General features: G+C 34.4%; 4 protein-coding genes and 2 pseudogenes across 4 annotated transcripts; 3 read left to right on the top strand and 3 right to left on the bottom strand.

The window, feature by feature from the left end:
• LOC122731877 overlaps nucleotides 1-677 on the bottom strand; it is a 953-nt pseudogene extending 276 nt beyond the window's left edge.
• A 9,223-nt stretch (nucleotides 678-9,900) lies between these two features.
• LOC122732670 (olfactory receptor 5F1-like) lies at nucleotides 9,901-10,845 on the bottom strand. The gene has a single exon (XM_043972975.1). It carries the CDS (start codon nucleotides 10,843-10,845, stop codon nucleotides 9,901-9,903), a length of 945 nt encoding a protein of 314 aa, XP_043828910.1.
• A 20,341-nt stretch (nucleotides 10,846-31,186) lies between these two features.
• On the top strand, nucleotides 31,187-32,125 carry LOC122730398 (olfactory receptor 5AS1-like). The gene has a single exon (XM_043969513.1). It carries the CDS (start codon nucleotides 31,187-31,189, stop codon nucleotides 32,123-32,125), a length of 939 nt encoding a protein of 312 aa, XP_043825448.1.
• Nucleotides 32,126-37,644: 5,519 nt separating this feature from the next.
• On the bottom strand, nucleotides 37,645-38,225 carry LOC122731876 (annotated as a pseudogene).
• Nucleotides 38,226-50,343: 12,118 nt separating this feature from the next.
• On the top strand, nucleotides 50,344-51,285 carry LOC122731875 (olfactory receptor 1052-like). The gene has a single exon (XM_043972131.1). It carries the CDS (start codon nucleotides 50,344-50,346, stop codon nucleotides 51,283-51,285), a length of 942 nt encoding a protein of 313 aa, XP_043828066.1.
• A 19,600-nt stretch (nucleotides 51,286-70,885) lies between these two features.
• Nucleotides 70,886-71,824, top strand: LOC122732722 (olfactory receptor 1052-like). The gene has a single exon (XM_043973078.1). It carries the CDS (start codon nucleotides 70,886-70,888, stop codon nucleotides 71,822-71,824), a length of 939 nt encoding a protein of 312 aa, XP_043829013.1.
• Nucleotides 71,825-72,089: the final 265 nt, after the last annotated feature.

Below are 72,089 nucleotides of genomic sequence, written 5' to 3'. Positions count from 1 at the left end.
GTAGAATAGAAAACAAAATATAGATATAAGAAGTAAGAATGATCAAAAGTGTTCCTATCATGTTTATCCCAGCACAAATGAAAATGATGGCTTCATTCGTGTATCAGAGCAAGAGAGTTTGAGGATTGGGGGACAGTCACAGAAAAAGTGATGGATGACATTGGAGCCACAGAAGGATAAGCTACTTATGTAAGTGGTATGGATAATTGAGTTCAGGAATCCTGCTGTGAAGGCCCCCATGACCATCTTCAGGCAGACTGTCCTTGACATGATAACTGGGTAAAGCAATGGATTGCATATGGCCACATAACAGTCATAGGCCATCAATCCAAAGAGAATAAATTCAGTGGTTGCTAAGGCAACAAAGACATACATCTGGAGAAAGCAGCCAGTAAAAGAGATGCTTTTCCTTTCAGACAATAAGTCAACTAGCATCTTTAGAGTGATAGTTGAAGAATAAAACATATCAGCCAAGGACAAGTTAGTCAGAAAAAAAAATACATAGTTGTGTGAAGTTGAGAATCTATCATGATTAATGTAATCATCCCTGCATTTCCCATCAGTGTGAGAGTGTAAATCACCAAAAATAATACAAAAAGTAGAACTTGCAGTTCAGGTGAGTCTGTTAATCCTAGCAAGATGAATTCAGTCACTGTGGTATGGTTTTTCATGGACATTTATTCCAAATATGAGCATAGTCACACACGAAAAAATCCTACAATTAAAAAAATATTAAAAATATTTTAAAAATATAACAATACTGAAAAGAGGGATGATTTAATTGAAGAGTAAGTTTGAGGATCTGACAGTTATAAGATGCTACTGACATAAATTGCAATTAAGAATAGTGGTAATTATTTTGCCCTAACCTCACAACTCATGAAGTATGTATTTATAAAGTGTTGGTTTATTTTTTTCTTTAACTTTATTAAAGCATCACCTGTCTTCAAGACCTTAAGACATATGGTAGGAATTGAAAGGTCAATTATTCAAATAAATATAAAAGAAAAAGAGAAATATATGCAAAAGAAAGACCCTAGAAAAATATAAGAAAATTAAAATGATGAAAAAATTGCAGTAGAAAAATCCATTATATTAGGTTCAGAGTGTATAGCCTTAAATCATCATATAACGTGCACTCTAGGATAAGTCACATTGTCTCTGGCATACGGTTTCACCATTTTTGAGGAAGTTCAACTGAATTCTTTAAAAGACATATTCTAACTCTTACCCTCTTATACTAGAATCTGCTTGCTAGAATTTAGAGTGGTGAGGGTAACCTTAATTAAAGAAATATGTTTGAGTAGAAACTTTCAGGAAAATAATTGCTTCTAAAGTCACTAAATCACTAAATCAACAAACATGTATTAAGCACTTACTATGTGACAGGGGCAGCTAGATGGCACAAAAGATAGAGCACTGGACCTGGAATAAGGAAAATCCATCTCTACGATTTAAAATCTAGGCTCTGAAACTTACTATATTTGTGTCCTAGATAAATTCAGTTAATGTTTGACTCAGTTTCCTCATCTGTAAATTGAGTTGGAGAGAAAAAGAGAAAGCCACTCTAGTATCTTTGCAAAGAAAACCCAAGTGCATTCATGGAGTGTCATACATGACTGAAACCACTGTATGATAACAACAATATATGATTGTCACTAACTTTGCCTCAATAATTCATTATCAAGACAGGAAACCCCTCATCTTGCCATTGCAATGTTCTCCTAACTAGCTTGTTACTGCCACTCCCGAAGGCATGCATTTGGGAGTTATAAAAAATCAAAGAGCATTAATAAATTTTGAATAAATTTGAAATTATTAGGAGAATAGACTGGATTTGATATCTAGAACTAAACATTATGAGCCTAGTAAGTATATACAACCCACTTGTTCTCTCAAAGCCTCAGTTACTTGAAATCTAAAATGAAAGAACAATATCTTGACTACCTTTTGTGAGGAGGAACTCTGGGAACAATAAACTATTGTCTTAAATTAAAAATAAGGGAATTGATTCTGCTGGCAGTCACCAAACTCAGCATTTGAAAACTCAGTTCAAGATATGGAAGAAAAAAAATTACATACCAAAACTACAAGACCACATAATGGAAATTGTATCTTCACAATAACTGCAACAATATCATAAATAACTACTGTACTCTCTTCCCCAACAAGACACTAGATTTGCTCAATTGCACGACCTCATGGAGTATTAGACTTCTCTTCAGCTGCTCATTGTGAGCTTTCCTCAAAGTTCCTTCAACTATGTTTTATATTTATAGTAGTTTAATTCCCACTACATTTAACTCTTCTGGGGAAAATAAATCTGGATTTGTTTTGACTTCTATCTTCAATGTAGAGTCAGGTAATTCTTTGGGGATCTACCTTAGTAGAATCATTCAACCAGAATATAATGAAATAAGGAAATATAAAGTTTATAGAGTAAAGCATAAGTTCTGTCTTTTTGGTGGAATGCCTTACGGATAGTTGTTTGATTTAGGGCTGTGTAACAATTTATCTGATGACTTGAAAGAAGCAAAAATGATAGGCTAATGACATTTGTTGTGAGCACCACAGTATGACATATAGATAACATGTTAGATGATAAGAACATGGTCTAAAAGAAAACCAACACTTTATGACATAAGATAAAATGTAGTAAAAAATTAAATTTAATAGGGTAAAATAAATTTGTAGACTTATATTCAAAAAAGATGCAAAGAAATATGAAGATGATAGAGAAATCTATGTAAAACTATTTTTGACTTTAAATCGAGTATAAATCAATAAGCAATCTTAAACTGAAGTAATCAAAGCAGAATTCCAAGGGTTATAACTTGTACAATCCTGCACTGTTTTTTGTTTCTAATTTTTTGGGAGGTGGTTGCCGACATACATTTAGAGTTTTGTGATCATTGTCGGTGTGTATTTTTTTAGGAAACACATTAACTTTCTGACAAGCATCCAGGGAGAGCAACTAGGATGGTGAAGGGATTTGGAATTAATGTCACATGAGGATAGGTTGAGTGAAGTAGGAATGTTTAACCCATAAAAAGAAGGTTTGGTGGGCATGTCATAAAGAATGTCTATAATAATTTAAGGGATAGATAAAGTTAGTCCAGTTGGGTCCTCAGAAAATAACTAGTGGAATTAAAAATAATTTAAATAACAAATTTTCCTATGTAAAGGGGAGAATTTTTTTCCATAAAAGTATTTTCTTATTTTCCAATTACCTGTATGGATAATTTTCAACATTTGTTTTTATAAGATTTCTAGTTTCAAATTTTTCTCCCTCCCTCACCTCCCGTTCATCTTCCCCAAGATAACAAGTAATCTGATATAGGTTATGTATGTACAATCACATTAAACATATTTCTGAATTAGTCATACTGTGAAAGAAGAATCAAAGAAAAAAAGGAAAAAACCTCAAAAAAAGAAAAATAACAACAAAAACAATAGAAATAGTATGGTTCAATCTGCATCCTTATTCCACAATTCTTTTTTTTTTCTGGATTTGGAGAGCATTTTCCATCATGAGTCCTTTGGAACTATCTTGCACCATTTTTTTGCTGAGAAGAATCAAGTCTTTCACAGTTGATCAGCATATAATGTTGTTGATACTCTGTACAATGTTCTCCTGGGGTTCTGCTCATTTCAGCATCAGTTCATTCAAGTTCCCAATATATTTTAGAAATAAAGCCTGTATGGGAAATACTGGCTATAAAAATTGTTTCCCAGCGTTCTGTCTGCCTTGTAACTTTGGATACATTGCTTCTGTTTGTACAAAACCTTTTTCATTTAATGCAATCAAAATCATCCATTTTGCATTTCATAAAATTCTCTATCTCATGCTTGGTCATAAACTGTTCTCCTTTCCAAAGATCTGAGAGGTAAACTATTGCTTCCTCTCCTGATTTACCTATGGTATCACCTTTTATGTCCAAATCATGTATGTGAAGGGTAGAAATTTTGTCATCAGATAACAAGATCTTAAATATAAGCATTAAAGGGACATCACAAGTCATCTGGTATAATCTTCTTATTTTATAGTTGTGTACACTTAGAACCAGAGATGTCAATGCCTGCTAAAGTCACATAACATATAACAGAGCTGGAGGCTGAAATTATGTCCTCTGATTTCAAATGTAATGTTGATGCAATTACTGATTCCTAATTACAGAAACTATCCCAAAGGGGAATAGAGGCCTTAACACTCAATGGATTTCTCTGCTACTGATCCATGTGGAAAGTAATGGGTCTGTCTCTAGAATTTTTAGGATCAAATAGAAATTCCTTTTGGCATATAATAGTTTGTTTCATAATATGATTCCTACCGACATTCTTACTCTTATAATACTTTAGTCTCCTCCATCAACTCTACAATTTGGTTACACATGCCTAAATACCATTTCTGGGAAATAACATCCAATTTCCAAACTTCATGTCTTTCATTGACTGTCTGACATAACTGGAGTGTTCTTTTTTTCTTCTTGGTTTCCCTGCTGGCAATTAAAACTCAGGCAAAATCATACTTTCTGCAGCAGGGTTCTCCTACTCTGGCCCTTGTTCCCAGCTTCTACTGTTTTCCCCTATGAGATTGCCTTCCATCTACTCTATTTCAAATATGTATAGTATTTATGTAAGCATATGTGCACAATAAACATATATTACATACACATATAGACATACATTTTATATATAAACATATGCACATATATGTGTATGTATAACACATATACACACATATACACATACAAATATATACACACATACATACACACATACATACAAATACATACATACAGATATTTTCATTTTTCTTTTTTTTCTTTATGAGGCACAAAGAGCTTTGCCCAGTACCTGTCTTGTAATAAATGTGTTTAGAAGATCATCAAAGTGTCTAGGTGCTGAACCCCAGTTTATTGAATGTAGGATTATGTTATCTTGTTTATATTGGAGAGGGTTTCAATCAACAATAGCATATCAACATATCAGAGATGTTCATTGAGTCTGTATGTGTTAACAAAATATTTGCCTTCTCTATGATGTCTTAGACTTCTCTAGGTCAGTTTTGTTTTTGTTTTTGTTTTTGTTTTGTTTTTATGTCAAGGCAATTGGGGTTAAGACTTGCCCAGGGTCACACAGCTAGTAAATGATAAGTGTCTGAGGCCGGATTTGCACTCAGGTCCTCCTGACTCCAGGGCTGGTACTCTAGCCACTGTGCCACCTAGCTGCCCTTCTAGGTCAGTTTTAACTTGAGTAGATAAACCAAAATCATGAGTTATCCATTTAACTCAATAAATAAACACTTGGCCACTGCACATATGTCAGTACCATATTTTGCAAATTCATATTGTTTAACTCAAATTATCCTTTAGGATAATGTTATCAGGGTACTCTACAAAGTTCATCTTCACAATAGGTGCTATACAAGTTCCTATGCATCCCAGTGCAAATAATGTATGACTGTTGGCTGGTATAGTCAAACTTTGGTGCTTTAGACATTTGTTATCTGTTCCTGGATATATAACATTTCTAAATTCCTTCATTTCTAACTACTGCCCCTGTTTCATTCATATAAAAAAGATGTCTTCTCCTATAAAATGCACTCAGTGATCAAGTGAAAATCAGTTTACTTATTTTAAGTTTTTTTTTGTTTCACTGATGATTTTTCTATTTACAAAAAAAAATCATTCCTCATTTACCCTACAGATTACACCAATTTTCTTCTGAAGAAAAACAATAAAAGGGAAAATAACTATGGTGCAGAACTCTTGTCCACTGATGTTCACAATGGTCTGTCATAGTAAACTCAGCACTTTACTCTAAGGTAGGAGTCATGTTTCATTACTACTTTTCCTGAGCCATCATTAGTTTTACTGTTATTCAGAATTCAGATTAATTTTGGCATCCCCCCAAAAATGTCTATGTTCTATTTATTGTTTATATCATGACTTCTGAAACTTTTTTCACTTGAGACCCCTTTTTACCCAATAAATATTTACATGACCCCAGGTTTATAAATATATAAATTAGGTATATGTAACCTTTTACTCCTACCAATTTTTTCATGACCCCTACATACAGTTATGTGACCCCATGTGGGGCCACCAACCAGTTTAAAAAAAACAAAAAAAAATCCAAACTAGAGTTTATACCATCATTTTAATTTGGCTTATGTTGATAGACATTGAATAAATGAAAATCTTGATGAGTTTCTTAGAATTTTTCACATTCATTAATATTCACTATACAGAATTAGTCCCTAATTCATAAAGAATTAATTTTTCCCACCACATTCCCTGTTCCACAATGAGGAATTTAAGATGGGCATTACCATTAAAAGTAACATAGCTACCACTTTCCCATGATTCAAATTATGACTTCAATGAAATCACATATAAGTTTAGGTCCCTGTCTTGTAAAATGCAATGATCATTCCCAGGTAAGAATAACATGATTATAAAAATTTTGGCTGCCGCATCAGTGGAAGATATCTCCAGGATTAAAAACTCAAAGTAGAGAGCTGGTAATGAGAGGTTCCAATTAAGAAATGAATTTTCAGGCAAGGGGAAAATATGCATTTTGGGCTTTCATATTTTCTTTGTTCTGAGAACACATTTTGAAGGTAATAAAGAGAAATGAGTGGGGCATAGGATAGGGATAGTGATAATGTCAAATTTTAAAATTACCATGCATTAAAAAAATGAAAATAACAAAGTTGTACGTAGTAGAGATTTTGACTTTAGAGGATGGTTGGTAGGTAGTTATTTGGTTTGGTTTGGTTTGGTTTGGTTTTTGATACTTTTTATATTGTAATGTTAATGGTTTCTGATGTTTCTCAAGTTCATAATAATAAAAAAAATTAAGAATATAAAATAAAGGGGCATCTAGGTGGCACAGTGGATAGAGCACCAGCCCTGGAGTCAGGAGTACCTGAGGGTAACACAGTTAGTAAATGTCAGGTGTTTGAGCCTGGCTTTGAACTCAGGTCCTCCTGACTCCAGGACCGGTGCTCTATCCACTGTGCCACCCTGCTGCCGCTTTTCTTTTTCTTTTTCTTTTGTTGTGTTTTTGACATTACTATGATATGACAAATTTTGTAAATTTTGATGATGAAGAATATGATGATGATAGATTGAGAAGCTTTGTCTCTACACTTGCTAACCTGAACTCTTCTAATGAACATTTCTTAAAAGGTTTCAATGTCTGTGAAAGTTTTTTATCTTCTTGCCCTATTAATCACGCATTAAAACAAAACTCCAATTTGATTATTTCTATTAAATTTGTTATTTTAAATGAACATTTATTTATAAAATATCTTGATGTACCAAGCTCTGTTATAGGTACGGGGGATATGAGTAAAAGAGAGAATGTCACAAAATCCAGTAAGAGACAGAAGGTGCTTAAATTCTAATGGGAAAGACAAGTGATGTATACACAAATGTGTACACTCTTGCATAGTGTGTGTATATATATGTGTGTGTGTATCTATGCACATGAGTATCTATGCATATATATATGAATATATAGTATGCACATATGCATTCATATATATATAAATTTGATATACACAAAGTTGATAGATACTATTATATAGAAAAGTGATAAATATAAGGTAGTCTGGGCAACAGTATTGGCCATTTGTGGGATCAGGAAAGATGATGGCATCTTTGCTGCCAATGATAAAAGAGGGACCCGGAAATTGATGTAAAGAGATAATTTATTATACTCATCGAGGATAAACAATGAAAGGCAAGGTGATAGGTAAATGTCCTGAGTAAGGAACAGAGAAATGGCTAGCTCAGCTGAATCCGTGAAAGGACTAATAATGTCCACAAAGATTAGAAAGACAGAGTTTAAGTTGTGAAAGGCTTTAAAAGTTAAATAGAAGGTTTTATTTGTTATTGTAGGGACAATCAAACATCACTGTCATTGGTTAGGTTGAGAAATCACATGATCAAGTTTGTCTTAAAGAAAACATAGTTGAAGTGTGTAGAATGGACTAGATTGGAAAGAAAACATCCTGGAAATCAATTGGAGACCTCTTCTAATAGACTATACAGGAGATGTTTTAAGGTTGAACTAAAGTAGTAGTTATTTGAATGGAGAAAAGGGTTCGGATGAGAGAGATAGTATGAAGGTAGAAATGCCAAAAACTATGGTAGGTTTTTTGTTGCAAAGGTAAGAATGATAAGATATGACAACTTATTGTTTATGTCTGGAGGGAAATTAAGTTTAATATCAAGATTAAGAACTTAATAGGAAAAATATGGATGTCCCTGAAAAAAAATGAAAGTTTGAAAAGTGATGATTTTAGGGGACTATATAAACAATTCAGTTTGGCACATGTTGAATGAAAGATGTATGTTCAGTGTCATTCAATTTGAAATGTCTAACAAGGAATTTTTGACACATTTAATTTGCTTGGACACCAATATCACACATACAATTATTACATACTAACATGTAGTCAATCAATACAAATATTTTCACTTATTAAATGTTAATTACAAATAGTAAAAAGGAAAAAACATATACTACTTTTTTCATAAATAACTTGCATTTAGCCACTTTTGAAATATTCTTCTGCTGTTCCTCTTCAACTTGTACTTACTGCTTTTTACTAATAAAATATTCTATATCACAAATTTCTTTAAGTTAAATTATTTTGCTTTCAAATGAAATAGTTTTATTTGCTCTCTTATTTTTGGCTTATGTAGAATTATGATCTTCTTTTTTTTTTTTTTTGCAGGGCAATGGGGGTTAAGTGACTTGCCCAGGGTCACAGAGCTAGTAAGTGTTAAGTGTCTGAGGCTGTATTTGAACTCAGGAACTCCTGAATCCAGGGCCGGTGCTTTATCCACTGTGCCACCTAGCTGCCCAAGAATTAAGATATTTTAATATGTCTGTCTTACTTTGATATTTTCCTTTTGTTGGTTTTGCATAGTTGAACATTCTAACTTTAGAACATTTTTTTTCTATTACTTGAAGATGTTTTTCTTTCTCATTATACTTCTGTAGATTTAGAACTTGTGTCAGCAAAACTATTAGTATATTTTCATTCAAGAGTTCTATGGAGGCACTCTAGCTGAAACCTTCTGTCTGCTCTTGTTTACTATGGCAAATGTTCTTTATTTTTTACAAGATATAAGTTACAAATTAGTGATTGCTATCATCTTTGATATGAGGGTTAATTAAATAATATCTAGGTGGTGATGGAACAGATAGGAAAACTTTTAGATCAATTTATTTATGTCTAAAACTGGAGAACAATTGACAAATCACCTTTCCCCATCTAGCATCGATCTATCCAACCAACTCTGCTTATGAAAAAATATTTCCGAAATATCGGAATCATTTTAATACATAGTAACTTCTGAGTGAACCAAGTACTAGAATTCCCACATTTGTCATTTTGATCTGCATTAAACAAGTTATAAAGCATAGGATTTTACCTACTGTGAAAGATCCAATTGCTTATCTGTTACAACATTACCTTCCCCTGCAACCACTCCCCCCAAAAAGTCTTGATTCCATATTAAAAAGTCCTGCTGTTGTCTATAGTTTCTAGCTACATCAAACACATGGTGCTCAAGGAACCCCCCAAAAGTCTGCATTCTTTTCAAGGACGTTATCTGCAATTTCAGCTGATGTTAGAAGTATGCATTTCATCAAATCCCTTTTCAATCTTTTCATTCACCTTAGTTTATTATTTTTCAATTTTTCATGTGTTTGTTTATTGATTTCACTGCTGTGACATTCATTGCCATGACATCACTGAAATGATACTTTCCACTGTGAAGAAAAATTAAAAACAGAAAACTCACTTATCCTATGTCAGCTAATATCAATAAATAATATCAGTAAATTATTTAGCTAATTTATTTTATTATCATAAAATTATATAAATGTTGGAATCCTTTTCCTAGAGATAGCATTCTTTAAAGCTCTCTTCACTTCTTCATTTCTCAAGCTGTAGATTAAAGGGTTCAACATTGGGATAACTACTGTGTAGAATACAGATATCACTTTTCCTTGAGTTGGGGAGTACCTTGAACTTGGACACAAATAAGTAACAATCTCAGTTCCATAAAATATAGCAATGACTGTAAGGTGAGAGGCACAGGTTGAGAATGCTTTGCGTCTCCCTTCAACTGAATGCAAGCGTAGAATAGAAAAGAGAATATAGATATAAGAAGTAAGGATGATCAAAAGTGTTCCTAACATGTTTATTCCAGCACAAATGAAAATGATCATTTCATTCATTTGAGTATCAGAGCAAGAGAGTTTGAGGATTGGAGGGCTGTCACAGAAAAAGTGATGGATGACATTGGAACCACAGTAGGATAAACTACTTATGTAAGTGGTATGAATAATTGAGTTCAGAAATCCTGCTGTAAAGGCCCCCATGGCCATCTTCAGGCAGACTGTTCTTGACATGGTAACTGGGTAAAGCAGTGGATTGCAGATGGCCACATAACGATCATAAGCCATCAATCCAAAGAGTATACACTCAGTGGTTATCAGTGCAATGAAGACATACATTTGCAGAAAGCATCCAGTAAAAGAGATGATTTTCTTTTCAGACAATAAATCAACTAACATCTTTGGAGTGATATTTGAAGAATAAAGAATATCAGCCAAGGACAAGTTAGTCAGAAAAAAATACATAGGTGTGTGGAGTTGGGTATCTATCATGATTAATGTAATCATCCCTGTATTTCCCATCATTGTGAGAGCATAAATCACCAAAAATAATACAAAGAGTAGAACTTGCAATTCAGGTGAGTCTGTTAACCCTAGCAATATGAATTCAGTCACTGAAGTATGGTTTTTCTCAAACATTTTTCAAAATAACAGCCCTTTTACACACTGTAGAATCCTAAAATTAAAAAAAAAAGAAAATACAGTAAGTGGAGGAGAGATGACTTGAATAAAGAGTAGTTTTGAGGATGTAAGAATTGCAAGGATGTGCTAGCATGAATTTAGATTGAGAAAAAATTTGTGTCAACCTCAATAACTCAAAAAGTATTTGGTTATAAAATGGTTAGCTTATAGTTTCATCTCAACATTTATTAAGATTCAGCTATCTGTGGGACCCTATTCCTTGTGCCAGTGATTTAAAGGGAAGATGATTGCTCAAATAAATATAAAACAAAAAAGAAACATAACAGCAAAAGAAAGGCACCAGCAAAATATGGCAACTTGCTTGATAATGATGAACAATTTTGTTTCCGTAGGAAAAAAACATCCTACAATCTGTGCACTCCAGGATATATAACAAGCTCTCTGGGATACAGTTTCATCATTTCTTAGGAGACTGAAGTGGATGCTTTTAAAGATACATTCCAATTCTAAATCTATGATCCTATTAATACATGATTCTATAAATCTCCTTGTTGGAATTAAGAGTGGTCAAGATTCTCAGATAGAGAAATAAAGCCTGAGTAGAACCTTTCAGGAAAAACAAACAAACAACATACTTCTAAAGGTCATTAAATCAGTCAATCAAAAAGCATTTATTAAGTACTCACTATTTGACAGTAGCAGCTAGGTGGTGCAGTGAATAGAGCACTGGCTATAGAATCAGAAAGACTCATCTTCATGAGTTCAAATCCTGCCTCAGACACATTATTTATGTGAGTTTGAGCAAGTCACTTAATTCTGTTTGCCTCAGTTTCTCGTATGTAAAATGATCTGACCAAGGAAATAGCAAACCACTCCAGTGTCTTTGTGAAGAAAAACCCAAATGGGGTTCCAAAATATCAGACATGATGGAAAGGACTGAACGCTATTAACAACACTATGTGATGGACATGAACTTTGATTCAATGAATCATACACAAAGCATGAAAATACTTGTCCTGTCCTTGTAATCTGTTCCTATTTTGCCTGATATTACTGCCCTTGAACGTACATATATGGGAGTCATAAAAATATCAAAGGATATTAATAAAATGATTAATAAAATAATTTGTGATAATTAGGAGGGAGGTCTACGTTTGATATCTAAATCTGACCAGTATGAGCTTGGTGACTGTACACAACCCTCTTGTCATCTCAAAGCCTTAATCAATTGAACTATAAAGTGAAAGGATTGATACCATCATTGACTCCTTTTTGTGGTGAAGAGCTCTGGGCACCCTAAACTTTCATAAATTTAAGAAAGGAATTGCTTCTTTTTCTAGAAAATATATTTTTTCAATTCTTGAAAACTCAATTCAATATACAGAAGAAAAAATACCAAGACAACAGGACACCATGATACAAATGATATTTTCACACTAAGCCCTAGTATACATTTAAAATAACTTCCCTGTGTGGCCTCAGGACACAGTAGTTCCAAAACTTAATGGAGTCTTAGTCTTCTCTACAGCTGCTCCTAGTTTGCTTTCTTCAAAGTGCCTTCAACTACAAAGTCTGTTTTCTCTTTATAGTAGTTTAATTCCCAGGGATATTAAACCTTCTGGGAAGAAATCTATGGGTGTTTTGCTTGTCATCTTCCATGGAAATGAAGTCAGAAACACTTTGAGCATCTTTGCAGAGTCATTCCACCAGAATATGATTAAATAAGGGAATGTGAACAGACTGTAGAGGAAAACAGTAGTTCTTTCCTTTTGGTGGAATATGTTAGGGACAGTTGTTTGATTTGGGCATCTATAACCATTTATTCAATGGTTTGAAAAAATACATGTCACGAGATAATGAAAGTTGTCATTAATATAAGAGTAGGATGTATAGATAACATGCTAGATGATACTTTGTTGTTGATTTGTTTCATCTTTCTGATTTGTTTCATTCTTGCCCCACTCTTCATCATGACCTTATTCTGGGTATTCTTGGCAAGGGTACTATGGTCGTTTATCATTTCCTTCTTCAGCCCACTTACCAGATGAGCCAATGGAGGCAAACAGGGTGAAGTGACTTGCCTAGGTCACACAGCTAGTAAGTATCTGAGTTCAGATTTGAACTAACATAGTTGAGTTTTCCTGATTGCAAGACCAGTTCTTTATTCCCTGTGCCACCTAGCTGCCCCTGCACAACCTATAAGACTAGGATCCAAAAGAATATCAATAGTTTAAAATATTAGAAAGAATTTAGCCAAACTCAATGTAATGCAGGTAAATATACAGTTGTAGTCTTCTATTCAAAAAATAATTTTGCAAGTTTAATATTGGTAGGATGGACAATTTTATATAAAATAGTTTATGGCCTTAAAGTTGAATGCAAATGAATAAGCAATTTTAGGCTAAAGCCACAGAAGAGATCCCAAAGAGCCACAGAATTTAGAATTTTACTCTATTATTTTTGTCAATATACATTCGGAGTTTTGTGATCATTCTAAGGAAGCTTTTTGGGAAAGAGACTCATTAGCTGGCAAGCATCCAGAGGCGGAAACTAGGATGTTCAAATGATTTGAGAATATGCCAAGTTGAGTGAACTGAGAACCTTTAATACAGAAAAGAAAAAGCTTGGTAGGGAGGGGAAAGCCTCTTGTTTCTCATTTAAGGGATAGAAAGAGATGCAAAAAGGGAGAGAAAGGCTTACTTGTACAAAACTGTTCACATCACCTCTTTTTGGGGTAGATTTGGAAACTAAGGGAATGTCCATCAAATTGGGATGACTGACTCAGTAATAGTATTGGAGTGTAATGGAATATTATTGTGCTTTAAGAAATGACAAGCAGGGGGCAGCTAGGTCGCACAGTGGATAAAGCACTGGCCCTGGATTCAGGAGTCCCTGAGCTCAAATCCGGCCTTAGACACTTGACACTTACTAGCTGTGTTACCCTAGGAAAGTCACATAACCCTCATTACCCAGAAAAAAAATGAAAGAAATGACAAGCAGGATGATTTCAGAAAAAAATGAAAAGACTTGCATGGACTAATACAAAGTGAGGTGAGCAAGACAAGAAAAACAGTTTATGTAACAATACTAATAATGTTCAATAAAGAACTATGAATAGCTTGGCTGTTTTCAGCCATGCAATGATACAACACATAGGACTCATGATGAAAAATAATATCCACCATCCGAGACAGAACTGATCTTTTCTGAATGTAGACTGAGGCAGACTTTTTTCTTTAGTATCTATTTCTTCCTTCCTTCCTTCCTTCCTTCCTTCCTTCCTTCCTTCCTTCCTTCCTTCCTTCCTTCCTTCCTTCCTTCCTTCCTTCCTTCCTTCCTTCTTTCCTTTCTCTCTTTGTCATTTTTTTCTTTCTTTTTGCTCAAGTCTTCTTGAACAAAATGAAAAATACAGAAATGGTTTACATGACTGCACATGTATAACCTATATCAGATTGTTTGTCTTTTCAGGAAGGGGTGATGAGAAGGAGGGAGAGGTAATTTTTCACTAAAAACCTAAAAAAAAGAATGTTACAATTGTTTTTTACATGAACTGGGGGGGGGTAATAAAATATTATTTAAAGGTAATTTGAGGATAACCAGATTTGTCCCAGTTGTTTCCTAAGAAAAGAACCAAAATTTGATAAAGATTTGAGAGAATTTTTTGTTAAGGGGACAAATAAATGTAATCAGTTCATAGGATACTGTACATAATCATGAAAGGAACATAAGAGGCAATCTATTCTAATCTTCTCATTTTATAGATTGGAAACTTAGACCCAGATATCTGAAGTGGCTGCTAAAAGAAGTAACAGACTTGGGGCTAAGCCCACTTCCTCTGATTCCAAATGAAATGTTGATTTGGTTGCCAATTCTTAATAATCATAACTATGCTAAAGGGAAATAGGGGATTTTAAAAGTTAGTTGACCCTCTTTAGCAAAAGTCTTTACAAAAATCTAGATGACCATTTGTCACTTATAAAGGATTGCTATTCACATATAAATATAAATTGGACCATGCATTTTCTGAATCCACTTCCAACTGTGAACATTCTTCTGTTATGATCCTGTATTGTTTTACAATTCATTTCTTAAAAAATATACATCAAAACCAGATAAATCATTGCTCATTTTCTTGAGTGTTGTGCATGTGTGTGTGTGCACTTTACTTTTTGTCCTCTTCACAATGAAACAAACTAAACAAAACAAAAAACACTCTCATCATTTTTAATTGCTCTGATTTTTTTTTTTTTGTATCCAAAGTGTGTCTGGCTGAAACAAAATATATTTACTTAAAATTCTACATTTAAAAAAATCTTGTCCCAACCTATCCTTTAATGTTCTTTCTCTATTTCCAGAAATAAAAAAGGAGTAAGAGATCGGGCATTAGCACACTTAGGACATCACACTGTGCTTTCACTGATCAGAATAAGTTTGATCTAATAAAAATCCATCTTTTGAACATGAATACTCTAACAAAAATGTGATACATTTGTAATTTTTAGAACATCATAACCTCAGAAGAATCACAACCTAAAGTCATCCAATGAACAACAACGACAACAACAACAAAAACCAAACAAAAAACAAAGTAATGAGTATAATTAGGCTGTAACTTCATGAGACAAGAAGTCTTATAAAAATATAAAGGTATATGTGAGTGAAAAATGAGTTGTAAAATACATTTTGTTAAGAAGAAATGATATCCAACCATTCTGAAGAGCAATTTGGAATTATGCCCAAAGACCTATACAGGTGTGCATACCCTTTGACCCAGCAATATCACTATTAGGTCTTTTTTCCCAAAGAGATCATGAAAAAGGGAAAAGGACCCACATGTAAAACAAAACAAAACAAAACAAAACAAACAAACAAAAACCTTATAAATGATCTCTTTGTGGTGGCAAAGAATTAGAAATTGAATCAATTGGGGGAATGTCTAAACAAGTTGTGGTATATGAATGTAATGGAATACTATTGTGCTGTAAGAAACAATGAGCCGGCATTTTTCAGAGAAACCTGGAAGGACTTACATGGACTGATGCTGAGTGAGATGAGCAGAACCAGGAGAACGTTGTACACAGTATCAACAACATTGTGTGTTGATTAACTGTGATAGACTTGACTCTTCTCAGTAATACAATGGTCCAAGACAGTTCCAAAAGACTCATGATGGAAAATGATCTCCAAATCCAGAATAAAAGAACTATGGAATCTAGATGCAGACTGAACAGTACTATTTCTATTTTTTTTTTACTTTTCTTTTTTGAGGTTTTTCCGTTTTGCTCTGATTCTTCTTTCACATCATGACTAATGCAGAAATATGTTTAATGTTATTGTACATATATAACCTATATCAGATTGGTTGCTGTCTTATGGGGGGAGGGAGCAGAGCGAGGGAGAAAAATTTAAAACTAGAAATCTTATAAAAACAAATGTTGAAAACTATCTCTACATGTAACTGAAAAGTAAAAAAATAAAAATACGTTTTATGAAATTTTTTTTCTTAAAATTAAAAAGGAATTTAAAAGGAATAAAGGATATCAGGAGGATAGTCAAATTACTGAGACAGAAACCATAAAGTTTTAAAAGAACTAGTGAAAAGCCTTTAGTGAATTGACAATACACTTATATACTAAAGTTCATGTCATAATAACTTTCCCAGGGCAGCTAGGTGGTGCAGAGCACCAGTCCTGATTCAGGAGGACCTGAGTTCAAATCCAGCCTCAGACACTTAACACTTACTAGCTGTCTACTACTTGCTTACTAGCAAGTCACATAACCCCAGTTGCCTCAACAAAATAAAATAAAATAATAATAATAATAATAACAACTTTCCCTTCAGTATTTTTAAGGAAATCAAATTACATAATGTTAGTATATCATACATAAAAACATCTACATATATGTCATAAGTTAGGACATTTACATACATTTAGTAACGTATTCTAGAAATTATATTCTTGTATTGTGATTTAAAATAAAATTTAAAGTTTATTATATATTTCAAGAAAATTAACACACCAGGAAATCTTATTTATAAGGAGTATATAGCACACAAATATTTATGTATTTATTTAATTATGATTATTATATTTGTATTTAGGTACATATAACTTTATAATTGGGTATACCCATACATATATATGAGTATATATCTGTATGTCTTCAAGTACATAGACACATTCATTTGTATATAAGTTAAAGGCAGACCAGTCCTAATCCTCAGCAACCCCTTTTACAAGTCATTATCAGCTTGATACATTTGAACAATAGGTAAGTAAGTGCAGTTTGGGCAATATATGCATTTTTAATCTTATCATTAGGAAGTAATCTTAAAACATGACTTTTAAGTAGCTTGAGCAATGTTGTTTTTCTCCTCCTTTAAGTTAGCCCTCTATGGATGGTTCACAAAAAAACAAGAAAAAAATATTTGCACAGTTGGAAACAATTGGACAGATTGCAGTGTCCCAATGTAGGAAAGAGCCATCTTATGTCAAAAGAAGTAGTAATGTCTTGGTAGTAAAATGACCCTTCTATTCATGAAATAGAATATTGTAATAAAAATGCTGATTTTGAATTCAGATTAAATTTTTAAAATTCATTACATAAGGCAATAAGGCCAAAAACCTAACAGATTATATATCTCTATATTTTGTAACAAAAATCATCCTTCTGGGAATCACTCCCTTGTTTCAGAGATTTATAACCCATATGAAATTTTCATCTCATGCCTCTATGTGAAATCTCTAAAAAAGTGAATTTTAAAAAAAATTAATGTTTGTTTCTTTTTCCTAACCAGAGATAGGTGTAAGTAAGAATGTAATTGTAATAATGGGCGAAAAGTTTCCAAGTTTCCCCAGGGGCAATGAACATGGTTTGACAAAGCTCAGAGGGACTCATTACTTGGAGAAGAAACAAAAAATTTTGTCGCTGTTATTACTGCTATTACTTCATTGATGTTCTCATTGACACTGCAATGATTGCATGTTCCAGTGATCCCTGCAGAAGTAATTACTCTAAATTTTCTCTGGAACCAATTTTTTTTAAAAGCTACATAAAAGTTTATTCACTAATGAGTCATTTGCGGCATAAAGTTTCAAGTGGAAACTGTTGAAAATCTATTATTAAGACAACTGAGATTGTTACATAGGAGGACAAGCTAGACTGAATGTTTCCTTAGAGAGTAAAAACCAAAACAACAAACAAACAAAAATCCTGTAACATAAGTAAAAACAAAACAAAACAAAACCAAAAAAATGATTCTAAAGAACAGTGGTGTCCTCAATAAGAAATGTAGGGCAGAAAATAAATTAATTTTGTACCTTAATGCCTTAAAAGGATTATTTCTTTTTTGAAGATTCCCAATATAGATGGAATTCAAGAAAGACGGTGTTCTTAGTTTTTCCATTTTGCTTGAGTAGAACCTATGATAATGCTCTAGAGACTACATCTAGAGCAGGACTTCCTAACCTGGGGTTCATGTCTTAAAAATAATAATGACTGCAATTTAATATTAATTATTGTGTTTCTGATCTTTGTATTTAATTGTAAGCCTTTAAAATTCTTATTCTAACAAGGTGTACATTGTTGTTGTTGAGTTATTTCTTGCAACTCTGACTCTTCATGATTGTGTTTGGAATTTTCTTTCCTTCTCCAGTTTATTTTACTGATAAAGAAACTGAGACAAATGAGGTTAAGTGACTTGCCCAGGGTCACAAAGCTAATAAGTTCTGAGGCTCAATTTGAAATCATAAAGGTAAGTTTTCCTGAATCCAAGACAATTCTTCTATTCAGTGTGGCACCTAGATGCCTCTGGTTTTGGCAATGTCCCAATTGCCAAAGAGGTTCACAAAATTAAAAAAAAAAGATTTAGTATCCTTACATAGAACTTTTTGTAGATGGAATTCATCTATTTGATTTACAATAGTCCTTAGAAAGATTTAACATTGTGTCTACTTTCACTTTCTAAGAGATTGAAATTATATATGACAAAGGAATGGGATTATATATTTGTAGCTGGGAGGGATATTAAATCTGCTACTCAGAAAATTAAAATAAATATAGTCATGAACACATATTCTTGATGACAAAACTGATGCCCTGGGTCAAGGAGGTCACATGCAGTGTCCAAATGCCTTTCTAGGGGGCATCTTTGTGACAGATGAAAGGATATATGGACAGTACCTGACACAATATCAAACCAGGTGGGTCCAAACAAACATTCTGTACTTAAGAGTTTTATCAAGAGACTGTTACATCATAGTTCTTGGCAAATATATTATTCTCAAAAGCTTATCAATTTACTTCCTCAACATCAACCCTAAATCCTTCAATTAAATCTATGAGATTTTTGTTGTTTCCTTTAATATCTATGATTCTAGTCTTGTTCTAAAGAATGAATTTGTATAACACAGGAAAATTATATGTAGTAGTTCCTACATTAATTAGGTATGACCTAGAGAAAATCGTCAAAGTTTTCTGGGTCTCAGTCTCTTTATATATGAAATTAAGGAACTGAACTAGATGAGCTCTGAGGTACTTTACAATTCTGAAAATTATTGAGTCTGTTACAGTATATGAGTAGATTTTTCTGAATGTATACATTGTATATTTTCAACTAAGTTGTAAACAATATGAACAAAATCATTATAAAACTAAGAGCTGATTTTTTCTTAGCACTTTGGTTCTATATACATGTCAATAACTTTGTGTACATTATATGTGCATCACACACATACATAGATGATATGATTATTAATATTTCCTGTTTATAGATAGCCACTCATGACTCAGTGGTGAGGGTACCCTTTGAATTATAGGTTCTTTACGTTCTCTAAAGTTCACCTTTAGCAATCCGAACATTCAGCTTTCAAATATGTTGTGGTTGTTTGTTCTTCATTTTCAAAGAGGATCAGTGATATCACAGATTGATGTATTGACTTGTGCACAAATTGGTTATAAGTCAAACATAGCTGTACAAAGTCATCAGCCTCACTTTTTCTTCCAGAGTTATCAAAGTCCAGTTGCAAGACAAAAACATCAGTATTATTGACAATGGACCAGGATGCAGCGGATAATTGTGGTGACATTGATGACTGACTAAGTGCTAAGGGCTCCATAATGCCTGCTTTACCTGCCTTCATGATCATTAGAACAAATAGTTCTCATCTGTCCATTATACCAGGGGAAATCTTCACATATTTGGGCTAGACATCACCCACCCCAACTTACTGATGGGTTTGTGGCCTGTTAGTTACCCTCAACCAGGTTTAGCCCAACTGCCCAAACATTTTTACCAGGATGTCATCACTGTGAATGCTATAGCTTCTTGGAGCTACATATGAGAGGTAACTGCCAGTTGGATTCAGAGTCCTGAAAATGGCTCAGAAAGACCTCACACCAGAGGTGATGGTCCTCTTTGAACACCCATACAACTCTCTTTCAAATATAAAGTCCATCTCTATATGTCAAACTTTATTTTCACTCAGTGAATCGTAGATTCTCTCTAAAAGAAAGTAGTTCTTTCAGATATACAGAAAATTAAGTATTGACTTTTAGCTCCAATTAATGGGTGGAGCAATATTAGATAAATTTTATATAAAAATTTATCCATTTATTTAGCATTTTTGGACAATTTCTATATTAAAATCTCTATGATGAAGACAAACCTGATACAAAGATGAATAAATATACTTCTTGCTTCCATGAAGTTTAAAAGTTAATAATGGAAAAAACTCAAAGAAGAATGTGCTGAAATAATCTTCTAACCAAGAATGGCTTGGAAGGTCAGAAGGAGGGAGCTGCTGTGCTGATACAGGAGTAGGGCCCAACCCCACAGTCACCCTGACATAGATCCAGTCTCAGGAAGTCCTCACGAGAGAAGGAGACCCCCAGAGCCTCTGAATCAGCTGAAGCACCAGTGTCATCTGGAACTAAGCTCACAGTGTGGTGAGTGGGCTGAACCCTGGGCAGGGGAGAGACCACTAAGGCAGAACTTGGATTTTACACCCCTGCTGAGAACCAGGTGGTAGGCTCAAATAGAAGTGGCCCAGGCAGGGGCAAAGGCTCATCAGAGCTAACAACCATAACACACAAAGCTGGTTGATTTGCAAGTAGGTCTGGGGTCATCTAGGTCCAGGAAACAGGTCAGGTGAGGGAAGAACCTGATTCTCCTTAAATCATACCACCTGGGACTTCTTAAACTTGGGATACTGCAGCCTGGAAACAGTGCCCCACTTTAAGCAGCTAAAAGTCTAGTAAAAGAAAGGCAAGATGAGCCAACAGAGAAAGGTAAGGACCATAGAAAGTTTTTTCAGTAAAAAGGAAGACCAAGGGGCACCCTCAGAGGAAGATGTCAACATCAGGGCCCCTATATCTAAAGCTTCCAAGAAAAATACGAATTGGTCTCAGGCCATAGAGGTGGTCAAAAAGGACTTTGAAGATAAAATTAGAGAGGTAGTGGAAAAAATGGAAAAGAAATGAGGATGATGCAGGAAAGACATGAGAAAAAAGTCAACAGCTTGAAAAGTCAAATGGAAAAGGAGGTACAAAAGGTCTCTGATAAAAATAAGTGCCTAAGAATTAGGATTGAACAAATGGAACCCAGTCACTTTATGAGAAACCAAGACACAATAAAGCAAATCCAAATGAATAAAAAAATGGAGGGCAATGTGAAATATCTTCTGGGAAAAACTGCTGGCCTGGAAAATAGATCCAGGAGAGATAATTTGAAAATTATTGGTCTACCTGAAAACCATGATCAAGGAAAGAGCTTAGACAACATCTTCCAAGATATTCTCAGGGAAAATTGCCCTGAAATTCTAGCAGAAGAAGCTAAAATAGAAATTGAAAGAATCCACTGATCACCTCCAGAAAGAGATCCCCAAAAGAAAACTCCTAGGAATATTATAGCCAAATTCCAGAGCTCTCAGGTCAAGGAGAAAATATTGCAAGCTGCCAAAAAGAAAGAATTCCAGTACTGTGGAGCCCCAGTCAGGATAGCACAAGATCTAGCAGCTTCCACATTAAAGGACTGGAAGGCATGGAATATGACATTCCAAAGGGCAAAAGAAATGGGATTACAACAAAGAATCACCTACCCAGCAAAACTCAGCATTATCTTTCCACGGAAAAAATGGGACTTTAATGAAAAAGAAGACTTTCAGGTATTTGTGATGAAAAGACCTGAACTGAATGGCAAATTTGACTTTCAAATACAAGACCCTAGAGAACCATAAAAAAAAAAAAAATTAGAGCTGGGGGACATACCTGGGATCATACAGTGGGTGACTGTCTTGTGTCTGAGGCCAGGTTTTGGCTGGGATCCCCCTGGGCTCAGGGGTGATGATTTGTCCACTGTGTCACTTAGCTAGATGATAACATCTTTAGGGTTAAATTGAGGGGTGAAGGGAATTCATTGGGGAGGGGGAAGGGCAAAAGCAAAATCCTACATGAAAGTAACAGGAAAAGGCTTATGGAATGGGGGAAGAGATGGGAGAGAAGCAGGGCAGTAAATTAATTTTACACTCATCAGAAAAGACTCAAAGATCTTTAACTCATCAGAGCTGCCTCAAGGAGGCACTAATAGACACACCCAACTGGGTGGAGTAATCTATTTAATCTGGGCAGTAAATGAGCCTAACACTCATCAAAATTGGCTCAAAGACCTCAATCTCATTAGAATTGGCTCAAGGAGGGAATAATGTACACACTCAATTGGGTGGAGTAATCTCTATAACCCTGCTGGAAAATAGATGGGGAAAGGGATAAAGAGAGGGGGGCAAAAGAAGGAAGAGCAGAGTGGGGGAGGGGACATACAGAAACAAATCCCTTTTGAAGAGTGATAAGATGAAAGAAGATGGATTACTACTCTCAGCAGTGCAATGATCCAAGACAATCCCAAGGAACTAATGAGAAATCTTACTATGCACCCCTATAGAAAGAACTGATAAAAAGAACATTTGTGGATTGTACATATATAACCTGGTTGAGATCTTGTGGAGGAGGGAGGAAAGAGAGGGAGGGAGGAAGAAAAATTTGGAACTCTAAATCTTATGAAAATGAATGTTGAAAACTACCCTTACATGCAAATGGAAAATAAAATAAATATTTGTTAAAAAAAAAAAGGTTAGTAATGTTTTGTTTTCTTTTGTTTTTTGTTTTTCCTTTTTTTTATTTGGCCAAGCAAATGGGATTAAGTAAGTGACTTGCCTAGGGTCACACAGCTAGTAAGTGTCAAGTGTCTGAAGCCAGATTTGAACTCAGGTCCTCCTGACTCCAAGGCCACATTTCTATTCACTGTACCTTCTAGCTGCCCCTAAAAGTTAGTAATGTAATCTATTCAGAGGCAAGTTTTTATAGTGATCATTCATTGTAGAAATATTTGTTGAATAATTTTTTTGTTCAGATCTTTCTAATTGACTCAAAGTGAGATAGATAGAGGAATAAGACAATTCCTACCTTTGGGGAGTTTAAAATCTAGTTAATGATAGAATTGAAAACATCATTTATTACTTGCATAACTGTACATATAGTCACAAGACAAGTAAAAATTTTAAATTGATAAGATAGATTTTTTCATGCATCTGAAGTGTTCTTACATGGAAAAAATGAATAGGTTTGTACTGCCTGAGGCCACAGGGCAGAACTAAGAGGAAAAGATGAAAATTGCAGAGGGAAAACTCTAGGCTTTGTTAGGATAGGAACATTTACCAAACATTTTGAGCTATACAAATGTGAAATACGTCCTGTAAGAAGGTAAGATCATCCCTCCCCCATGAGGTTTTCAGGTAAATCTAGGCACCTACTGCTGAATATGTAAAATGCTTTTCAAATCTTCAAGTGTTTCATAAATGCTATCTATTATTTTCCAATGCTGAAAATTATAATGATGATTACATTGAAGCAACAAGAATTAGGATCACAGAGAGGTTATGAAGAAAGAATAATTAAGAGATTCTCCTATCTAGGCACAAAATAATGAAGTCTAGAACTATTGTGATAATAACAGGTTTCAACTTACTCCTTAAATCTTCTCCTTCACCCCATATAATTTGAGTAGTGAAACCTCTGCATCCAGTTATTCCAATGGGCATTTCTTCCAACCCAAATATTTCATTTTGAATGCTAGCTCTTTCTTTTTCTTTTTCTTTTTCTTTCTTTCTTTCTTTCTTTCTTTTTTTTTTTTTACTGAGACAATTGGGGTTAAGTGACTTGCCCAGGGTCACAGAGCTAGTAAGTGTTAAGTGTCTGAGGCAGGATTTGAACTCAGGTACTCTCGACTCCGGGGCTGGTGCTCTATCTACTGTGCCATCTAGCTGACACCTGCTATCTCTTTCAACACACATAGATGGGCTTCTTGAATGACTAAGTTGGAATAAATCAGAGTAATCAGGTATAGATCAGCAACATATAAAATAAGTCAAATCTGAGTCATTTTACAATATCACTGCAATGAAGATTGTTCAGTTGTTTCAGTTGAGTTTGACTATGACTTCATTTCAGGTGCATAGCATAGTATATAGTATACCAGACAGAGTCAGAAAGATTCTGATAAAATCCTGTCTCCAACACTTATTAGTTGTATGCCACTGGGAAAGTTATTTAATATTTCTAAGACACATTTTCATCATTTGTAAAATGAAGGGACTAAGATTAATGTTCTCCAAGAGGCCTTCTATTTTTCACTATATGCTCCTATTATTCTATATGTGTAAACACACAGCTTATAAGCACAAAAGCTAAGACTTGAATACAAATCTGAATCCACTACCAATATTCTTATAATTTCATGAATAACTAGCCTTATGTGTAGTATCAGGAGCTTTGCAATTTTTTCACTTCACAAAGTCCCCCCCCCCCCCCAAATGGAAATACCAAGGAAACATCATTAAAAAAAAACAAAAACCTATTCTTAGGGATAGCATTTGAGGAATAACAGCCAACTTTTTCAAGGCAAATTTGTTTATAGTGATGATTTAATCAAAATTAAATAAGTGAAGGTAATTAAATAAATAATTTATTAATCACTTACTCTATATTAGTCATGCTAATGCATATGTCCCATCAACAGGACGTAAATTCTATGAGGGTAGAGCCAGGGTTTTTTTATTTTGTTTTTCCACTATATTTGGTTTCCCTGTGCATTTGGACAGTACATAGAACATAGTGGGTGTTTAATAAATGTATACCAATTTATTATTTTTTGTATATGTAAGCTACAGTGGAAAAAATCACTGAACCTGGAGCAACAGAAACTGAAATCAAGTCCTATGTGTGCCCCTTATTTCTTGTGAAACTTTGGGAGTCATTTAACACCTTTAGGATTTCTGTTATCTAACGGTCAGTGTTAGTGTTGGGGGGTGAGGTGGGAGTAAGTTTTAAGAAATGGGCTCTGATAGCTCTTCTAACTCTAGATGTAGGATTTTTAATCTCATGGCCCTATAATCATTATCAAAAAGAAATTTATCTCCTAATAATGGTCAGTAAATGGGCCAAAAGCAAAAGGGAGTACCTCCAACACCTAAATCTTTCCAAACAAGGATCATTTTCTGCCATGGGTCTTAGGGGGCATAACTGAAAATGATATCAGAACATTTTTTTTTTTTTTTTTTTAGTGAGGCAATTGGGGTTAAGTGACTTGCTCAGGGTCACACAGCCAGTAAGTGTCAAGTGTCTGAGGCCGGATTTGAACTCAGGTACTCCTGACTCCAGGGCCGGTGCTCTATCCACTGCGCCACCTAGCTGCCCCTGATATCAGAACTTTTTAGTGTAAATGTCAACATATGAGGAAAATGTAAATCTAGACATCAAGAAAAGTTAAAATTATAAAACACCTAGAGAGCAAAGAAAAGATAAGGAATGAGTAGCTGTGGAAAATATATTCAGTACTTAAAAGTTGAATCAAATGTAAGTGACATTGGGGCAGCTAGGTGGTGCTGTGGATAGAGCACCAGCCCTGGAGTTAGGAAGACTGGAGTTCAAATCTAGCCTCAGACACTTAACACTTAGTAGCTGTGTGACCTGGGGCAAGTCACTTAACCCCAATTGCCTCACCAAAAAAAAAAAAATTAAGTGACATGTATAGAAAATTTTATATCGATTCCTTTAACAATATCTAATTTGATCTTGAGAACACCCTCACACTTAAATTATTTGCATAAATATTTGTGTAGACTCTGTTGGGATGGGATAAAGGAAAGCTGCAGAGGAATATGATAAGTGAATCCCTTGCCACTTTTTAGTGATTCACAGTAACTAATTGGGAACCCATGATCTTACCACAACAGAACATGTGTGTGTGGAGAAGGCACGCCTATTGTCATAGTTCCACATGGAGTTTATGCATAACAACTTTTTTAAATGAAAGAAAGAAATTATCCAGATGCTATAAAGTAAAGTTAATTACTAATCATCTACCCCATATTTAGAATTGCTCAGGGGAACATGTCCCCCATGCCAGGGAACAAGATATAAATGATCCTAATTCTTCACTCAAGTGGTTTATAATGTCAAGGAGAGAAATGTGCCCATACTGTACATGTAAGTTTTCTAAGTGAGACTTTGAAGTGTTTTAAAACCATTGTGCATTGTTACCACATATGCAAAAATTGCATAAGGAAAGACATAACTGTGATGTTAGTAATGAGCTGGGCATCATATACAAAAATGCTTCTGACCACTGAAAGAACATGAGCTCTATGTTATTCTTCCAGTCATGAACATTGGTTTATTCTGATCTATCTTAGTATATTAGTATCAAGATTTGGCCAGGGTAAGGTAAGTATTACATTAGTTGATATGGCGAAGATTAAAACTGATGGACTTTTGTGGGTGTGAATGACTGGCCATGAATTACTAAAGCCTGGTTCTATCCACTTGGCTCACAGACATAAAAATCAAATAATCTTTCTTTGAAAAAGCCTGGTTTGTATTTTAATGTTATATTTTGTTATTTTCTCTGCAAATGTTATGCCTGGAACCTTACAAATTTGTAAATAGATTTTACCTTGGAAAACACAAGCCATATGCCCTTAAACCTGAGTGGTCTCTCAATATCACAACTTTTATATATAGCTGTTAATACAATGGCCTTTTTTACTTGGTTTATAGATAATAGCCTTGCTGGAAAAGCTATCTTCATGTCAAAACTGGTACACTTTGATATAAGGAGAGCCTTTCCTGCATTAGGTGACAGCAACTTGTAACGCATCCACCAAGGTGAAAGGCTAGAGTTGTGAGTATCCATCAGTTAAGGAGTAGCACCGAAACACCCATTTTATAAGTTATACTAGAAAGAACAGAGTATACAACAAATGTTGGTCAAAATTCCTCACACCCATGAATCAGACTAATTGAGGAATGAAAATTATGCATAAATGATTTTAATAGGAAACTGGATATATGAACTTAATGCAGCTGTGATATACATCTTATTCATCTTAAAGTGGGACCTACTGGAATAGGTGACCCTTAAGATAAAAATAGAAAGATATATACCAATATAAATGGATATATACACATTATATCTATGAACATGCTATATACATATATACATTCATATACACACATTGCAGTTCCTTTTGACTCTTAATTTTCTATGACTGAGGGATCTTTATAGTTCTAGCATTCATCCTATGTTCTTTGCATTCTATATACAAAGAACACTTCCAGCTCTAAAATTCTATACATTATATTCTATAACCCTCACAGCACTTCTATTTCATATTCTATGTATAAAAGTACCATCATACCCTAAGATTTTATATTTTATATTCCAAGGCTCCTTCTGGAAGCTATCATGTTATGTCCTATGTTTTAAGATCCCTATCATTTCCGTTATGTGTCAAGTACTAATAAGCTGTAGGATAGATGTTATCTGTTTTAGTGCAAAATATAAATAAATTAATAAAATCACAGGTCCTTGAATTATAATTAAGGCATACTATTTAATGCAAATATTTAGAACTTAAGATAGGCACAAGTACTAAGGGAAGTAAAATGAGAAATCTTACTGAGTTAAAGGGAGACATATCAATACATGCCTTCTATACTTGATAAGCTGCCTTCTCAATTTTTGATTAAAGAGATCTAGCTATGTTTTATTCACATATTTGATTTTAATATTTTAAAATATTCCCTTGGATTTCAAATGGAAGACTAAAAGGTTGTCAAACACAATAGGATCAAATGATCAGGCAGCCAGTCAATAAACATTTCTTAAATACTGACCTTGTCAGGCACTGATCAGTGGTTATTCTGATCCTGGTTCACTCTGCTACTAAACAATAGACATCTTCCATTCAATTAGCTATGATTACACTAGCTCATTCTGATCCACTGACATATCACTTTATATGATACAAAGACCTTTCCTAGAAATAACTCTGCAAAGCATACAATGTAAGTATGATTATCTGCCATTGGTAGGTGAGAAAATAGGGATAAAGCAGAGTCAAGTGATGGAGCCACAGTGACACAGCAAATAAGAGGCTGGACACGAAGTCAGCTCTTGGTTTTTTGATGACCAATAGCTAGGACATGTTCCACTTAGCTTCCCAAAGAAGGACTGATAGATTTTAACAACAAGGACTCTGAAAAAAAAATAGACAAGATAAACTTTTAAGTTTAATCCACCTTTTAAACATGTTCTCAAATAACTGCTTAAGTTAGATTATCAATGAAATAATAAATCAAGTCAATTTGTAACACATATTGAAATTTGAGGTTCAAATACCCATAAAGACAATTTAACAGTTGGATCTAGCAGGCAGGTTTCAGCTGTCTCCAGCATACCCCTGGTGCTTCCCCTCATAAGTCAACCCAATTTCCTTCCCATAGGCATGTGATGAGTGACCATCTTTAATTTTCTCTTTCAGATGTTTTTGGGAGAATTTTTTTTCTTTTTCTTTTGAGTTCCATAGGTGTACTCTGGTTGGCTTTTCTTCCATTTTGTAACACCCAGAAAATGTTCTCCTCATAATGTAGTTGTTGGTACAATGGTTTTAGCATGATTTTTGCATCGGAGTTTGTAGTGAGGCAAATTCAACTTAATTCAACCTGTACATTTTATGCATTAGGCAATTCACTAAACAACGTGGATATAAACAACCATAAAGGAAATAGCCACCATCTTTAGGGAATTAGCATTCTGCTAACTACCTAAATACATTATTCTTAGGATAGACTTTCTCCCTGGAATGTATTCCTTTATGGATGTTCCTATACTGAAATCTGTCAAGGATTAAGATCTCAAGGGGCAGCTAAGTGGCATAATAAATAAAGCATTGGCCCTGGATTCAGAAGGACCTGAGTTCAAATCCAGTCTCAGACACTTCACACTTACTATCTATGTGACCCTGGGCAAGTCACTTAACCCTCATTGTTCTGCAAAAAAAAAAAAAAAAAAAAAAAAAGATTAAGGTCTCAGTGGATTAGCTTTCATCAAGCAATCATTCAGTAATTCCATAGGACTTCAATAAGCATATTAAATAACTATTCACACAATATACAAATGCAAGAGTCCTGTCCCTGGAGGAGCTTATATTGTACTGGAGAGATTCATTAAATGATATGAATATCTAGCATTTGTATAGTGTTTTATAAATCACAAAGCACTTTACAAATATTCTTTTATATAACAATATAATTATTTTATCAAAACAACTCTTTAAGCACCATTATCCTTTTCATTTTACAGATGAGGAAACAAAGGCAGACAGAGGTTAAGCAACTTTATCTAGTACGAAACAGTTGGTAAGTGTCTGAAGCAGGATTTAAATCAAGTTTCCTTAAGTCTAAGAATAGGAGCTTATCTGCAAAACCATGCTCCCCTTTTGAATATCCCTAAGATATTAGATGGGGCTAAATATGTGACTTTATTCATCAGATGCTTGCAAGGCTGTGCGGCAAAATGAATGGAGAATCAGCCTTGCAGGGAGAAAGCCCTGGGTTCAAATATTTCTTCTGTTACATACTGACTGTGTGACATTGGAAAGTCATTTATTATCTCTCTAGGCAACTAGATAACAGCCTGCACTGGTAAAAGGAGTTTCATCATGAATGAGTTCCTTGTGACAATGAAATCACACACCTACTCATTTTTCCTTCCTCATTAACCTATTACCTGACTAATGTCACACAGTTAGTAAAGGTCAGAATCACAATTCAAATTAAATGTGTTTTCCAAATCTAATGTGTTTTCCCGCAATGTTGTTTTCAATGTATTTTGTGCAATCACAAAAAAATCAGCCTTTATAAAGGTAAACACATTCTACTTCCATAGCAGTAATATAGATTTCAGCTTTGTCTGGCTTAAAATGGAAAATTTAATTAATGTATTTTCCTAGTTTCTTAAATTTGACCAGTATTAGCAGAACTAGTTTCTTAAATTTTCTTAAACTACATCTCAATTAGCTCCAGTTTCTTCTTGTTAATGGGTAGAATTTACAAGAGTACTTTAATGTTTGTAAAATACTTTATACATATTATCTCATTTTATTTTCACAACAACCCTGGGAGGTAGGTTCTATTATTATGCACATTTTATAGATAAGGAAACTGAGGTATAGAGAGGTTAAATAAATTGCTTAAGGACATACAACTAGTTAAATGTCTGGCTTTATTGGAAGTCAGGTTTTCCTGATAGCTTATGCAGCACTCTATCCACTGGGCCACCTAGATGCCTAGCTCTTATTTTTATTGTTTTCAGAAAACATTTGAATTCCTCAAGAAAAATGTACTTGAATATTATATATCATTATTGATTTATGAATATCTATTCATACTCCTCTTATTATCATAATTTGGAAGGACTGATGAGGGGGTTGAATTGAAAATTGTGTTTGAGTCAGAAACACCCGACTGAGTTGAAATACCACATCTTTCTCAAAATTAGCTTCATGACAATGGATAAATCATTTGAATCATCTTGGCCTCAGTTTCCTTACCTTGAAATGGAGTTTTCCATGGCAGTAGTATCAACCTCACAAAACTGATGTGAGGATCAAAGGAGAAAAAAGATGTTAAGTTTACAATTAATTTAAAAAAACCCATATGTGACTGTTGTTGCTATTATTTCATTAGAATTGAGATTTTCTCATTAACTAAACTAGTGGATCCTTCACACCATTGTTGCACATCATTTAAGACTTTCTCTTTAACATAAAACACTTGAAGAGTATATGTTTTCTTGATGAGACAGGAAAGACATTCTTATCTCTCTATTTATTTTCAAAGAAGTGAGATAGAAAGCATTCTGGAGCTATCCAATAACACAAGCCTCATCTGAAAACCCTACCTATGGTTCACCTCATTCATGAAGCTCTTCCCAACAAAGAAGATGCCTGAGAGGAATTATACTGCACCAACTGAGTTTATTTTTATTGGCTTCACAGATTACCTACCACTCCGAATCACTCTCTTTTTTTTGTTTTTGGCCATCTATGTTTTGACTTTGGTGGGGAATATTGGTCTGATAATACTGGTCAATTTTGATTCTAATCTTCAAACTCCCATGTATTATTTTCTCAGTAATCTATCTTTTCTAGACATCAGCTATTCCACAGCTATAGCTCCTAAAATGCTAGCAAACTTCTTAACTTCAAAGAAGAGCATTTCCCTGTATGGTTGTGCCCTTCAAATGTACTTCTTTGCTTGCTTTGCTGATGCAGAATGCCTCATTCTAGCTGCAATGGCCTTTGACCGCTATGCAGCGATCTGCAACCCATTGATGTATTCAACACTTATGTCCAGGAAAGTGTGTGTTTGCTTTGTTGTCTTGGCTTATTTCAGTGGAAGCATAACTTCACTGGTTCATGTGTGTCTGACCTTCAGGTTGCCATTCTGCAGATCTCATGTCATCAATCATTTTTTTTGTGACATACCACCATTACTAGCTTTGTCTTGTGCCAACACCTCCCTCAATGAGCTTCTGCTCTTTGCTTTATGTGGCTTCATCCAGACCAGTACTTTTGTGATCATTTTCATTTCCTACTTCTGCATTCTCATTACAGTACTGAACATCAAATCATCTGGAGGGAGAAGTAAGACCTTTTCTACGTGTGCTTCCCACTTGATAGCTGTAGCTTTATTCTATGGGACACTTTTGTTCATGTACTTACGTCCCAGCACCAAATACTCACCAGACACAGATAAAGTGGTTGCTGTTTTTTATACTGTGGTTTTCCCCATGTTTAACCCCATTATATACAGTTTGAGAAACAAAGATGTGAAAAATGCACTCAAAAAAATGTTGGACAGAATATCTCTAAATGAATAGTGTCATAGGATAAGGTATTTCTCAATATCTTAGAGTTGAAAGTGAGAATATATAGCCTAAAGAGCAACTGTTTAATAATCAGCTTTATTGCAACCCCAAAAAGTTATCATCCAGTGTTAACTTGAAGACCACCAGTCACCCCATTACCCTCTGCAAAAATTTATTCTACTTTGGGACAGTTCTAAGCATTAAGGAAGCTGATTGGGGAGAAGGGAACTGAATTATTATGAGAACATTTTCCTTTTTTTTTTTTTTTAGTATGGCATACACCTCTCAGACATAAAATGTTCTCCAAATGGCAGCAGCTGACATAGTTATAAAAGGACATAAAATTAAAATGCTAAGTTCCATCAAAGATGACACAAATCACCCCTTGTGATAGCATACTATTTTAGCAGGTAGCATGTTATGAGGAAAAGAAAACTAGGTGATTAATATGTTGGACTCCTCAATTGAACACTGGGGTTCTAAAATTGTTGGTTTATAAATGGAACATTTAGTGCACTATATCTTGGGTAGTAATAGGGCTGGATAGAGGAAAGTAAAAGATTTCCTATTCTTTTCTGAATAAAGAGACAATGCACTGAATAGTGCTTAGAGACCTGAAAACAGAGGTCAGACATTTTGGTTCAAATCTTTCCTTTGACACATGCCAATTATGTAAACCTAGTCAAGCTACTTAATCTCAACTTGCTCTGGGAAACACTTAAGATTTTAAGTTTCAGAGAATGAGCTAACTTGCATTAATAGAAAGAGTTTCTTAGGAATAAGTGAAATCACAGATCCACATTATATCCCTTCTGACTGAAGGGACTATGACCTGGCAGCAAACACTCAAATATATCTGCCTATTTAGGGAAAACACAGTCCAGTTAATCAGAAGTAGACAGACAAAATACCTATTTGTTTTTAGAGAATATTTTATACTTTTTGATTTTCTGTTCTGTCTCATTTTTGAAGAGGAGAAATGACATCATGGGGTGATTTCTTGACTTGAGTGTGAATTACATTTAAGTGAGGCAGAGTTGCACAATGTCATCAGACAAAACTCTGTCTTTCTGAGTCATTGAAAACCAATGTCAAGACAAAAGTCAATATGGTTATTGATGACCCAAGATGCATTAAATGATCATGGCATCTTTAATGTCTGACCAAGCTCTGACTTCTACGTAGCACCTGCTTCAGCTGCCTTCATGGTTGTTGGAATAAATTGTTCTCATACTCCCATTCCACTGGAGAAGTCTTCACATGCTTTGACTAGACATTCTCCTAATCTAGCAATAGATTTAAGGCTTGTTGCCTTCATCAATTTGGTAGCCTGTCTGCCAAGACAGTTTTATTGGGGTCTGGATGATGCTTATTGTTCAAACTTCTTGGAGACACATGTGAGAATAGGAAAACAAGTTGATACCAAAGGTGGATGAGCAGCCCTGACAAGGGCTCAGGAAGCCCTCATTCCAGAGGTTCTATTCCTCTTGAACACCACGTATGTATGTGTCTTCAATTGTTCATTTCCATACTTTCCTAGTTAGCAAAAGTAGTAGTTGATGTTGGGTTCTCAGGCAAGCTCAAAACTGATTTTGATATGTGATTTCAAAAGGCAATATATCATACAAAAATCAAATGAATTACAAATGGTATATGATGTCCTCATCTGGAATTGACTCTTATCTATAATTTATTTTTTCTTAGCAGATTGTTCTGCTTCATGACATCACCTGATAGGTCCATTTCTGTTATTAATCGCCCTCCAAAAAAAATTGAGAAAAAATGAAACCAATTAAATAAAGGACCTTTAATGATGAAAATATTGATTGTTTCCAAAATGTATACAATATAGAATTAAGTGTCAGTGATATCAAAGTTAAATAACACCAAGCCCCTGCCCTCCTAGAGAGCATAAAGACAAGTAGAACATTACACAAATACTGGTAATTTTAATTAAAAAAAACAAACCTTACTCATCAAATATAGAGCTAAACACAAAAAGAAAAACAGACTGTACCAATTTCAAAAAAATTAAAAAGGTATTTTAAAAACCTCAAACTCCCAACTGCCAATAGTAGCAAAGGCCTATCTATTTTGGGATTTGTTGCTATTTTACAAACTAATACCAACAATCTACAAGTGTTGCAAAATATAAACAAGATAAGGAAGACAATAGTTTATAAAAGAATGAAAAATTTAGAGCATTGGGAATATCCCTGCTATGTACAAAATACATTGTAAAAAATGTAAAAGACGGAAGTGTTCCAATAGTACTCCTATTATCTTAAGACAAAAGACAGGGATTTTCTATCACATTGGATCTGTGAATCTGATGGTGATACTCCATGTGGTGGGGATAAAATAGTAGGGTAGGGGAGATGAAGTTAGGATTAAGGAGAGGAGAAGGCATGTGAAGGAAAGAAGGAAGGAAGAAAAGTACTAAAGAAGAAAGGAAAAAGAAATAAAGCAAGCTATTGTGAAAAAATAATTCTTAATAATGTGGTTTTGGTGGGACCCAGGAACTACCACCCCCAACTCAGAAACTCTGGCTGGTTTCCCAGAGCCAGCCCAGAGACAATAGAAATGTAAATCAGACACAGGAAAAATTAAAACCACACCTTTTTGAGAGCCCCTTTCCCCTCAGAGGGTTTGTAGTTTACTACACACTGACCTCAGCACATATAGATCTTCTTAATATGGACCAGCCTGAGGTCCTGTCAATGAATAGAATTGAATGATGCTAGCCAATTAGCTTTGATCATTGTGTAAGAGACACCTCTTTCACAAGAGGAAAAGAGATGGAGGTCTCAAGGTGAATGCCATTGTGGAGTGGACCTGACTGCAGGAGGCTGACTCTCTCTCTCTCTCTCTCTCTCTCTCTCTCTCTCTCTCTCTCTCTCTCTCTCTGGTGCTGGGGGCTTTTTGGCTTGTTTTAAATGCAGTCGACTCTTTACTAACATTTAATATGATTTAATAAATGCTTGCAGCCAAAATTGGTGCAATAGCCTCTAACTTATAAGTAACAATGTATTAGAAACCACAGCTAAGTTCCCCAATAATTTAGAACAAGGATAGACTCTCCCCCACCCCAATATATCAAATGACAAACTGTGAAGGAAGGAAAGAAATTATAAAGGAAAAAAGTCAGGAAAAGGGGGAGGAAGGAAGGTGAGAAGCAAGAATAGTATTCAAAGATAGAGAGGGGGAGAAAGGAATAATTGTATAAGTAAAAGCAATCAAATAAATACATATTCACTAAGCATACATTATGTTCCAGGAACAGGGATCACAAAGACAAAAAAGAAGCTATCCCTGTTCTCAAGAATCTTATGTTTTGGTGGAGGAAATAGCAAATCTGTATATGAATGAATGCATGCATGTATGTGTGTATACACACATATACATAAGCATACACACACACATACCCACAATACATACCCACAATAACACAATTTTTTTAGACAAAGAAAGAAAGGCTTTATGTAGAAGACTGCTTTTATGCTCCTTCTTGAAAGCAGCAATAGATTCTAGAAGCGACATATGGGATAATAATACAATCCAGGTATAGCAGATAATCAGTGTAAAAAGTGGTAAGTTGGGGGATGGAGTGCTGTACCTGAGAACAGCAAAAAGTTTAGTTAGCCTTGACCACAAAGTATGGGTAGGGAAGCAGTGTGGGAAACTAGAAAGGTAGGTAGGAACAAACTTACAAAGAACTCTAAAAAAAGAATTTATATTTTATCTGGGGGTGGGGGTAGTGAGCCACTAGATTTTATTGAGTAAGGGACTGGCATTTTAAGATATTTTTTAGAAAAAAAATATTTCCAGTTTTGTGGAAGATGAGTTTAGATGGAGAGGGTTTTGAAGTAGGAAAAATAATTAAGAAGTCATTGTTAATAGTCAAAATTAGAAGTGACAAGGGCCTGAAATAGGGTGGAAGTTATATGAGCATTATGTAGACAATTGATTTGATTGATTTTGTGGAAGTAAAGATACATTCTCTCATTGTCCAGAAATTCAAAGTTAATCAATCAATTGACCAGGCCACATGCAATGTTAAGTCATATAAAGTGGAACCAAGTAGCAAAATAATAAAATTTCATAATGATAAGGGCCCAGAGGGTTTTTGACCCTACCCATGTCTCAGGTAGAATCCTCTCTACAAAATCATAATAGACAATTGGCTCTCTAATCTACATCTAGTGATCAGGAAACACATATGTAAAAACTAATATCATCCCCTTTCTATACTTTATATATTGTAACACTAAAATCTTTCTCTGATGACTGTAAGTTTAATTGGATATTGATTACCCTATCCCCATTTAAAATAAATTACCTTTGTCATTTCAATGTTATGGAAAAGTAAATTTCTTTTGACATGTTGCATACCTATTTGTGAAGCTTATATATAACAAAAAAACTAGTAGACATTGGAGAGTTGAGAGGGAGGAAGAGAGGTGGAAGCCTTTTTTTTTTTAATAGTTCAGGGATTTTATTCTAATAGCTTCAATTACAGTGCTTGTTTGTTAAAACGAAAACTGAAAACAAGTATGCAAAACAATCAATTACTAACTCTGTATTGAAAGCAGCAAGTTTCCACAACACTAAATAAATCACTTCTGGGTCTTTCCCAAGATAAAGTTAAACAGCTCCAGCTTCTTTGGTGTTTATCAAAATGCCAAAAAAGAAAAAAAAAAAAGGTAAAGATCTTTTTTTTTTTCAGATGGCAAATCTGATCCTTTCAATAATGAGGGGAAATAAAGGACATTTCACACATATACAGATAGGGGGATTGTTCAAAAACTGGGACGAAATACTACTAGAATGGAATGACTTTCCAAGCTGTCATGCTCAATTTATTTTTTTTCAAAATGTAGACACTACAGAGAAATGTCTGGTGTTCTTGACTATGTTTTTGAAATATCTCCAGCCAAGCTTAGGGGCTAATGCAGGCTATAAGTCCCACACTAAGCATATTTATCTGTTCTCTATGTTGAAGTGTTTTACTTGTCTTTTTAATTTTTTTTTTTTTACTGTTTACAAAATATACTGAGTTCAGTTTAAAAACCAGACACCAAAATGGATCTCAACACAGATCTCACAAACCAGTAGGAGTAGCACTGGGCTCTGTTTCTGCATGCTAAACCCCAAAACCCCAAGTGTCAATGTGCTTTAAATTCTTTCCCAGTAATAAATGGTGAGTTGATTTTTTTACAATAAAAAAATCTAAATAATATTGTATAGGAGTGCCAGAAACAGCCACATTAGAAACAAACAAACAAAAAAAACCAAACAATTTATATTAAATAAGAAACCTGCTTTGAGGCCTGAATTTGCTCATTAAGAGCATAGGGCAATACATTTTGTGACAAGGGATGGGGGAAAAAATTAAAAAAACAGCTTCTTTCACTAAAGACCAGAAAGTAGCACAGTTTACTACATGAGTAAAAAGAAGGATAAACAGAAGGAAATAAGAGTGAGATAAGGAAAGAGGGAGGAGGAACTTTTTTTTTTTTTCATTTCTGTTTTCATAGCTGATTGGACAACCAGTCCAGTCCTTCATAGAGACATTCCCACTAGTGGCTCAAGTGGCCTGAATGTACCAATTTCTGTGATGAAGACAATGGAGTACAAGTTTATCTATGATTTCATCTGCATTCATGACATTGGGAAGATCCTGTTTTTTTTTTCTTTTTCTTTTTCTTTTTCTTTGTTTTTTCTTTTTTCTTTTTTACCAAATTCTAATAAGAGGGTATCTCTAAACTCACTCTCAGCCAACATTCTCATGATTTCTTCTCAGGACTCATTCACTCAGTCTCTTTCATTGCTGTCAACCACAAAAATCAGGTCTGGAAGTCATGGCACCATAGTGGTTGGATCTTGTCTTGGCCATCTACATCACATACCGTGAAGCTAAAATTTCGTATTATACAGTTTCTACATTGAAACCTCTAGTGGGAATAGTAGGGCCCAGCTTGAGTTTGTATAAAATAGTTGTCTTTTCTGTGGCATCCAGCCCAACCATTAGAATTCACATTTATTTTTTGCCAAAGAGTCCCTTGAAGAGTTTAATATATTCCCAATGTTCCAAGATTGATATGTTGAACATTGGTCAAAGAAACCTCCCAGCTCCTGAGCCTCCAGCTTCCAGTCTCCTCACCAATGAGTGTCTTCCACTTGTTCTTTTTAACTGCTCTTCAAGTTTTGGTTTCACTCCCACAAGATGACAGTGCCCCTGTCAGTGAGGTGGAAATCTTTAAGCCAGGACTTTGAAAAGGAATACTGCAGGAAGGAGAAGAGCCCTGGTCATGACCTTGGGCTATGCCAGAAGGAAGAAAGCTTTATGAATTTCAGATCATAGAAGGTTGAGACTTTTTATTCATACCTAAGCAGTACCTCTGCAGTAGTACTGATCCTGCAGTGCTTGTACTGGGAGCAAAGTACAAATCTGAAACAATAAGAAAAGGAGTATTCAGGATTTCATAAGGAGTCCAGGAGAAATGGTACACTTATGCCTCAGGGAAACTTCATGAGCAATCCTCGAAGGAGAGAAAAGTCCTTCCACAAATGGTGAATAGTAAGTTCTTTGCCAAATAAGCTCTCTAAAAGTTGAACATATATTTTATTGGATTCTGTCTACACTTATGGGAAAACATGTCACAGACTTTGGGGGAAAATATTTTGGATGAATTGTACTACTGTAGTAAATATTGATGTCTTAATTCCTTAAGCTGGTTTGACTAATTGGTATTAACTGATAATCATGGTGGGGATAAATCAATGTTGTCTTGTGAGCTATACATATCACTGGAAAGATTTACTACTTATCAATTTCCCTAGAATTCTGAGAAGATACATAAAAGGCAAATGTAAAGTTGATCCACCAATATGAATGAGAGTTGGAGAGAGTGAAACTAACCAGAAATTATTGACTTAAATTATGAAATAAATTTAAAGGGCTGCAAAAACTTGAATAGTTAAAAATATCTTTACTTTTTTTCACATGCTACTAACTTAAATTCAGTGTTTCCTTCAAAGATGAATGTAGGTAATAAGCGTTTTGAATAAGTGATATATAGGCATCACTAGACTACCATAAGTGACAATGCATTCATACATGTTAAGAAGAACTACTCGACAGCATATGCTATGCTTCATAGAAGAGAACAAGATGTTCTTGAAGGTTGTTCCTGAAGAGCAAAATCTGGAATAGTTCCAGTCAATCTTGAATGCATTCAAATATAATGAAGGATCTCATTACCTTGCACCTGGACTACTATGATAGCCTTTAAACTAGGTTTTCTGCCTCAACAGCTAGGTGGCACAGTGGATAAAGCACCAGCCATGGATTCAGAAGGACCTGAGTTCAAATATGGCCTCAGAGACTTAACACATACTAGCTGTGGGACCCTGGGCAAATCACTTAACCCTCATTGCCCTGCAAAAAACAAAAACAACAAAAAAGAGTAACTAGCTGAAACCCCTTCTGTGTTCTAGACCAGGATTTCTTGAACTTTTTAAAATTGTGACCCCTTTTCACCTGAGACATGTTTACACAACCCCAGATATATAGGTATATAAAATAGGTATACATAAACTTTTACTGTGGCCAAAATTTTTTCATGGCCCCCACATAGAGTTATATGATCCCATATGTAGTCACCACCAACAGTTTAAGAAGCTGGGGTCTATACAATTCTCTAAAATTCCTTATGGTGATTAATTTCTCAAAAGACACTAGCTTGTATTTGTAGAGGTTGTGTTCTCAGTCTGGCATACTCCCTTGCCACTCTATTTTATCTCTATACCTAATAATTCTATGAAGTAATTAGTGCAATATATCTCTCTTTTATAGATGGAGAAACCAAATGATTAAATTACTTTTCTATCAGTACATAGCTAGAAAAGGATGGAAATAGGATGCAAAACAAGATTTTCCTGCCTTTGGATAAAGTATGTTGTCTACTGCTCCACGTTATCTCAGCATTCATATACATCTGTTTGGAAATTAAACTATATAGTAAAAAGGTGAAACACAAGATAACTAAGCCATAGTAATAGATTTCTCAATAGTCTCTAAAAAATTGGATTTTTAAAAGGAGCTTATGATACCCATGTTAACCTCAGGCTTGTTGTCTCAAACAACTCATCTTCTTAGTGCTACAAAGGATCATAGAGATTACCTTTTGACATTGCCCTCATTTTAAAGCTGAGGAATTTGAAACTCAGAGAAACAGAAAGTAATTAGAACCTTGGTCTCCCAAGGTGCATTTTCCACTAAGCCAGATTATAAAACTGAAATGCAATGCATCTGGCTATAATATGATAAATATAACTGATATGATATGATACAATATGATATGAGATGAGATGATAAATGTTATGATCTTATATGTTATAATGTGATATGATATAATTGATATGACATCACATGACAGCATAATATAAATATTTGTCACTAAATGAGTAAAGTATTGAATGAGATAATATCAACATGGTAAGTTCATTTTGTATGGTACAGGAGAGTTCCAGGGAACTCATGATGGAAGGGGATCTTCAAAGCTAGAAAAAAAAAAAAAGAACTGTGGAATATAGATGCTGATTGTGCCATACTATATCTTTTGTTATTGGTGCTGTTGTTTTTCTATTTTGAGGTTTTTCCTCATTGTTCTGATTCTTCTCTTATAACCTGACTAATGCAGAAATATGTTTAATATTATAGATAGATAGATGATAGATAGATAGATAGATAGATAGATAGATAGATAGATAGATAGATAGATAGATAATATCAGATTATCTGCTGTCTAGGGGAGGGGGGAGGGGATTGTGATATTAAAATCATTTAAATAAAACTAGTTTGAGCATATGGCATTTAGAAAGTCACAGTCTCCAAAACTGGGCCGGGGATGATCTCACTGTACTCTTATGACCATGAAAAGAGAAGCATATCCAGTTGTAGATGCGACATTATAGGAAGAGAAATTATAAACTGAGGGCCATCCATAGGAAAGTAACATGGATGGTGAGGGGCTCAAAGTCATTCCATATGAAGACAAATTGAAGAAAATGTATATATTTTTATTGGGAGGAGAGATGATTTATTTGGGCATGAGAATTGTCTTTAAGTATTAGACTAGATGTCATGCACAAGAGTCAATGCAGTTATAATGCTGTGGAGGTAGGGGAGAATTATAATGAGTTTTTCCACAGTAAAGAGATTCACATAAGTCTGGGTAATAAATTGACAGGTGAGGCATGCTAAACAGGATATTTTTATACAACAACATATTTAAATACCTGGCTTTTTAGTTTCCTTTCAAATGTGACTCTCTTCATATCTCTGTGTCTCTTTCTCTGTCTCTGTCTCTGTCTCTGTCTCTGTCTCTGTCTCTCTCTCTCTCCTTCCCTCCCTCTGTCTGTCTCTGTTTTTCTTTCTCTCTATCTCTGTCTCTCTGTCTCTTTGTCTCTCTCTCTGTCTCTGTCTGTCTGTCTCGCCGTTGGGATTTGTATCTAAATCATTTCTAAGCTAAAAAAGTCCATACATCAGATACAATTTATATTCTTAAAGAATTAAGGAAAATATACTGCATAGTACTTAAGTTGCCAGATAACACATAACATATTCGGCCATAATAGCCATCATTAGGAAAGACGTATGTTTTATTTAATCCCCTTTTCTGAGAACCTCCCCTAGTTTTCATTTGCTCTGAGTCTGATTTCTTTTGAGTGATATTTTCATTGATTCTGTAGTTTCTGGATTTTGTCTTTCTGATTCTTCTCATATCACTAACTATGACCATAATTATGCAGGCAATTCTCAGAATTCCATTTTTAATTTCTCACTGCAGTATAATATCACATTATTTTTTTTTACCAAAAGATTTTTATTATTATTCTGAAATTAATGGACACATTTTATTTCTAGTTCTTTATCTTCACAAATAATGCTGTGATGAATATTTTGCTGTGTATCAGAACTTTGGATTACCTTAGAATATCACCAAATATTAGGATCACTGGGTCAAAGGGTATTCTGATATTCTATGAGTCTAGGAATTAAATGACAACAATATCACATGAGAGCTTAACTTCCTTCATCTGTTTCTTTTGGGTCCCAATCTTAGTCACGTGAGATTGTTAGGAAATGAGATGGAATAGAGTGGGGAAGAACCATGATCGGAGTCATATATTTGCAGCTATCTACTCTTCTATTGCAATATAGGATTGGGAAATGGAGCTACTGATGGAGAAGTGAGATTACATAACTAAAGGTCCTAAATTGGGGTGATTGGCAATCCTTTAACTTGAATGCCAGATTTATTATTATTTCCATCCCAACTCCATCATTTTCTTGCTTTGTTACTGAGGGCTTTACTGTATACATATAATGCATGATTTCTGTTACAGCAGAATGTCAAATAATGGCCATGGCCATTTAGGAAATGGAGGAAGAGGCATTGTGGCTTATTATAGGTGAAGGAAGCACAAACTGTATTTTTTAAGGTACACATAAAATATTGGTGCAGTAATAATAATATAGTATTTTCATAATCATTGGCAAAGCTGAGACAATTTTTTGCTGGTATGGAGGAAACATTATGGAAGAAATCAATGTCTTTCAATCATCAATAGCATCTTTTATTAGAAATGGAACAATAATTATTAGAGAAATCCCAGAGAATGGTTGAACGGAACCAATTTCATTTTTGTGGGAGGATTTCTTCTCGTAAGGCTAATAGCGATTCCAGAATGGCAGGCCCCTCTCTTTTTGCATTTCTTTGTCATTTATCTTAAGAAAAAGAGGTGAAGAATGCTTCAAAGAGATCCATTGTCTGGAAGGTAACCTACAAGTAATATAGTTTTAAAAAACGATTTTAAAAAATAAATTAATAATATTAATATAAAGATGTAGAATCATAGAGATAGGAATTGCATATGAATTTCATAGTTGTGGGGAACTCCCCAAAAGGAAATTCCATATATCAATATCAATCACTCATTTCTCTGAAACTTATTGTCTTAGAGAGCTGCCCAGAGCTCTGAGAGTTTAAGGCACTTGCCAAGAGACACACAACCATTATGAGACAAAGACAGGCAATTGTGCTTAGGTCTACAGATAACATATCAGGCTTTTTATTTGCTTGATATAATTTGCTTTCTGTAGTGCATTGTTTAGGAAGGAATACACTTTCTTTTGGTTAAACTTTGTATCTCCCCCACCTATGTAACACACAGAGACATATGTGTGTATAGTATGTGTATTCATTAATTAATGGATTGATTGACTGACAAGAATTAAAACTGTTTATCCTTATTAAGTCCTGTTGAGATCATTATTACTCCTTATCTTACATAACATATATTTTGGAAGGAATTGTTATTGTTTATCCTTCATTTTTGAAGACCACCAATCACATCAAAGAGTGATACATTGACTTAAGTGTGAATTGTGTTTGTTAGGCAGAGTGACACAAAGTTATCAGCCTCACACTCTCTTTCAGAGTCATCAAAATCCATTGGCAAGATAAAAGTCAGTATGCCTGAAGATGACTTGGGATACCTTGGCATCTTCAGCATCTCAACTCTCCACAGTGCCTCTTTTAGTCAGCTTCATCACTGGATTTTTGCCTTTGCTTTATATTCTAGTGTTTTGCCTCTATTGTCATGGCCATAATCATCAACATCATATGAAAATATGTCGCATTTCACACTTACTTAAAGTGTGTTTAATGGTTTTCTATTATGTTGGCAATGGAAATATTACAATTTTTGAATAGAGAAAAGAAAAGTCAGATAAATAAAGTGACGTCACTAATATCACACAGTTATAATGTATTAGAGTGGCATTGGATAAAGCAGCAGGCCTGGAGTCAGGTATACCTGAGTTCAAACCCATCCCATCAAACCCATCTAGCTCTGTAACCCTGGGCAAATCTCTTAACCCTGTGTGCCTCAGTTTCCTCTTCTGTAAAATGAGCTGGAGAAAGAAATGGCAAATCACTTAAATATCTTTGTCAAGAAAACCTCAAATGGGGTCACAAAAAGTCAGACATAACTGAAATAACTAAGCAACAAGAAAAACATGTTAGAGGAAGGATACAAATAAAAGCATCTTGCTTTGAAGTTCAGTGCTGTCTGCATTGTACCATACTCTGAACTCCTCCAATGAAGAAATCACTTTCTAAAATGAATTACATTTAATTTTGCACACAACATATAACACAACCTACATTAACCCTAATCCTGTCCTGTGTTAAAAGAGATATAGTTTCCATGAAGAGGGTAGTGAAAGCCCATTGGTACTGGTACCCTCTTCTTATCAGACCTCAGATGGAATACATAATAAAGTTCCATTTCTTATGATTCAAGAAAGATATTTATAATTTTGAGAATGTCAGGTGGATGATGATCAAGATGCTCAAGGTTCTTGAGTCTATGTGTACAGGAAGAAAGGAGGGGGAAAGGAAAGAAGAAAGGAAGGAAAGAAGGAAGGAAGGAAAAGAGGAAATGAAGAAGGGAAGGGGGGATGGGAAGAGAAACTGACAATCTTGGATGAGAAAATAATTATCACTTAAATTGACATCAAGATTCACTTAGAAATGTGGAATTACACATTTTTCATTCTGATTGGCATTAAGGAAAAGGAAAGTAAAAGGATAAATTAGGTAATAAAAGCTTATGTAATTCAATTTATACATTAGCCATTTGCATGCCAAAGACTATATTTGCTATGATTACATGATACCCTCTTTCTTAAAGCTTAGGAACATAAATGATGTAGAGCCTAAGACTTAATGAAAACAATTTGCAATGATGCAGCACTTTTATAGTTCCATTCACTACTTAGATTACCTGGGAACAAATCTCTTTCTCTGGGCCTTATTTTATCATATAAAAAATAGTGAATAGAGTTAAATTATCTCGAATTTCAAATTTTTTCCATCTGTCAAACTATGACACTGAATCCATGATGTGAAAAGGCTTGGAATATATGAATTTGATAAAAAGAACCATTTATTATTATCAATATTAAACTACTACTGGAATATCATTAATTGTTCAATCATATATAATAGTGTATTGGTCAGTTTAGTGTAGAATACAACACATACTATGGCAAACACACAGAAGAGGAAACTGCGTTATAAGCAACTCCTTAGATGCTTATAAAGGAAAATAACTGCTGGTTCCAGACTCAAATTCAGATCTATTTACTTATATGTCCATTCCTCTTTCAACAATACCACATAAATAATATATGTTATAATTTATACATATGTAACTATATGATATTGAGGTGATTATTATAGATTACATTGATGAACCACCATCATTTTCAAAGGTTTTCATGTCATCTCATTTCAGCTTCATAGCAACTATATGAAGGAGGTGGTGTATTAATTATCTTATGTAATCTTCACAATAATTTAGATTGGTGCTATTTCCATTTTATAGATAGGCAAATGGTGGTTCATATAAGTTTAGTGATTTGTTCCTCTTCAAATGCCCAAGGAAGAAATTACATTTCTGTCTTACTGCATCCTACATTGATACTTCGTCCACTACACCATTACCCATTCTCTCTCATTTTTTCAGTAAGTGACTTGCTCAGGGTCACACAGCCAGTAAGTGTCAAGTGTCTGAGGCCAGATTTGAACTCAGGTCCTCCTGAATCTAGGGCTAATGCTTTATCCACTATGCCACCTAGCTGTCTCACCATTGCCCATTCTCAAGCAGATAACAAATAACTCAGGTTAGAAATGATAAGAGCTGAAGTTGTTCCTTCTCCAAAGCAATGATATTTCTATTCTACTATATTCTATTCCTTTCTAGTCTACCAAACTTCTAAACCAAGCATGCTGACTTGTGGCTCCCTACTGCAAAGGGAGGCACAATTTTCTCTTGCGGAAAAAGAAATTCACCTAACAGCTCTTTAAAGAATATGAAGTTCTATGTTTGTTTTTAGTCCCAGGAGACCACTTTAATGACCCAGTATGAGATTCAAAATTAAGTGGCCTGAGAATCGGAGCTAGGAGCCAGGGATAGTGTCCCCAAATAATAATGAGCCAAACAAATAGAATTTTCTTTATCTAAGCTGACAAAACATGAAGTTATTCTTACCTGGATTTTGGCTGGCCTAAATAAGGTAAGGATGCTTGGTAGTCATATTATAGCTATTTTTACTGAGACTAAATTTTCTTTTAACTGCTGTAAGGTTACCCACCTGACATCATCTTTATACTTTATTTCTTAAAAACTTATCCTGAATTTCACTTGTCATTTCCTGATCCCAAATATTTGTATGTACTATCTTCCACACCTGGAATGCACTGACTAGACAATTCTGACTCTTAGAAGAAGTCCTCCCTCTCAGCCTAAATTCCAAGTGGCTATGTCCTACACAAAGTATTTTTGAAACCTCAGATCTCTGTACTCTATTTTTTCCCTGAATACTTCCTTGTATTTACTTGTGTCCATTCTATATTTCTCTAGTAAGATTTATTGAGGTCAAGGACTCTTGAATTTCCTTGTTTCCCTAGCATCTAGTCTATAAGGACTCAATGAATGCTTGGTCAATTGAAATTGTTTGAATTTTGATAGCTGAAACCAATTGAAATGTAATAGCGAACCGAGAGGCACAAAGAATCATCATGTGATGCCATTCAGGGGTAATTATATGCAATATTTCAAAGATTCAGGATTTTATCAGTATGGCCACAATGTCTATTCATGAAAATCAAATCTTCATTAGCATCCAATCTCCATGTCCCACAACTTTTGGTCAAATAAACAAAAGGAGTAAGAAAGAAAGAGAAACTAAGGGAAATGTATGCATGCATTCATTCATACATGCATATGTATTTCCCTTTCTTTCTCTTTCTTTCTTGTTCCTTTTGAGTGTATATATCCATTACATAGCAATATCTGTATATAATAGTCAAGAAGCTACATATTAAAAAATAGAATATTTTGTTTCATTACAAAGTAGACAGTTTAATATTGGAGCTGTATGATAAAATTATATGGAAAGAAATTAAAGGAAAAATAATAATACAGGACAGATTTTACCACAGAGGTATTATCAGACTTAATTGTCTTCATGTCTCTCTGTGTGCCCATCTTCTCGTTCTTGATCTTTTCTATATCTACTGCTCTATCTCTCTATTTCTCTGTCTCTTTCCCTTTCCTTTTTTTTTCTTTCTTTCTCTCCCTCCCTCTATTTCTTCCTCCATTCCTCTCTCTGTTTCTGTTGCTCTTTATCTTTCTTTATCTATATGTCTTAGTCTCTGTGTCTCTTTGACTGACACACTTTTTATTTCTCTCAGTCTCTGTCAATTTCTCCTTCTCTCTAAGTCAATCTGTCTTTCTATCACTTTCTGATTTGTCTCTGTCTCTCCAGCCTCCCACACAATGAGAAGAGAAATAAGATAAACACTCTTTTTTCTCTTTCCTTAATGGAACTACCCTACCTACTTTTAATTGCCTTGTTTTACATTAAGGTATAGGTGCAGATGATATTCTTGGAGAGGTGGCAGAGCCGCAGATCAAAATTGCCCCAAACTCTAGAAGTTAAGCAGAACATAAACAACAGCACATGAGATCCATGCCACGTCTTCCTCCCAGAATCAGGTTGGTACAATCCTTGGGTAGGAACCCACCTTGTTTGTGCCCTTTCCCTTCTTAAGTTTTATTAAATAGCAACATAACTATTTTATTTTCTCAGTAAAATGTAACTTCATTGAAGAATGGCTTTGTTTTCATTCATTGTATCTCTCATGTCTAATGTAGTGCTTTACAAATAGTTATTTAATTAAAAATGTGTTTATTTATAGATAATTTAGTTCAGCCACTGAACTTTACAAATGAGTGCATTGAGCACTCCCTGTGAGGCAAAGTGAATTGTCATAAAGTATACACGGGATCAATTACAGAGCCGAGTTACAACTTCAAATCTTTTTACTCTAAGATTCATTTTTTTTTCCTATTCCACTCCTCTTCACCCTTAGCACTGATAAATAAAATCACTCTGTACAGAAAACTGGAGATTGGCCAATGGGGTATTTGAATTAGCAAACACTAACTGTAGTACAAGTTGGACAGTTTGGATATAATTAGATTGCTAAAGAAGAATCATCCTTGGCCATTCCACTAAGGGAGACCATAGACCCTTTAATCTTTTTTTTTTTTTTTTTAAAGTGAGGCAATTGGGGTTAAGTGACTTGCCCAGGGTCACACAGCTAGTAAGTGTTAAGTGTCTGAGGCCGGATTTGAACTCAGGTCCTCCTGAATCCAGGGTCGGTGCTTTATCCACTGCGCCACCTAGCCGCCTGACCCTTTAATCTTTAGCAGAAGAATCTTGTAAGCTTCAGCAGAAAAGAAACACACACTATGATAACAAGCCTATAAACTTAGCTTATTCAATATCATAAAACATCTAAAAAGAGGATCATTTCAAAGAAGGCTTCCATACCTTTACTGGTCTAATTTCTGAATCTTTAAATGAAGTAACTTTGGAGCCTTGGGAGGAATTGTCCTTATTGTTTGGTTACGCCCAGAGGAGCATAAATATTCTTTTTTTCTCTATTTGTATCTCACATGTTTAGGACAATGTTTTTTTTTTCTCAAAGTATTTATTTTAAAGCATGTTAGTCTGTCATTCAAAATATTCTAAGTCTTTTCACAGTCTCAGCATCAGTTTAGATGGAGAGCTCTGAAGTTGATATTTGAAACAAAGTGATTTTTACGTTTTTCCCTCAATGGAATTTTGAATGTCCCGTATTACATATATTTGAAGGAATGTGTGTGATTTGTTAGGAATTTATTTTTCAACCCAAGAATATTCCATTTGACTTTTCAGCTCTTATGTTTTATTCATAGTCATCAACTTCTTATTTTCCCAGATATTTTAGTGTGTCAGGGAATAGTGGATATGAAGTCATATAAGATTTGGATTGGAATCTTGGCAATAAAACAGTTTTTACCCTGTGCTCTGTGTATTCAAAACATTTTCATTGAATTTTAATAAAGGTTATTTTCTTTGTCATTGTATATATTTTATAAATTTAATCACTTTATTCCAAGAAATGGTTCATAGGCGTTATCACTGTGCCAGGGTAGGTGATTTGTGTTTCCCTGTCTCTGGTTCTGTCTCCTCTCCCCCACCACACTCCACCCCTCTCTCTGACACTCTGTCTCTGTCTCTGTCTCTGTCTCTCTGTCTCTGTCTCTGTCTCTGTCTCTCTCTCTCTCTCATAGAATAAATTAAGGTCATGACAGTGAAACTTCAAATAAATGGGTGAGTCAAGTAGATTAAAAAAAAAAAAAACGTTTTGGTTAATGCTGACAATCCAGAACCATGTCATTGCCACCAATCACAGCATGGTTATAATTAATGGCACCTGAATTAATGATGAATGAAAAATATTCCATCATGTGGTAGAAACTATATAAAAGATTACTGAAGGTTATAAAATTTTAGTACTTGTTGAATATTTACCAAGAAATAACCTGAGAGTTAAAACCGTTTTGTCATAAGAGATTGATTTTCATGGACCAAAAGAGGACAAAGATTAAACTAAATATGATCTGAGGACACTCATTTAATAAATTATACTGAATCTTGACAATCATCACAGCCTAAAATAATATAAATAATTATCAAGACATAATGTCTATTACAATTTTTTTTTACAAATTTGTACCAGATGCCTTTTATCTTTTAGCTTTTTAGATGAAAGATTTTACAAACATAGCCAAGGAAATCAAACATAAATGGAAAGCAGATGAAGAAAATATCATCACACTTATTGAATCTGCTATGGAAGGTATGTTACAAATGTTTTTAGTCAGCTTAAAGAGGATTTGTTTATTTCCTAGTAGCTTTATCCAACTATAGACATCAAGTTAGTTTAAGGGCCTTGAAATACTTGATAAAACACTAAATATAAAGTAGTATAATTGTATCTTATTGGCCTTTGGCTAAGATCAATTGCTTGAATATTAATAGGACTGTGACTAATCAAAGGATCATTTCTGTCTAAAACTAATTGAAAAAGTTGAAGATAATAAATGCCATTAATATAACTAACAAATACTTATTGTTCTTTTGTAGGATAATCTGAACTAACATCTTCTATTATGGAAACAAGATCCAAGAAAGAAAAAGTAGTATTATAGATTATTGAATGACATTTTCTTAGACCATTAACACAGGGATGTTGGAGATGCCACAATGGAATCACACCGGTTTTGTGAAAGAATTCTTTCTTGTGGGACTAACTGAAATCCAAGGTTTGCAAGTCCCCCTCTTTTTGCTTTTCTTTGTCATTTATATGGTCACTCTGGTGGGGAATTGGGGGATGATCATAATTATCTGGTTGAATGTCCAACTTCACACACCCATGTACTTTTTTCTCAGCAACCTTTCCTTCTGTGACATTTGCTACTCTACTGTCTTTGCTCCCAAGATGTTAGTCAATTTCCTAGTAGAGAACAAAGCAAGTTCATTTGCTAGTTGTGTTTTACAGAGTTTCTTTTTTGCTGTGTATGTCACCACTGAGGGCATCCTTCTGTCTATGATGGCCTATGACCGCTATGTAGCCATTGCTAATCCATTGCTTTATACAGTCGTTATGACTCAAAGTGTTTGCATTTTTATGGTTCTTGGGTCATATTTAGGAGGTTTGATTAACTCACTGACACACACAATTGGCTTGCTCAGGTTAAATTTCTGTGGCCCCAATGTAGTCAATCATTACTTCTGTGATATCCCTCCACTCTTGAAGCTCTCTTGTTCTGATGCACACATCAATGAGATGTTACTTTTGGTCTTCTCGGGAGTGATTGCAATGTTTACCTTCATAATCATCATGGTGTCCTACATCCACATCATCATTGCTATCCTGAGAATCAAATCAGCTGAGGGGAGACGCAAAGCTTTCTCTACCTGTGCATCTCACTTGACAGCTGTGACATTATTCTATGGTTCCGTGACCTTCAGTTACATCCAACCAAGTTCTCAGTATTCCATGGAGCAAGAGAAAGTGTCTGCTGTATTTTATACACTCATAATCCCTATGCTAAACCCTCTAATTTATAGCCTGAGAAACAAAGAGGTGAAAGATGCTGCAAAGAGGTTGATAATTTGTAAAAGTCCACATAACTGATTTACTTCTGAATTTCAATTTAACAAAATAACAATAATGTGGAAAGGTAAAGAAAGTTTTTTTTAAATTTATTTTAGGGAGTTGTTAATGACACTATCAGATTTAATGAAAAAACTTATATGTAATTACAAATTTTCCTGGGAGGATAAGGGAAACAAAAATAGATTAAACACCTACTATATTCTAGTCACTATGCTAAGTACTTTACAAATATTGTCTTATTTGATATTCACAACTTTTTGAGGTTGGTATTGTTATCTTCAGTTTACTGTTGAGGAAAGTGAGGCAGACAGGGGTTAATAGATATCAGTGTCATACAGGCATTAAGTCTCTGAGGCTCCATTTGAACACATCTATTCCTGATTCCAGGCCCAGCACTCAATTACTCTACCGTCTAACAACACAAACTTATAAGCATATTAACAATTCATGAAGAGCTAGAAAAGATTTTGGAATCATTTAGTTGAACCCCATTATTTGATAAATGCAAATAAGTTGGGGTTAAGAAAAAGAGGGTGAGGGGGCAGTGGATAAAATACTGGCCCCGGATTCAGGATGACCTGAGTTCAAATGTGGCCTCAGACACTTGACACTTACTAGCTGTGCGACCCAGGGCAAGTCACTTAGGCCTCATTGTCCTGGGGCTAAAAATAGAGTCCTTTGGGATTGTCTTGCATCATTGTATTGTTGTGAATAGTCCAGTCCTTCACAGTTCCGGAAGCTTTTATATAAGGGTTAAGTGACTTGCCCAGGGTTAGAGATGTAATTTTCCCATTTTACAAATGAGGTTAAAAGACTTTCCAATGGTCACACCAGAAGCAATATAGGTGGAATTTTACCTAAACACAATTTAACTTTTCTACTGTATCACTTCCCTAGTTCTTCTAATTATATGTAAGATAGCCACTGACAGGAAATTAATCTGTCTATGGCTGTGGTGGGGGAGGGGGATGGCGGGGAGGGAGTTGTTTTGTCTGGTCTTACCAAAAGCCAAATAATAGAATCTCAAATGTGGAAATGACTTCTTGTCCCAGACAGCTAATCCAAGTATGCAAGATGGATCCAGGATGGGTTACTGAAAGCTGACACCAGCCCAAATCAATAATTGTACAGCACTGAGCAGCTATGTGGTACAGTGGATAAAGCACTGGCCTTGGGTTCAAGAGGACCTGAGTTCAAATCTGGCCTCAGACACTTAACACTTACTTGCTGTGTGACCCTGGGCAAGTCATTTACCCCTCATTGCCCCACAAAAAGTAAATAAAAAAATAATGGTATAGCATAGCTCATGGCACATTTTTTATTCAACGAAACACATCCTTATAATTTTCATGAATATATTGAAAGGAGATATGAGAATTTATGACATTGTCTGGGTCCTTGTAGTAACTTAATAAGAATGCTTTCCATGGCCTTCTAACTTGTGCAATTCAACCGAAAGTGAAATGTCTTAGTCCAGACTGACAGCATTGGGTTGATCCACAAAGATTAATTTCTTGTCCCTAGTGGCAAAGGCCACAGTGAAGTCTGCACTTCTTTCCGGGCCACACTTTCATACTTATCAAAAAAATGTCAGTGTATTTTTCTTCATTCATTCTTCATTCTTGCTCTGCTGGGCCACTTATAGATGGAATAAATATACTATGATATGTAATGTGTAAAGTAATTCCAAAACAAATTTCAGCATTAAATGTAAAGGATGTTTTTAAAAACTAATAAAGGAAGAAGGGAGAGAGTAAGGAAGGAGGGAAGAAAGAAAGAGAGGGGAGGGAGAGAGGAAGGAAGGGAGAAGAAAGAATAGTAAGAAAAAAGGAAAGAAGGAAGGAATGAAAAAATGAAAGAAGAGGCACAGATGGGTGGCTCAGTACATGGAGCACTGACCCTGGATTCAGGAGGACCTGAGTTCAAATCCAGCCTCAGACACTTAACTCTTACTAGCTGTGTGACCCTGGGCAAGTCACTTAACCCCAATTGTGCTGCAAAAAAAAAAAGAAAAAGAAAAAAGAAAAAAGAAAGAAAGAAAGAAGGAAAGAAAGAAAGAAAGAAAGGAGGAAGGAAAGAAGAAAGGAAGGAAAAATGTGCTTTAATCTGCACTCTGAGTGTATTATTTTATTTTTTTTCTGGAAATGAATACCATCTTTCTTTATGAGTCCTTGGGAACTATTTATAATTACTCTTTGTAGAAGCAAAAATTAAAAATTGAGGGGATGACAATCAATTGGGAATTTTTGGATGTAATAACAATGTGATAGAATAATATTGTGCTGTATGAAATGATGAAGGGAATCATTTTATAAAATCTGAGAAAACTTTAATGAATTCATGTAGATGAAGTGAGCATAAACAGAATAATTAAACAATAAGAACTCTATTGTAAAGATAATCAACTAGAAAACATAAGGAGTCTGATCATACTATATTTTCAACTATTCATATTTCACCATGATTTACCACAGTCAGTCTCACAAGTGCCCATTTTTATTAAAAGGGTTAATGTCAAAAACATTGTCAAATGCTTTAATCCAACTTTGCTGAGCAATTCTTCCTTGTCTTCCCTTCTCCACAAAGCTGGGAATATAGTGTATCTGATGACTAGATGTACTCCTCATTAGTGACATTTGTTCTGTTCTCTTAGGTCCAAATAAATTTTCCTACAAAACAACTTCTCTTTGATACTCACAACTCTCTAGGTTTTTGTACAACTACTTAACACTGATTCTTTTCTTATATATCTAATGGCTGATTACCACTTCTCTTTGATGAATCTTCATCCAAACCATGCCCCACTAAATGTGAGTGTACCACAATGTTTGTCTTATACCGTCTTTCTTTTCTCCTTCTATTTCACTTGATGAATTTATCAGTTACCATCTATCCTATTATCTCCTCTTTGCTAACAATTCTCAGATCTACTTATAGAGCTCCAAATTCTTTGCTGAATTCTAGTTTAATGTCTCTGAGTATTAATTAGCTATCACAAACTGAATCTATTGTAGACATTTTAGAATCAATATAGCCAAATCTAAAAGCTTTATTTTTGCTCCAAAACTTGCAACCCCGCCCCCCTATTTTGTAGAAGGGAACCAGATTCCTTCCAGTGCCCTAGGAGCATAACCTAGTTGTCATCCTCAAAATCTTACCCTCTGTCACCTGCTATATAAAAGCTGTTGCCAAGACCTGTGAATTTTACCTGTATAGAGTATTTATTATTATGAGTCTTTTAGAATTGACTTAGATCATTGTGTTGCTAAGAAAAGCTAAGTCTATCACTGTTGATCACGTCAGAATGTTACTGTTACTGTGTATGATGTATTCCTGGTTCTGCTCACTTCACTAAGCATCAGTTCAAGTAAGTCTTTCTAGGTTTCTTTTTTCTTCTATCTTCCTACTCATCATTTCTTATATTACACTAGAATTCCATTACATTAATATACCACAACTTCTTCAGCCATTCCCCAATTGATGGACATCCCCTCGATTTACAATTCTTTGCTACTACAAAAAGATTTCCTATAAATATTTCTGTACATGTGGGTGTTTTTCCCTTCTTTATGATCTCTTAGGGATACAGGTATAGTACTGTTATTGCTGGGCCAAATTCACAGATTTATAACCCTCAGGGCATAGTTCCAAATTGTTCTCCAGAATGGTTAGATCACTTCACAACTTCAATGACAATACATTAGGATTCCAATTTTCCCACATATTCTCCATTTATCATTTTCCTTTTTTGTCATATTAACCAATCTGATAGGTGTGAGATGATATCCCAGATTTAATTTGCATTTCTCTAATAAAAAGTGATTTAGAAAACTTTGTACGATGACAGATAGCTGTAACTTCTTCATCTGAAAACATCCTATTCATCAAGTCCTTGAACATTTTTTTTTTCATTGGAGGAATGACTTGTATTCTTCTCACTTTGATTCAGTTCTCTATATATTTAACAAATGAGGCTTTTATCAGTAATATCCACTATACAAATTGTTTCCCAGCTTTCTGCTTTCCTTCTAATCTTGGTTATATTTGATTTTCTTTGTACATTTAAAAAATATTACTATAATTAAAATGATCCATTTTACCATTCATAATATTCTCTATCTCATCTTTAGTTCTAAATTCTTCTCCCCTACATATATCTAACATATAAACTACTCATTCCTTTTCTAATTTTCCAATGTTATCCCCAATATTACTTTCTTAAAAAAATAAATATCTAAAAGCTGATAGACCCTTTGTTCCTATGGGAAATTTAGGGTTATTAAAATAGCATTACAATTTCCTGAGAGTATACTAGTATTTTTGTTTCCTCCTACTCTATAGGAGATTTTTAAACAATATAAAATTTTTTATTTTGTTTTGCTTTTTTGCTGAAGTGAGTAGTATTGAGATGCAACCAAAATGGCTGAGAAAGAGCAGTGACTCACTTGAGCTCTCCCCCAAACCCCTATAAATACCTTTAGATAAATCCATAGAAAGTTCCTATATCAGCAGAAAAGCATAGGGTGAAATAATTTTCCAATGAAAAACAATTTAGAAGGCCAGCAGGAAAAGTCTATTGCACCACAGTGAGAGTGAAACAAAGTCTAGTACAGGCTATGGCAGCACAGACTGGTCACCAGGAAACCAGGAGCAAGCCTTGGGAACCAATGAATCAGTAGCAGGAACAGTTGCTTCCAGAGGTCTCAGCCCACAGACAGTAATGGGATCAAATAAATGATCAGAAGTAGATCATAGGAGTATTGTTGTTTGCACTGTGGGCAGGACTCTGTTACTTTGCCAATATTTAGATATGGAATATAATCCTGGGTGGCAGTCCCAGAGTGAGGAGGAGAAATAGCACACCAGAGCTTATGGCCCCAGTAGAGCAAGGACCCTTAATACAGTTTCAGGACATAAAAGAGTGCTTTTGGTCACTCACAGACCAAATCACAGATCAGGAGAGTAGTAAAAACAACTCTCCTTTGATAATACCACCTTAGAAAAACTGAAAACGTACATGTTCCTAGGAGTATCTATGAAAACAACTGTACAAAATTCCCAAATTTTGGAAGATTATACCTTCCATCCTGGAAGCAGAGCCCCATTTTTAAACAAACAGTAAAAAGTCAAGAAATAAGATGGGAAAATGAGCAAACAACAGGAACAATTTTGACCATAGAAAGTTATTATGGTGACAAGAAGAATCAAAATGTGCTTGGAAGTCAAAGCTCCTACAGCCAAAACCTCCAAGAAAAAAAATCAATTGGTCACATAATATGTAAGGACTCAAAAAAGACTGAAAATCAATTAAGAGAAGTAGATGAGAAATTGGAAGGGAAACATGTCTGATACAAGAAACTCATGAAAAAAATCAACAGCTCAATTATGAAGACACTAAAAAAAAATACTGAAGAAAATAGACCTTGAAAAAACAGACTATGTCAAATGGTAAAACGGGTAAAAAATTGAATAAGGAGAAGAATGCATTGAAAAGAAGACTTGAAAAAATGGGAAAAAAGGCACTAACATTCACTAAAGAACATAAAACCTCCTGAAAAAAGTAGAATTGGCCAAATAGAAAAGGAGGTACAGAAGCTTATGGAAGAAACTAATTCCTTTCAAAATTAGAATTGAGGAGGTCAAAGCTAGTGACTTTGTGAGGATTAAAAAAAATGATAAAACAAAACCAAAGAATCAAAAAAAATAGAAGATCTTGAGCAATATCTCACTAGGAAAACAAAACACAACAAAAACAATGGACTTGAAAAATATATACAGAGGAGATTATTTTTAAAAAAATAATAAACATTTTTATTTATACTTTTGGGTTCCAATTTTTGTCCTTCTTTCCCTCCCACCCTTCCTCCCTCCCTGAGGAGGCAAACATGGGTTATACATGTAAGATTATGTAAAATATTAGATATTTCTCATTTTGTGCAAGACAACTTGATTAAAAGAAAAAAATGAAAGATAGTGAAAAGTAGCATGCTTCAGTCTGTTCCATCAATATCAGTTCTTTCTTTGGATCATTGTATTGTTGTGAATATTCAGGCCATTCACAGTTCATCAAAGAATATTGCTGTCTTTCTGTACAATGTTCTCCTGGTTCTGTTCATTTCACAATACATCATTTTATAAATGTATTTCCAGGCCTGCTTGTCATTTCTTATAGCACAATAATATTCCATCACCATCATATATCACAATTTGTTTACCCATTTCCCAATTGATTGACATTCCTTTGATTTCCAATTCTTAGTCACCAAAAAAAGAACTGCTATAACTACAAATCAGTGTTTTTCTCTTCTTAAGGGTGACTTTGGGATATAAACCTAGCAATGTTATTGCTGGATAAAAGGGTATGCACAGTTATTCCACCCTTTGGACATAGTTCCAAATTGCTCTCCAGAATAGCTGGATCTTTTAACAACTCCAACAACAGTGGATTAACTTCCCAGCTTTTTCCACATCCCCTCCAACATCCAATATTTTCCATTTTTCTTATATTTGCCAGGTGTTATTTAACAGATGTGAGGTGACACCTCAGAGTTGTTTTAATTTGCATTTCTCTGATCAATAATGATCTAGAGCATTTTTCATTTAATTATAGGTAAGTTTGATTTCAGTGTCTGAAAACTGCCTCTTAATATCCTTTGAGCATTTATCAATTGGGTAATGACATGCATTTTTATACATTTGATGCTTTTATCAGAGACAATTGTTTCAAAAATTCTTTCCCAGTTTTCTACTTCCTTTGTAGTCTTGGTTATTTTAGTTTTGTTTGTGCAAAACCTTTTTTAATTTTATATAATCAAAAATATTTATTTTAGATTTAATTTTGTTTTCTATATCTTCTTTGGTTCTAAATTCTTCCCCTGCCCATAAATCTGACAAATAAATGATTCCATACTCCCTTAATTTACTTATAGTATCATCCTTTATGTGTAAATCATGTACTCATTTTTACCTTATTTTAATATACAGTGTGAGATGTTGAGCTATACCTTGTTTCTACCATACTGTTTTCCAGTTTTCCCAGCAATTTTTTTTCAAATAATGAATTTTTGTTTCAAAAGCTCAGATATTTGGGTTTATCATATACTAGATTACTATAGTCATTTACTATAATGTAATTTATATCTATTCTATTCCACTTATCTACCTCTCTATTTCTTAGCTAGTACCAGATTATTTTGATACTTACTGCTTTATAATACAGTTTGAGATCTAGTACTGCTAGACCACCTTCTTTCATATTTTTCATTGATTCCCATGATATACTTGAACTGTCATTTTTCCAGATGAATTTTGTCATTATTTTTTCTAGTTCTATAAAATATTTTTGATAGTTTGATTGGTATAACACTAAATAAATAAATTATATTAGGTAGGATTGTTAATTTTATTATATTGGTTTTACCTATCCACGAAAAATTAATATTTTTTCAAAGTTGATTAGATCTGACTTTATTTCTGTGAAGAGTGTTTTTTAGTTTTGGTCATATGATTTCTGTGTTTGTCTTGGAGGGAGAGCCCCAAGTATTTCATACTGTCCACAGTTATTATTACTTTTTTCGGGCCACAGTTATTTTAAATGGAATTTCTCTTTCTATCTGTTGTTGCTGAACTTTATTAGTAATATATAGAAAGGTTGACAATTTATGTAGGTTTATTTCGTATCTTGCAACTTTGTTAAATTTGTTAATAATTTCAAGTAGCTTAAGTTGATTCTCTAGGATTTTCAAAGTATAACACCATATCATCGTCAAGGAGTGATAGTTTTGCTTCCTCATTACAAATTCTAATTCCTTTAATTTAATTTTCTTCTCTTATTGCTATAGCTAACATCTAATACAATATTAAATAATAGAGGTGATAATGGGCATCCTTGCTTCACCCCTAATTTTATTGGGAAGGTTGTTAGGTTAACCGCCTCACAGATAATACTTGCTTATGGTTTTAGATAAATAGTAGTTATCATTTTAAGGTAAGCTCCTTTTATTCCTATGTTCTCTGGTGTTTTTTTCTCTTTTTTTCCCCTTTTTTTCCCTATATTTTTTGCATGGCAATGGGAATTAAGTGACTTGCCCATGGTCACACAGCTGTAAGTGTCAAGTGTCTGAGGCCAGATTTGAACTCAGGTACTCCTGAATCCAGGGCTGGTACTTTATCCACTGTGCCACCTAGCTTCCCCCTCTCTAGTATTTTTAATAAGGATGGGTGCTGTATCTGGTCAAAGGTCTTTTCTGCATCTATTGATATAATCATATGATTTCTGTTGCTTTTTTATTGATATGGTCAATTATGCAAATAGTTTTTGTAATATTGAAGCATCCCTGCATTCCTGGTATAAATTCCACTTGGTCATAGTGTATGATACTTGTGATATATTCCTGTAATAATTTTGCTTGTATTTTCTTTAAAAATTTTCCATCAATATTCATTAGCAAGATTGATTTATAATTTTTTTTCTCTCTTTTGTTTTTTCATGGCTGGTGTATCAGCACCATATTTGTCTCATAAAAGGAATTTGGCTGTACTCCTTCTTCACGTGTTTTTTTTTTCCCCCAAATAATTTATACCATATTGGGAATAATTGTTATTTAAATGTTTGGTAGAATGTGCCCATGAATCCATCTGGTCCTGGGGATTTTTTCTTAGGAAGTTTACTGATGGCTTGTTCAATTACTTTCTTTGAAAAATTGGGTTATTTATATATTTTATTTCTTCTTCTGCTAATCTGGGTAATTTGTATTTTTATAGATATTCATCCATTTTGTTTAGGTTGTCAAATTTATTTGCTTATTGTTTGGCAAAATAGTTCCTAATATTTGTCTTAATTTCCTCTTCATTGATGGTGACTTCATCCCACTAATTTTTGATACTACTAATTTATCTTCCCCTCCATTATTAAAGATCTTTTATGCCTCTTTGTGTGTGTGTGAGACAATTCACCTCATTCAATTTCTCCACTACTTCCATGCAATTTTTTTTACTATTTTATTTTATTTTCCGGGGTGTTGTTCCATCAATGTCACCTTATGACCACACCCTCTGTCTACATATACTCCTTCTAATTATTCTTGTAGTAAAATCTTTAAGACGTACAAATAATATCATCCCTTCTATATTACCTTATGACCATACCCTCTTTACATATTCTCCTAATTGCTCTAATAATTGTTTTTATAGTTATTTAAAAAATTTATTTGTGATATATAATTAAATTGCATACATACATCAAACAGATATAACATACAGATACACACATATATTTAGATATACGATGAATATTTTCTACATTATTGCATTTAGATATACATAGATATATTTTAGTACATATAACTTAGTATTTTAAATCCTTCCTCTTCCTTTTTTTATAAATGGGCAGTTTTCCTTTTTCATATACAGGTAAATAACTTTTTTATAAACAATATATATATATATACATATATATATATATAAATTTATATAAATAATACATATGAAAATTTGTTTAAATACAATTACTATATAAATAAGACCTAAATAACTCATACATGTTCAACATATATATTTATTTGTGTGTATAAAAGATGTACAATACAGTTATTAAGATTTACAAATATTATCTTATCATATAAAACTAGAAACAGTTTAACCTTATTAAATTTCTTACATTTTTTCTTTTTTTAAAAAATCCTTTTTACATTTTTCTTGAGTTCTTGAGTTTGGAGATCAAATTTTTTATTCATCTCTGGCCTTTTAATCAGAAATGCTTAAAAATTCTCTATTTCATTAAATTTCCATTTTTTCCCCTGAAAGAGTATATTCAGTTTTGCTGGCTAAGTGATTCTTGGTTGCAAATCTACCTCTTTTTGCCTTCTGGTATATTATATTCCAAGCCCTGTGTTTCTTTAATGTGGAATCTTCCAAATTGTCTGTAATTCTGACTGTAACTCCATGGTATTTGAACTATTTCTTTTTGGCTGCTTGCAATGCTTTTTTGTGATCTCTGAGCTTTGTAATTTGGCTATGATGTTTCAGGGAGTTTTCATTTTGGGATCGCTTTCAGGCAGTGATGGGTGGATTCTTTGAATTTCTATTGTGCCCTCTGGTTCTAAAATTTTAGGGAATTTTTCTTTGAAAATTTCTTTAAAAATATTGTCCAGGCTTTTTTTTTTTGGTCATGGCTTTCAGGTAGTCCAGTAGTTCTTGTATAGTCTGTCCTGGATCTATTTTCTAGGTTAGTTGTTTTTCCAATGAGAAATTTCACATTTTCTTCATTTTTTTTTTTACTTTTTTGATTTTGTTTTTTTGTATCTTGGTGTCTCATAGAGGCATTAGTTTCCACTTGTTCAATTTTAATTTTTAAAGAATTATTTTCTTCAGTGACCCTTTATACTTCCTTTTCCATTTTGCTAAATCTGTTTTTTAGGGAATTATTTTCCTCAGTAAAATTTGATATTTTTTTATGTTTCTCTTGCAATATTTGTATTTATTTCCCCAAATTTTCTTCTACTTCTCCAATGTGCTTTTTTTTAAAACAAATATTTATTTATTTATTTATTTATTTTTAGTGAGGCAATTGGGGTTAAGTGACTTGCCTAGGGTCACACAGCTAGTAAGTGTTGTGTCTGAGGCTGAATTTGAACTCAGGTCCTCCTGAATCTGGGGCTGGTGCTCTATCCACTGTACCACCTACCTGACCCCACTTTGCTTTTTAAAGTCCTTTTTAAGCTCTTCCAGGAATTCTTTTTTTTGGCCTGAGACCAATTTTCATAGTTCTTTTAAGCTTCACCTGTAGACATTTTGTTATTATTGTCCTCCTCTGTCTGTGCCTTAATTTTCCCTATCTTCATAGTAACAGTTAATAGTAAGTTTTTTTATATTGTTTTTTGCTCATTTTTCTGCCATTGTTTGTACTTTGATGTTTTTATTCGAGTTTGGCTCTATTCCTAAACTGGCCCAGGGTTTTCACTGAGGCTCTGGGTCTTATTGGTGGTTTTCTTCACTGGACTTCGGGGCTTAGCCACTTTCTTTTTCTGCGTTACTACAGTTAACAAAGTCTTTCTGGTGGCTGGCCCTGGAGGAGTGATCTTCTTGTTGGTCAGCCCCAGGGGTGCTGCCTTGCTGCTGGGTTACTCTGTTAGCAGGGCCTCTCTTTTAGTAGGCCCTGGAGTAATTTTGTTTCCAATCTTCCCAAGTGTGTGTGTGTGTGTGTGTGTGTGTCTGTGTGTGTCTGTGTCTGTGTATGGTGGGTGGGGGTGGGGGTGGGACCTGCTGCTGGGTTGCTATGGTAACCAGTCACTCTTCTAGCAGGCCCTTGAAGAATAATTTTATTTTAATCTGCTAAGTCCCTGCTGCTGGTTTGTCCTGGAAACAGTCTCTCTGCTGAGAGGTCCCAGGGGTGGGATCTTGATGTCAACCTGCCTGGGCAGCGCTTCACTACTGGTCAGCAGGAGGGTCAAAGCCTCTCTGGTGGTCTCTGCTACCTTTGGGGTGCCTGTTGAAGGTCTCTGCTATACTGCCCTGATTACTCACTTGCCCAGGGAGCTTATGATTTGTAGGTGGATGGAGTCTCACTGCTAGATTGCCCCAGGATCAGAGCCCGGCTTCAGGCCCCCTTTTGTGACCCTAGAAGCTGCTGTTGCCGCTGCTGCAGCTCCTAGACTTCACTTCCCTCCCATCTAGTTAAGACAGACCTTGCCTGTGGAGCTGGAAGGCTTTTCTCTGCTCCTGGGATGTTTCAGAGGCAGTTTGTTGTTGTTGTTGTTGTTGTTGTTGTTGTTGTTGCTTTGAAGGGGAAATATGGGAGAACTTCAGTGGGTTGCTTCCTCACTTGGTCATCTTGGCACAGAAAGTCCAGAAGAGATGATTTAAGAATTACTGGATGAACTGAAAGCATTTATTGAAAAAAGAACCTAGGCATCATCTTTCAAGAAATTATCAAGGAAAACTGCCCTGATATTCTAGAACCAGAGTGCAAAATAGAAATTGAAAAATCCACCTATCACCTCCTCAAGGATATCCCAAAACAAAAACTTGAAGGAATATTATAGAGAAATTCCAGAACTATTAGGTCATGGAGAAAATATCCAAGTAGCCAGGGTGAAAAAATTATGTATACTATTACCTCATTTGACTAAAAAAGAATTACTGATGTGGGTGCTATTTATATATAAACATATTCAAGAATAATATAGCCAAAATCAGGGTAACACAAGATTTAGAAGCTTCTACATTAAAGGATGGGAGGTTTTGGAATATGATGTCTTAGAGAGCAAAGGAGCTAGGATTACAACCAATAGTCACCTATGCAGTGAAACTGAGTATAATTCTTCAGAGTAAACATGGATATTAAATGAAATAGAGGATTTTCAAGAACTCTTGATGAAAAGACCAGACCTGAGGGAGTAGTTAGGTGGTACAGTGGATAAAGCACTGGACCCTTCATACTTACTATCTGTGTGACCCTAGGCAAGTCACTTAACACTTGCTGCCCTTCAAAAAAATAAAAATAAATAAAACAAAAATAAAACAAAAACAAAAACAAAAAAAGGATAAAGGAAAAGACCAGAATTGAAAAGAAAATTTGCTTCTCAAATACAAGACTCAAGAGAAGCATAAAAAGGTAAACAGAAAACAGAAATCATAAGGGATTTAATAAGGTTAAACTGTTTACATTCCTACATGGGAAGATGATACTTCTGACTCATAAGAACTTTCCTAGTTGGGAGTATTTGTAGACAGAAGGCATATGTGTGAGTTGAATATGGAGGATTTCAATAATAAATAAAATAAAATGTGAGAGATCAATAAGGAAAGGGAAATATAGAATGGGACAATTTATGGGGCAAATTATCTCACATAAAAGAGGCAAGAAAAAGCTCTAACAATGGAGGGGAAGATGGGGGGAGTGGATGAACCTTACTCTAATCAGAATTGGCTAAAGCAGGGAATAACATATGTACTTAATTGCTTTTGGAGATCTCTCTTACCCTACAGGAAGGTAGGAGGAGAAGGAAATTGGCGGGGGGGGGGGGGGGGGGGGGACAGAGAGGTGATAGAAGAAAGGGCAGATGGGTAAGATAGTAGTTATAAGGCAAAATGCAAAATTCATTTAATTTTGATAAAATGTGAACTAAATTATTCATGTAGATTCTTTTATGAAGTATATAGGTGATATGAAAATATATTGCCTATAAATGGGGAATTTCTATATAAAGTTTGGAAATAATTGTGATAATTGGTTGATGGGGCCCTTTATGGCTATGGCATCCTATATTTTTGTTTTCTTCTCAGCTCTTAATGTGGATGTTCAAAGTTTTCAATCTTTTCTTCCAATGTCTGTTGTATAAATGAAGGTGGCTTGCTGTTCTGTCAAACTTCAATGATACAACATTTCTTGCAAATATGGCATTTTATGTCTATGGCCTGTGAAAATTATAAAATAATAATAATTAGTACTTTGTGTAACACATGAAATGTCACAAATTATATAAACTATTACTTAATTTGACTCTTAAAAATTGCTGATGTGGATGTTATTTATAAATTCACTTAAACAGAATAGAGAAAAGAGGATGATAGAGCTTAAGAGACATACCCTGAGTTATACAGCTGTTAAGTGACCAAGGCCAGATTTAAACCCAGTTCTTCCTGACTCAAAGCCAATGACTCTATCTACTTCACCAACAAACTTCTTGGCATTTCTATTTCTCTAGACTCATGCAGTTGACATTCTTATTCTGTTCTACTAACTCTGGCTTTATCCCTAACTAATTAACTTCAATCAGTTTCCTTCACACATTAAAAAGTGAAACTTAATCACATTTTTTGCATCTAGGATTAAAGTATTGCTATCCAGAATCATTTTAGTGTTAAAAAAAAATCACTGGGTTGCAGCTAGGTAGCACAGTGGATAAAGCACTGGCCCTGGATTCAGGAGGACCTGAGGTCAAATTCAACCTCAGACACTTGAGACTTAATAGCAGTGTGATCCTGGGCAAGTCACTTAACCCTCATTGACCCCCAAAACAAAACAAAACAAAATGAAAAGAAAAATCATCACTGGATTTTAGGTCAAAAGACTTGGATTGAGTTTATGTTATTTGCTACCATTGAGGTCTTTGTCTATTAATTTATCCCCTGTTAGACTAATTTACTTGATCTACAACCTTTATCACTTTTCTAAATCCTGATATTGTAGCTCTTTATATTTGAAGAAAAACACAAGAGTCACCTTGATTTATACTGAGGAATGAAACAAAAGTAAAGAAACTAAAACTATTGCAACTGTATTTACCATAAAGAAGATTGTATGGCCAAAATAAAATATTGAAAATTAAGATGTTTTCAACAAATTTTTCCTTTCTTTGAAAGTTTTTAAAAACTACATTTTTTTTCCTGCCTGGGATAGTTTCATTTTATTATTTCTAGAGGACAATCAATTGGGGAGAGTGAAGGTGCTTTCTAGACTTACAATCTCAAAGTCTACTTTATTTTTTCCTTCTGAATTGAGGCATCAATCCACTAAGGAGGTTTCCCTGCTCATTGGACTCCCAGAATTTAGCAACTGACTGAAGTAAGACATTTTTATTCACTCACTAGAAGATTAATAAAGATCTCCCTTCCTGCACTCTAAACCCTTCCCTGAGTAATATTCTCTTGTCTCCCCAAATTGTAGCTGAATGGGCATGTGGAAATACGCAAATAATAGAAAGTGTTACCTACAATTTTGTTCAGTTCCCCAAGGTACCCAAATAATAGTCTTAATGATGCATTTTTGTTGTTTGTTTAAGCTTTGGCTGACCTCAAGGGAATCTGCCACTAAGTACAGGAAAAATATAAATGGGTTCCTTATGTATTAAATGATAAAGGAAAGAAGTGTTTTCTACCTCACTATCATTTAAATAGCATTGTATTGGTTGTGTGTTTATGTGGGTGTGTTCTTACAATTATCAGAACCCATGATTACTTTTTGGTTCTACTTCCTAGAATTTACTTCAGTTTAGTAAATGTCTGAAATGCAATGTAATGAAAAAAAAAAGAAGTGATAGATTATTATTTTTTGGCATAGAGGAATAAGAAACTATGAAAATGACTTGGCAAATTTCAAAAAAGTTGAAATCACAAACTATTTATTTGGTAAGTGAAATGTATTTCTTGAAGTTCCCTTGTATTTCTTTGAATTTCTCTGAATATTCTCACATTTTGAAACTCAATGAATAAAGTATTTTAATGTAGGGGAAAATGTGCATGGTTATCTCTTAAATACGGTGTTTAAAGCATAGATTTGACACTTATAAGAAGTTTCACTTGAAGTAAGTGAAAAACAATAGGGGGCATCAATTTCCTTATATATAAAATTGGGAGAAATAATTTATTAACTAAGCCATGGGATTTCTGTGAGTGAGGATCATATATTATGAGGGATGTAAAGTTTATCTATACATTACAGGACTATATAAAAATTGTCATTGCTCATGATGCTGGAGATGGTGGTGGTGGTGGTGATGATGATGAAGGACATATAGGATTTCAAGCAAAAATTGGAAGATTAAAAGCAATTCTAAAAGTCTGTGAAAAAAGTTTAAGAGAGATATATATTAATGAATTGTTCAAGAAATTTATTTTGTCTTTACTATAAGTGTCCCCACAAGCTCATGTGTTGGAGCTGACATATCATTAGAGGAATTATGGGGTAGGAAATAATAATTGAATGCACACAAGCAGCCCAAGAAATAGGCATCAGAAATAGTTGGTTTCAGTCCCACATTAATATATAGCCCCATGAGATTAGACAAATTGCAATATCTAAAACCCAATATCCTCATTTATAAAATCAAGGTAATTACTCTATCTACCTAATTGAACTTGCCTTGACATAAGGAATAGATGAAACAAATCCTACTTCTACTATATACTGCCTTTATCTTCAATTTTTTTCTTAGACTATGTCTACCTGATCTACCTACACAACCAGGTAAACACTTTGGTGAAAGGTTAATTTGAAATATATGGTGACCTAAATATGTAGAGGAAATTGAATGACAACAGACAAACTAAAGCAGTAAAGAGTTCCAACTCCCTCATTTTATATTTGAGAAATTCCTTTCTGTTGTTTTTGGATGGGAAAAATGAGAGATGAGCTAGAAAAATATTTATGAAGGGACAGAATTGCATGAATGAATAATTTCTAAATGATAATCATCATTGCATCAACATAAATATTAAAAGAATTGTCTAATTGAGTCTTCCATAGTTGAATTGATGGACATAAACTAATTAATATTAACACCTTCTTACTTCAAAGGAAAGATAGTGAATTATCAAATTACCAGATATAGAAACCAATTTTGGACAGAGAAATCACTTAAAAAATCAGGATTCAGTCAGAATCAAAATATTTTGGCAAGTTAATACTTTAGTTTTATTCAACTAAATCCATAATAAATAATGAATATAATAAATTAACATAAAATAGCATGGTTCAATATATACATTTCACAGGAAAAAATATAGAGAGCAAATATAGCAAAAAAGTTGTTTCTCCAGAACAAGACAAAAATAAAAACAATGGGGAAGATAAGGAAAAGTAAAATGATAGATGTATAGAATAGAAAAATACATATGCATATGTATACATATATACACATATATACATATATACACACACACACATATATGTGTATATATATATATATATAAACTACTTTAATAATTAAAAGGTAGTCATATGAAAGAAATCAAGAATTTTTTTCCAGAAATTTGATGTTGGACCAGGAAAAATCAGTGAGAATTAGGAAAACATGAATTTGGACTTATACTAAGGAAAAACAAAAGCCCTTCCTAACAATTAGAGCTGTACAATTTTGGAATGAATTATTGGAAGAGTTATTGGATGTCTCCTAACTTGTGAGTCTCTGCTCTGTGTGAATGGCTGCTTATCATTTATGTTGCAAAAATCATCAGAGAAATGTGAGATGGCTTAAATAGTTTCTTCAGTTCCTTGATGTCTTATTTATTTTCATTCTCTGATTAATCTTTCCTTAGATAAAAAGGATAAACATCTTTCAGGATAAAAAATGAGAATTGGTCAAAATATTTCCCAGAAGACTATTTATAACAGGTTCATAAAGTTCAAAGGAACATACCTATAGAACTTGAAGGGAAATGTGAAATAGTATAGTAACCCTCCCTGATTTTTATGTATATGTATATATGAGAAACCTAATTCTAAGAGTAATTGAGTTTTGCACAAGTACTCAGTGACAGAATTGAGACTTGATTAAATATTGCACAGATTTTCAGTGGCAAAATCGAGGTTAAAACTCAAATCCTATTATTTTAGATTCAATGTTCTTTTCCCTGCACTGTGATCCTTTATTAATTTCAAATGTAACAAGAAAAAATAATAGAATAAGAGGAAGACACAAATTTTAAAACTGATCTAAAGCTTTGTCTTTTCTTATATTGTCATTCTCTACACATGTATCTCTCTTTTTTTGGGGGGTGGGGCAATGAGGATTAAGTGACTTGCCCAGGGTCAAACAACTAGTAAGTGTCAAGTGTCTAATTTCAGATTTGAACTCAGGTCCTCCTGCCAGGGCTGGTGCTTTATCCACTGTGCCACTTAACTGGCCCTCTACACTACACATCTATCTCAATTATTTCTTCATCTCCCACTTAAATTATATTGAATAAAGACACAGGAGAGACTAATAAAAAACCTGAAATTTAGTTCCAGTTTTCTCACTAAGGTCTTTGAGTAAGTAATTTCCTCTATCTAGTCATTAGTTTCTTCATCTATAAACTATGAATCCTGGATTATATGATATGAGTAGACTTGATCAACTTAAACCTTCTACATTCTAACCTCTAAGGTCATTTTTTTTTCCAGCTCTTATATTCAATGTTCTAATAAGGTATCTCCCATCTGCAAAGTTCTGTTTTAAAATCCATTTGAATTGTGAGGCTCAATCCAGGTTTGACATTCAAACATTCTCTCAGGGGAGAATTGTATTTCTATCTAAAGGAAGGAAGGAATTGAAAGAGTGTTTTAAAAGATTATTTTCTCAGCTCCATATATATGTTAGCTTACATGGTAGAATAGATGAGTGTTTTGAAATCACATGAAATTCATCTGCTGAAAAAATGTGAGACACATTGTCCTCAATGAACCTGAAAACACAAACAAGTAAGTGTACTCTGAATATCTGATCAGAAAACAAGCCAAGGACATTGAATTGGTGATCTCAAGTCAAGCAAATCGTAGTCCCATTCTAGTGTCAGAAAGATATTAGTTTTGTGACCCTAGTTGTTTCACCTCTTTCCACGTTAGTTTTCTCACCTGTAAAATGGAAATGATAATGGAATATACCTAGGAGGGGTTGAAAAGAGAAGGATAAAAGGATTGAAGTTTGTACAGTGTTTGGCAAGCCATATACATATATGTGAATATCATATCTTGTCATTTAATATTAGAATTAAAAAGGCACTGCAAAGGGCTACTAGTTTAATCCATCCCTGAACTGATAGCTCCTCTTAAATAATTATATGAAAGAGTCATCTAGTATTTCCTTGAAACCCCCAGTGATGGGAAAACCATTATATATAGATGTAGTCCATTACACTTCTGAATAGTTCTTATAAGTTATTTTCTCTTTCATGAAACCTAAAGTCATCTTAGTCAGAAGCTGCAGTATGAAATCCTTACATTGCTATGTAATAATTCTGAAACCTTGAGAAATTAATTTTTCTTTAATAAAATGAGGGGATTTGACATAGAATATTTCCAACTCTAAATTCTAATGTACTATGCATATTATGCATATGTGGCTTTTCTCAGAGGAAGCATAGTACAGCAGAAATAAAACTAATTGACGGCAGCTAGGTGGCACAGTGGATAAAGCACCAGTCCTGGATTGAGGAGGACCTGAGTTCAAAATCCGGCCTCAGACACTTTACACTTACCAGCTGTGTGACCCTGGGCAAGTCTCTTAACCCTCATTGCCCCACCAAAAAAACAACAACAACAGCAACAAAAAAAAAAAAAAAAAACAAACAAAAAACAATTGTGAAATTCAGATCTGCCATTAACACCATATATTCCTTTCAGGATGTCAAAGAAAAAGAGGATATAACACTAGACAATATCATAAAAAATTGTCCAGTCTAAAAACCTCGATATTCTTTAATCCCTCAAAATTGGTCTTCAATTTTCTCATGTCAGATAGAATCAGATCTTGGAGAGATGAAAGGAATCGGGATACAGTGGAAAGATAATTAGCTCTAAAATGAGACGACATAGTTTTTAAAAGTTTCTTTGTTGCTGATTACCTAAGTCACTTTACCTCTCTGGGCCTTAGTTTGTTCAACTGAAAAAAAAAAAAGAGAACTAGATGGTTTTGGTTTCTGGGGTAATTTCTTTCTTTATATTTATGACATTATTACCTAAGAAACTTTGTTGGTCTGAAGCCTCTTCAATATGTTGATGCAAACACCTATTTTATAGAATGGTTCCATCTTACACCGTCATGGTTAGCCTTGATGTCTTTGCTGAAATAATTGTTTTCCTAAATTAATTCTGCTCTTCTTTTCTTTCTCACAGTCATTGACATGACAAACCAAGGGAATGGCCAAGGAAAATTCCACAGTGGTCACAGAGTTCCTCCTTTTGGGACTGACAGATCGTGCAGAATTGAAAGTCTTTCTCTTTATGCTTTTCCTGGTGATATATATAATTTCTTTGGTGGGGAATCTTGGCATGATTGTATTAATCCAAATTACTCCCAAGCTTCACACTCCCATGTACTTTTTCCTCAGCTGCCTCTCATTTGTTGATGCTTGCTATTGTTCTGTCTTTGGACCAAAAATGCTTGCAGATTTCTTTGAGGAGAAGGCAACCATACCATACACTGCTTGTATAATGCAATATTTTATATTTGCAGACCTTATTACCACTGAAGGATTTTTCCTGGCAGTGATGGCATATGACCGGTATATGGCCATTGCTAATCCATTGCTTTACATGGTAGTCATGACTAAGAGGGTGTGCACTATTCTGGTCATTGGGTCATGTATAGGAGGACTCATTAATTCACTGACACACACAATTGGTTTATTCAGATTATCCTTCTGTGGGCCAAATGTCATCAGCCATTTCTTCTGTGATGTGCCTCCACTGCTGAAGCTCTCTTGCTCTGATTCTTCCAGAAATGAGTTGTTGCTCCTAATATTCTCAGGATTAATTGCTATGATGACCTTCTTGATTGTGATCATCTCTTATTTCTTCATTGTTGTTGCCATTCTCAGGATGCGCTCAGCGGCTGGAACACGTAAAGCCTTCTCTACTTGTGCTTCCCACCTGACAGCTGTCACTTTGTTCTATGGTTCTGTAAGCTTCAGTTACATTCAGCCAAGCTCCCATTATTCCCTGGAACAAGAGAAAGTGGTTTCTGTATTTTATACCATGGTGATTCCAATGCTGAATCCACTGATCTATAGCCTAAGGAACAAAGAGGTCAAAGATGCTGTAAAAAGGGCAATGGACATGAGACCATCGTTTTGTTAATGCTATAACTGTGAGGCTTGTTGTCCAAAAGTAGTGCAACAGCCATTGGAATACTGTGAGAAAAAGAATTATAAACATTGAGATGTTAAATCTGGTAGAGTCATTAGAAAATGGTACCTGAGGGGGAAGATTGGTGGTGGAGTGGATAAAACTGTGGCCCTGGATTCAGGAGAACCTGAGTTCAAATATGACTTCAGACACTTGACATTTACTAGCTGTGTGACCCTGGGCAAATCACTTAACAGCAATTGCCTCAACAACAACA

The sequence above is a fragment of the Dromiciops gliroides genome, chromosome 6 (assembly GCF_019393635.1).
Source record: "Dromiciops gliroides isolate mDroGli1 chromosome 6, mDroGli1.pri, whole genome shotgun sequence".
NCBI classification, from domain to species: Eukaryota; Metazoa; Chordata; class Mammalia; order Microbiotheria; family Microbiotheriidae; genus Dromiciops; species Dromiciops gliroides.
Note: the sequence above shows the minus strand (reverse complement) of the source record. Positions and strands in the feature narration are given on the sequence as shown.

Excerpts from the sequence above, each read along its gene's own strand:
- LOC122732670 (XM_043972975.1), bottom strand. The coding sequence starts at position 10,845 with ATGTTTGAGAAAAACCATACTTCAGTGACTGAATTCATATTGCTAGGG.
- LOC122730398 (XM_043969513.1), top strand. The coding sequence starts at position 31,187 with ATGCCTGAGAGGAATTATACTGCACCAACTGAGTTTATTTTTATTGGC.
- LOC122731875 (XM_043972131.1), top strand. The coding sequence starts at position 50,344 with ATGCCACAATGGAATCACACCGGTTTTGTGAAAGAATTCTTTCTTGTG.
- LOC122732722 (XM_043973078.1), top strand. The coding sequence starts at position 70,886 with ATGGCCAAGGAAAATTCCACAGTGGTCACAGAGTTCCTCCTTTTGGGA.